Below are 72,089 nucleotides of genomic sequence, written 5' to 3' on the forward strand. Positions count from 1 at the left end.
AGAATTACCAAAACCATTACAACATCCAATGATAGGATTAATAAATATAAAGAATGATGATAATGAATGTTTTAGATGGTGTCATTTAGCTTACAAATTTCCTGTTGAAAAAGACCCTCAAAAAATTTCAAAATATAAAAAACATATAAACGATCTTGATTATACTGGAATTAAATTTCCTGTTACATTAAATCAAATACCTAAAATAGAAGTTTTAAATGATATTTCATTTAATATATTTGGATATGAAGAAAATAGTATTTATCCATTGTACATATCAAAATATCAATACGAAGAACACTGTGACATGTTGCTAATTACTAATGATAAAATAACTGATAAAATAAATAATAAAATAACTGATGATGACTGTAAACCCTCAAGAACTGTAGTCCAACATTATGTTTGGATAAAAGACTTTAATAGATTAATGTTTCAAAAAACAAAATATCAACATAAAAAACATTTTTGTAAATCATGTCTACAGAATTTTTCACAAGAAAGAATATTAAATGAACATATTCCAAATTGTTTAGCTATTAATGGTATCCAAGGCGTAAAAATGCCAAAAGAGGGAAGTAAAGTACAATTTAAAAATTATCATAAAGGTTTAGCAGTACCTTTTGTAATTTATGCTGATTTTGAATCAATAACTAAAAAAGTTTTAACTGCTTTACCATCAACTGAATCTTCATTTACTGAACCATATCAAAATCATATAGATTGTGGTTACGGCTATAAAGTTGTTTGTTGTTATGATAACAGTTATACTAAACCAACCCAGATTTATAGAGGCCCTAATGCAGTTTATAAGTTTATTGAAAAAATGCTTGAGGAAGAGGAATATTGTAAAGAAATATTTAAAGAACATTTCAACAAAGAACTAAGAATGTCTAAAAATGATTCAACCGAATTTAAAAAACAAAAGTTTTGTCATATTTGTGAAAAAGAATATAAGGAAAATGAAAATCCAGTACGTGACCATTGTCATATAACAGGAAAATTCAGAGGAAGTGCTCACTCAGAATGTAATATTAATTTTAAACTAACACATAAAATTCCTGTTATTTTTCATAATTTAAGAGGTTATGACGGTCATTTTATTATGCAACAAATAGGAAAATTCAAAAAAGAAATTAATGTTATTCCTAACAATATGGAAAGATATATGGCATTTATGATTTCTGACTTGGTCTTTATTGATTCATTTCAATTTATGTCTCAATCATTGGATAACCTAGTAAAAAATATTCCAGAATTTAAATATTTATCTCAAGAATTTGATTACATAGAATTATTAAAAACAAAAGGTGTTTATCCATATGATTACATGGATTCATTTAAAAAATTCAAAGAAACAGAATTACCTTCTAAAGAAGAGTTTTATTCAATTTTAAATGAAACTAATATTTCTGATAATGAATACGAACATGCTAAAAATATCTGGAAAAAATTTAAAATTAAAACAATGGGAGAATATCATGATCTATATTTAAAAACTGATGTATTACTTTTAGCTGATGTATTTGAAAATTTTAGAAAATTATGTTTAGAGTACTACAAATTAGATCCTTGTCATTATTTTAGTAGTCCTGGGTTAGCTTGGGATGCAATGTTAAAAATGACTGGAATTAAGTTAGATTTAATAACTGATATTGATATGTATCTTTTTATTGAAAAGGGACTGAGAGGAGGAATAAGTTATATTTCAAACAGATACAGTAAAGCAAACAATAAATATATGAAAGATTATAATTCAAAAGAAGAAAGCAAATACATTATGTACCTCGACGCCAATAACCTTTACGGTTGGGCTATGTGTCAACCTTTACCCTCTGGAAACTTTAAATTTATATCCGAAAAACAATTTAAGAAATTAATTGCAAAAGGTAAAACTAACTTTATAGTTGAATGTGATCTTGAATATCCAAAAGAATTACATAAAACCCACAATGATTATCCTTTAGCTCCTGAAAAAATTAAAATACCAGATCAATGGCTTTCTGATTATAGTAAAAATATTAAAACAGAATTTGAAATAGGAAAAAGTAATGTAAAGAAGTTGGTTCCAACTTTAATGAAAAAACAAAATTATGTAGTTCATTATAAAAATCTTGAACTATATACACAATTAGGGTTAAAAGTAACAAAAATACATAAAATATTAACTTTTGATGAAAGTCCTTGGTTAAAAAAGTATATTGATTTTAATACTCAAAAAGATCTAAAGCAAAAAATTCATTTGAAAAGGACTTTTTAAGTTAATGAACAACTCTGTATTCGGTAAGACGATGGAGAATTTACGTAAGAGGGTTAATATTAAATTAACTCATGATGAAAATATTTTATTAAAATACTAGCCAAACCTTCATTTGTTAGTTCAACGATGTTTAACTCTAACCTTTTGGTATTCATAGAATAAAAGAAAGTTTGTTATTAAACAGACCTTGGTTATGTTGGAATGTGCATTCTAGATTTATCAAAATTTTAATGTATGATTTTCATTATAATTACATTAAGGAAAAGTACGAGAGTAATTGTAAATTATTGTTTACTGACACTGATTCATTATGTTATGAAATAAAAACCAAAGATGCATATAAAGACTTTTATAAGGACAAAGATTTATTTGATAATAGTGATTACGATAACAACTCAAAATTTTATTTCGATAATAATAAAAAAGTAATTGGAAAATTTAAAGATGAAGCTGCTGGTGTAGTAATTGTTGAATTTGTCGGATTAAGAAGTAAAATGTATTCTTATTTATTAGAAAACGAAGTTAATATTAAAAAATGTAAAGGAATTAAAAAACTTGTTGTTAAGAAAACAATAGTTCATAAAAATTACAAAGATACTTTGTTTAATTCAACCCAAAGTAATCACACCTTTAAAGTTATTCGTTCTGATAAACACAATCTTTCCAGTTATGTTATAAATAAACATCTTTATCATGTTATGATGATAAAAGATATATTCTTGATAATGGTATTGATACATTAGCTTATTCTTAAATTAATTAAAGTTTTATTAAAGTTTTTATTAAAGTTTTTATAAAGTTTTTATTAAAGTTTATTAAATATAGAACCATAAATTGTTAACTGAATATTTTTAACGTTTAAAGAATTAATATAAATAACATCATTTATTTTAAATTTATTAGCATAATTAATAGAAATAGATTCATTTTTTCTGTTATTTTTTACATCGTAACTTTGAAGAAATTACATTTTCTTTATTTTTTAGTTGTAATTTAGCTTCTCCTTTATCTAATTTAATTGCATCAACAAGAAATTAAAATGCAATTAAAATTAATTCTTACATTATTACCTTTTTGAACTAAACCAGGACTAGCATTTACAGTTTTCCATTGAAATAATCCACCATCGGTATCTTGGGTATAACTTGTTAAAAACAATGGAGGTTTTCTTATTAATTGCCTTTCTATTTGTTTTTCTATTTTATTTACTTTTTCATTTATATTATTGAATATTCCCATTATATTAATTATTCCAGTTAAATAAATGTCCTTTTTTATTAAAATAATTTATAATAGTTTGTTCATTTACTCTTTGATTATTAATTTTTAGTATTTTATACAATAAATCATACAATGGTACTTTATCTTGTAACATTTTAATGAAAAATAAACAATAATATCCACAGAGCATACTTGTTTTGTCTTGATATTGAACATTGTTGTATTTTACATTTGGTATATACTTAATTACTTCTTTTGGTGGAGGAAGTCCAAATGGATCAAAGTACATATTATTTAAATAACAAACCCAATGTGTTCCAGGACCAACAGAGTCGTCCAAATTTATAATTCCACACTCGTCCTTTTCTTTTAATTTTAGTAAATTATTTCTACTAAATACACCCCTAAAGTTTTTAATTTTTAATTGTTTTACCCATTGTTCTATTTCAAAGTTAGATATTGATTTGTTTATAAATTTTATTTTTTTTTTACTATAGGAATTCGTCTGTAAGGTCTTCGTTGTGAATCAATCTGTAGTCCTTTTCCACTTAACAAAGATGTAATCAAAGGTATTCCTAGACTAGCAGCCAACATACCTAAAAAGCCACCGTCTTGTTTTTGTTTTTGTGTTAATTTAATCACTCCAGATCCTACTAGTTGCTTTCTTTGATTAGGTGTAAGATATGGTGATATCATATTTCTCTTATCATTAGCTACTGAAATCATACCATTTCCAAGTATTTTACTAACACCAGTACTGGCTAGTCCAGAAAGGGCTCCAATGCCTAAAGGGGCTAATATTTTTGGAGCTATTTTTGCTGCCATTGGAAGAATTGTTTTTCCTAACAAACCAGCCAAAGCTCCTAAAAATCCACCATTTTGACCTTGACTGGACATTTGTTTTTTCGAAATTGTAATTTCTAATCCCTTCTTATTTGCAACAGCTTTTTTAATTTGATTAATTTGTGTTTTTGTTAATAATAAAGGGAAGTTTCCACGTAATTGTTCATGTTTTAATCTAAAAGTATGTGGAATTTTATTATTATAAGCTTGTGCTAAATTTTTCTTTTGTCCATCTGTAAGGTTAATTTTATATTCAATATAATTTGATGACATTATATACTTTATATTTATTTTAATTTATATTTATTTTATTTAAACAATAACAAGTTCATTTCCAATAGTATTTATTTCAACTGTTTCCTCATATAATACAATTGCGTAAATACGATATTTTGCAGCGGGAAGTGCAGTTAACTTAATTGTTAATGTAATCTGCTTAGGATCTTCTGTAGTTACTTTTTATATTCCAAGTTAAAATGAACAAATCCATACAAACTATTAAAGTTTGATCTATTTAGCAGACTTCCAGTAGTCTTATTATTTTGTTTATAATAATAATTAATTACATCATCATATATTCTTGATATACTTGTATATTCTGTTTCTGGATAAAAAACACCATTACCAACTTCGAGACGACAAGAACTCAAAATAGAATTATAATCATCATCTGCTGCATTAAGTTTAAATGTATCTAATAAATGTGGATTCATTTCTTGATTATTACTTTTATCAGGTCGTTGTAAATAAACAAATACATGTTGTGGTTTTGTTACACCAGCCGTTATTCTAAAAGTTGTATTAATCTGTTGTGTATCAGTTGATTGCGTCATCATTTCCCTAAGGTATGACCATCTTGCTTTTGTAAATCTTTCAGAAATTAGATTAAGTCCAAATTCATTAAAAACCAAACGTGGAACCCATAGAATTAATTTTGTTACAATTACTCTACCTGGATCAGCGCATTAGCTCTAAAAATTAATTCATCATCATCTGTCAGCTGCATGTGTTATTTGAATTTGACTTGGAGGTAAATATTAGTTTCTAAACCCTGAAAAAAATGAATAATTATTTAATGGAATTTTTAGCATTTACCTCATTATTTTTCTTGATTAAATCCTTTCTAATAGCAAACCCCGAATTATCATCAGCAGCAGCAGTAGCAGTAGTATCTAAATAAATAAATTCATTTGTTCCAGTTGATTTTGCATAATCTTCAGATAGTTCAACCAAACTCTTTACATTTATTACTTTGTATAAATTATTACAATCATAAACAATTTTTCCATTTTGTTTAACCACTAACTGATCAATTAATGAAGCTGCATTATTAATTAGAGCAATTTGAGCTCCATCATACTCAGCACCATTAGCAAGTTTATTTACTTTAAAACTTACTTCAAAATAACCATTAAACCAATCAAAATATGAACTTCTATCATTAATTGTAAAGTGATATCCGTTTTTTTGTTGTTTAACATTATTTCCCAGGACAGATATTAATGCTGTATCTAATTGAATAGGAGTTAATTCATATCTTTCACAATATTCTTTTGTTCTAAACATGTATATATTATATATTATTTTATTTTTTTATTCTAGTTTTTATTTTAGTTTTTATTTTATTTTTTATTAAAGTTAAAACTTTAGTTTTTATAAATTAATCTGTTAATACGTTTTTGTTGAGCTGAAGTTCCAGCACGAGCTAAAGTCCCAGATCCTGACAATATTCTATTTATTCTCATATGAATATCCTCCTCATTATCATTATTTTTATTATTATTTTTATTATTATTATTATTTTACTGTTATTCTTTTCTTGTAATTCCTTGGCAATTAAATTACCAACTGCTGGAGCAGGTTTCTTTTTAAATTTTTCAACAATTTTAGCTGCAGCTAAATTTCCAACTTCTGTTCCAACCTTTTTTGTTCCACTTTCAAGTGCTGCTTTTCCTGCTGTTTCCAAAGCTTTTTTTCCAGCTGTGCTAATTGAAGATGCGGCTGAACTTGAAAGCAATTTCGTTAAAGTGTCAAAGATTCCTGTTCCGCGTATATTTTCTTCTCCCGTGTGAGCATCAACATAAATAAATATTCCTTTATTTTTATCATAAACTTTCTTGTACATTATATAAAACTAAAATTTATAATTTCATAATTAAAGTTTTAAAACTTTAGTTTTAATTAATTTCTTTTAAAATTAGTGTAAAACTTGTTTCAACCTCATTAAAATTAATTATTCTACCAAATACATCTGTAATATATATTCTAATTGAATTTATAATATATTTATTAATTTCAGAATATCCAACTCTTTGTGGTTCTTTTGTAAATGGATAAGCTCTTGTTAAATCTGCAGTACTTAAAGCATAAATAATATTACTGAAATTACCATCAACAAGTGAATTATCAATAAGATCACAATGAATGTAAATTGTATCCACAGAGTTAGTTATATTTGGTGTTTTAGTTCCCCATTCATTTTTGTCTAATTTTTTTTTCTCAAATCCAAGCAATGTATGAAAATTTGATATTTCCAAATCCAACTTAAAATTATCTGTAATTGAAATCAAAATCTTAAAACTACTTAAATCAAATTCCAAACTTATTGGAGCAATTTCTGGTTTATCAAATTCATAATCACCATTACTTATTAATGTTTCCCTAATATAATTATTAATATCTGTGTAACTGTAAGAACCATTTGTAAATATAATATCTTTCCAATCCTTACCATTATGATAACGAATTCTTTTATTGTCATATTCATCACTAATATTATGCCAAGAGTAGGTCATAGTGTTAATACTATCCAAACCAACAACATAAATTTTATTTTTATCTAAAATTAAAGAACGACTAAATCTGATTGTAAAATCACTCGGAGTATTTTTGTTATTATCTTTAACTGTTTCAGAACTTAATACTATTTTTTGTTCCATTTATATATAATTAAAAACTTTAATTAAAGTTTAAATTCAAGAAAAATAATTTTTATATAACATTTCATGTTGTTCTGGTAAAAGAGAATTCATTTTTAATAGTTCATCAATTATTCTAATACCTTCATTTTTTAGTTCTTCATTATTATTTCCAGCATTAATTGAACATCAAATTAACTCTAAGTCATTAACCAATTCTTTTGGATTACATGGACAAACGTCATAACCTTGTCCCCTAATTACTTTTTAAATTTCATAGATCTTTTATTGATAGGTAATCCTGACTTTTCTGTTAATTCTTTGAATATTTTTATTGAATGATTTGAATGTTTTTTATTATTGTTATATCTTTTATTAATCAAATCAATTAAATCATCATCTACTTTAGTGTTAATTACTTCCTTTCCAGTTATTCTATCCTTAGCAATTAATTTATTTTGACCATAAAGTTTATTTAAGTTAATAATTAAATTACCGTATTGTCCATTTGGTAAAACTTTATATGGGTTATGATGTTTTATTCCTTTTCCTTTTTTATATATAGAATCCGTATCAAGAATATGATTTAACCGGTATTTGTACTTTATGAGTTGATCTTGATCATGTTTTAATTCTTTTGCTTTTTCTTGCTTATTTGGATCTTTTGATCTTGATTTGCTTGCTATCTGACCATTTAATTTTTTAATATCTTCAGTAACCTTATCTATTGTAGCTTTAAGATTGTCTTTATCTATTTTATCTCGATTAGATTCATCTGCAGTAAAAAAGTCAAACATTTCAGACGGTTTGTAATATTTATATTCTTCTAAAACATCATTATCCAAATCAGCATCTAAATCTACTGTATGTATTTTTTTTCTTTTGGTCTTGCTCCCAGTTCTTCTGATTCTTCAGGTATTTTCTTTTCTCTGTTATAATAATTTTCCAGTATTTTATCAACCTCTTTTTCGTCTAGTTTTTGTTGTAATGGTTGTAATGGTTGTAATGGTTGTTGTAGTTCTGGAGGTGGTTGTTCTTCCATTATCTCTGCCAATTTTTGTTGTTGTTCTACTTCTTTTATTTTATCAACAAAACTTTTTGGAAGTAACGCTAATTGCTCCTTAATTCCAGGTAATGCTTTTAACTGACTTGATAATTGTTCTTTTTGACTTTCTATTTTTTCAGTAATTGGCTTATAAATTTCAGTGTACATATCCCGATTTGTAGCTTTTCTTATTTTTTCTCTCATTATTTCTTCTCTAAGATCTCTCATCTTTTGCCCAACTAATTTTTTTCTTATTATCATTTCATTAAGTTTTGATTGCATTTATATAATAATATAAGATAATGTAAAATAATGTAAGATAATGTAAAATAATGTAAGATAATGTAAAATAATGTAAAATAATGTAATATTATATAAATGGAAATTCCAAATTATGATACAAAAAATGATAAATCCAATAACTTTAAACAATTTTATCCTTTTATGCCAGATTCATGTTTTAGAATGTTAATATGTGGATCGTCAGGATCTGGAAAAACAAATACATTAATGCATATACTTCGAAAACCTCTTATATATTATGATAAATTATACTTATATGCTAAAAACCTAGAACAATCTAAATATCAAGATTTAATTAACAACTTAAACCAAATTGCAAAAAAAATTAAAGTAGATCCAAATGAAATACTTGAATATTCAGCTGATCCCAACCAAATTGAACCTTGTGAGAATCTTGAATCAGAAAAACAAAAAGTAGTAATATTTGATGATTTTGTCTGTGAAGATAAAAAGGTTCAAAATGAAATAACAAAATACTTTATTCAAGGACGTCACAAAAACTGTTGTGTTATTTATTTAAGTCAGTCTTACTATAAAACACCAAAAGATATCCGTATTAACTGTTCACATTATATTTTGTTTGAAAGTCCAGGTAAAATGGAAAATAATAGGATTTGTGATGAACAAAATATAGATCGTGATACTTTTGCTAATGCAACAAATCAAAAATATGATTTCTTATATATTGACAAACCAAGGAAGTTTTTAGAGAAAAAACTTTACTGGTAATATAAAATAATTATATAATGGGAGTTTTTAATGATGTTAAAACAAATAAGTGAACCTGACAGTATAAGTAAAGTTAAATTTGATATTGATTTAAGTGATTATGCTACTAAAAAGCAATTCAAAAGCTTAAAAAGGAAAACGGAATCGTATCTTCACAGAAATAAGGAACTTGATAACACAATGAATAGAGCATTAGATATGGGAGGTAATGAAATAATCAACCTAGGAAATCCAGATAAACCCAACGATGCAGTTTCAAGACGGTTTGTGTATAAAAAAATTCAAAGTGTAATAGATGACTATAAACTTGAAGATGTCAAAAGTATAAAACAAACACTAGAAGTAGAAGTAAAGAATATTGAAGAATTAACAAAAGATTTTAAAAAGAATTCATTATTAATTAATCAATTACAAGGTAAAATTGAAGAAGAAATGAAAGCTATGGTTGATTCTATTAAAGAACTTGAAGAGAAATCTGATTTGACAGATGACAACATAAAAGAAGTATTTCGAGTTAATTTAAACATTTTATTCACCCAAATTCAAGAATTAAAAGATAGTATGATTAAACATGAAGAACTAAAAGACAAGATTATTGAAGCTGAGAAAAAGTTACAAAATATGTATCAGTTAGAAATCAAAACAGAAATAAATAAACTAAATACTGAAATGGCAAAAGGGAATCAAGATTTACTCGATACATTTTCAAATAAATTTGCAGAATATAAATCTGAATTGGAAAAGGCAGCTTCACAAAGAGGTGATGATCATGATACAGCATTAGATAACCTTAAAAAAGAAATTAATTCTAAAATAGATGACTTTAAAAAACAAATTCGAAATTGGATTAGTATTGTTGACAACCGTCACAATTTAAAATATGCAGAATTAAGTAATATTACAAAAAATTACAAGAAGATATTAATGAATTTAATGATCAAATTAAAAAAATAACAAATGATTTGGACTCTGTAGTTGAAATATCAGCTAAACAAGAAGAAGCAATTAAGATAATTAATGATCAAATTAAAAAAATAATAAATGATTTGGACTCTGTAGTTAAAATATCAGATAAACAAGGAGAATCAATCACTGCTAATACCCAAGTAATTACTGCTAATACTAAAGCAATAACCGCTATGTTGAAGGAATTACACTAATGCTGAAGAAATTACAAAAGTAAAAAATATTTTCTTAAAACAAGAAACACAATTAGCTAGAACAAAAGGCGTTGTTTGACAATTTTCTGCTTCTGAAGTTGCCACAACAAAACGACTTGATGATTTAGCTGAATAATTCTTAAACTTAAAAAGAAAGACAGGAAATAGAAAAAAGGGTAGAGGAAGTGAGATATGAAGCGTTTCTCTTTGAATACTATTATAATCATACTTTTGATTACATACAAATGAAAAAGTATTTTGACCGTCGTGGTGCCTGGATACATTCAACATATAAAAATATGGCCGATCTGAACTATTTAAATATATTTGAAATAAGACCTGGAATTATCTTAGATTATAAAGATTTTATAAGCATAAACCAACAATATAAAATAGATGTACTAGATATGCTTTTGAGTGGTGTGTTTATAGTCGGAAAAAACCGGAACTTTATATAATAGATATTAAGATTTTATTAAAGGGTGCGAGCTCTCCGGGTGAACCGTATAAACCGACTAAAAGCCCAATATCACATTTTATATTTAGGTGGCGGAATGATAGGCTCAGGATGATGTTTTATTTGATATATTTGATATGTAAATATAACAGCTGAGGCAGCTGAGGACTTTGACACTGATAAGTTAATATCTATGTATAAGAAAAAAATTAAAATTTATCTAAAACAAGGAACAATGTTTGATATTCACCCGTATGACGATTCAGCATCTACAGAATTAACATTTATGCTTTTGATAGGTAGTTACATTAGATTCTACATATCGGATGAACCTATATCCTCTGGTAGAAGCAGACTTTTGGATTAAAGGGTTAATTAAAAGCTTAATTAAAGTTTTAATTACTATGTGTACCCTGATAATATACTTACTAATTGAAAATAAGATCAAATATGTTGTATAAACAACTCCTCGATATATGTTTATCTTAAAAGGAATGCAATAAATCATCTGTTTAGCTTATAATATTGATTGTAAACACACCGTGTGTCACCAAATTACAAAGCTATAATCTATACGTTTAATGGTTTTAACATTCCTTCATGAATTACAGCGTAATTCTCAATAAACTGTTTCAACAAAAACTGACACATATGTCGTCTGCGAAACGTCCTATACTAAGGTCATTAAGTGCAAATGGATTACAGCGTAATTCTCAATCAGATGTTTCAAAAAAACCGACATAAATGTTTATCTTAAAAGGAATGCAATAAATCGTCTGTTTAACTTATAATACCATTTGTAAACGCTTTGCGTCATCAAATTACAAAGATATAATCTTTACGTTTAATGTTTTTAAACATTTCTTCATGAATTACAGCGTAATTCTCAATAAACTGTTTCAACAAAAACTATTTATCAACACCGGTGTCATTTTCAAGTTTATCAATATCAACAACTTTAAACAAATATTGGTTTAATGTACCGGTGCCGCTTTATTGATTATTGCAAATAACAGCTGATCAAAGGAATGTGATAATGAATCGTCTGTTTAACTGCGGTATAATAGTTAGTATATAAATAAGAAATTCGGAAGTAATATTACAGGAGGTACATTTTATAGTTAATTATTTTATAGTTAATTATTTTTAATATATTTTAGATTTTGTTCTCATTTTTGTTAACTGGTAAGGTTTTGTCAAGTTAAAGCAACCTGAAAACCTGTTTTTTCTTATTTTTTTAAATTGTCCGGCATTGGATTTTTTAGAATAGGGACAAGGGGTCAGTCCGGACCAAAGACTAAATCTTTTTTTGGTTAAACCAAAGGTTTTCATTCGGTTTAACTAAAGATTTAAAAGATTTTCAGGGTATCAAGGGTACCAAGTTAGTATTTTAAGTTTAGGGTAAGATTAAAGTCCACTTATAGAATAGGGTCAAGGGGTCAGGGGGGGTCATACGAGGTCAAAACGCCAAAAACGCTATATATATAACTACTGGTAATAGTTTTGAATAGTTATGATAAATGTGTTAGTCCACAACGAAGTGTTACTTGGGATAATTGCTCACTCCACCCCCTGAACCCCACCCCCAACCTTCAATTCATCGGTAAGTCTATCAGTGACACGATGTGTAACTTTTACTTAAATAACAAGCTTTTTCATGACATATAGATAAGAGGCAATATGCGAAGGTCCGTCAGTGTTACCGTCTGTGTAAGCGTCCCTCCGTCCGTCGAATTATTGTCCAGATTACTACTTTGCCGTATATTTGGAAAATGCTTTATGCTTGTCTCAGCGAGACGGATTCTCACGAGCAAACATAACATCTCTATCAGAAAGGTCAATGTCACACTTGACTGAGGGGTTTAGGCAAGGGTCATGTTCAAAAGAATCCATCTCACTTAGGCAAACATAGTATTTTCCCAATGTATGACAACAAAAATTAGACTGACGGACGGATGTCAAAACTAAAATGTCATTATGGCCTAAGAGAATAAGCTTGTGCGAACCCCAAGTTATCGTCTGCACTGGCAAGGTTAAGGTCATGGTACGTAAGGTATGTAATAATACTGAAACGGTATTATTAGCCTGAAATTGTAAAAGGGTAAGAGTGTTCTATTAAGTAAAAACATTACTTAATGCACTAAAACTATAGACATATCTGACAAATACTATATCTTTACATACAATTTGTATAACTATGTAATGCGGCACAAGACTCCGATAAAATTTATGTTCTGTTTTTTTTTTCTGATAATGAAATTATAAATTTTACTTCGATAATAGCAATTTTAACAAATGTATACTAGTGTAATTTCAACTTGATATCATAAATTAATCTTAACATTTCTATTTTTTTTACGTTTGACTCGTTACCCGTTTTAAAATTTATTGAATATAGACAGGTCATATAGCACAACCAAAACTATGGACTGGCGAGTTATATACGGAGTCATGAGTAATATCTATTAGTCATATGCATCTGTGCTTGCAGTATATAAAAGTATTGCCATTGTTCTTTTAACTTTAAAAGAATTATACAGTCAAACCTGTGTTAAAGACCGCCTCTGAACAGAGACCACCTGTCTCTAAATACCACGTGCTTTGTTTCCCATTTTAACATTTACAGTGTATTTTAACCTGAGAATAAAAACCACCTCCCAATAAAGACCACATTTTGGCTCTCCCAGGGGTGGTCTTTATAGACAGGTTTGACTGTATAGCTATCTAGTCTTGTGCTTATTCTAATCAGATAAGGTAAGAACGGAATGGTATTGGTAGCCTCCTGAATACTTCTGCTTTTGAACCTTAAAGGCACTGGCCTCCAGATCGTTCGAAGTAAATAAAAGAAGATGTTTTTAGATATCTGGAAATTAATGCTCTGTTTCTAAAGAATGCTTTGAAACTTAATTACTGATAGATTATATGTTATAGAAAACACACGAGAATAAGTAGTTTTTACTACTTTTTACGACGGAAATCGAAAAGCGTTTGTAACGCTTTACTTGAGATAAATTGCCTCGATTATAAATATCTATGATTAACAAGCATTGAATACTAAATCCGCCCTAGCAGTATTGGTAACGACAGCGGACGACTTCTTTATTGCTGCAGCGGCCCGGGTTCGATTCCCGACGCGGTCATCTTTTTTTTCTTGATTTGGCATTTTTGAAATAGTTTAGAAACAAAAACCTCAGTTTGAAGGAAAGATCATTTTTTTGGCCAAAATCTGGAGGTCTGTGCCTTTATGAACAGCAAAGCATTGTGTATTTGTACTAAAGATGTATTGATTGTATTCATCTATGTTGCATTCAACGTTCATGCATTTCACTCCGGGCATTGGACATTTTTAAACCGTTGTTGAGTGTCTCTAAACCGAATAAGAGACCAATAGTATTTCTTCCCATGAAAGAGTGTTTAGCGTATATATGTGCTATAAAACTGGCTCGTTATCATTTAGCCTGCTGATCATGGTCTGCACTGTTCGCTATTCAGTCTGTAAATTTTCAGTGAACACCCCTTTGAATAGTAAGTGGTATTTCCCAAATTGAATGATGGACTGGTCCATTTTAGAAATTTAGCAGGCTAAAGATTATGGAACTGACCTATCTTTTCACCAAGGCCATGTCTCTCTGTAGAGCTGTTCTAAAGATTGCAGAATTAGTTGCGTTGGTTTGATCTATTTACTTCTATTAGCATATTATTTACTTCTATTAGCATATTAAAGACCAATCTCCCTCATGCAAATACTTCTGTGATCACAAGGATCAAAATGGCAAGTATTTCCCGAAACATCTGGAACTGCAACTGCTTTCATTAAAACAGAATATGCCTTTAATAATGACAATTATTATAAATTGTTAAAAGGACTAAAATCATCCCACAATGATCAATAATATTTGCTGGAAATCACAGTTATTTGTACTACAAAATTTTGGTTTGTTTTGGGTTTAATGCCGTTTTTCAACAGTATTTCAGTCATGTAACGGCGGGCAGTTAATCTAACCAGTGTTCCTGGATTCTGTACCAGTACAAACCTGTTCTCCGCCAACTTCTCCACATGAATTTTCAGATGTGGAGGACGAATGATTTCAGACACAATGTCTTTTATCAAATCGTCACAGAGAACAAACGCCCAGCCCGGGAATCGAACTCGCGACCCCGCTACTACAAAACAGCTTTGACATAGAGGAAGCTACGTATTTACTGTCAAAATAATTGTGCGTAAGTAAGTAAGTGATAACGTAAGCAAGTAAGCTAGTAAATTGCTTTATAGTGATATATAAATACCTAAATTGTTAGATAAATAGATTTATATTATTATTAAAGTTTTGGAATAGTTTGTTTACTTCCTTTTCAATTGTCTATTTAGATGTTCAAAATAAAGCGTGTGCTTTACCGACATTCATTACACTAATGAGCAGAATCTCTTGCATTACTATTTAAAGACAAAGTTTATCATTTTGAGTATATTTTGTATATTTTCTAAACATATTGTCGAGCTGGGCCTTTTCCCTTCAGTGATCGCAATTACATTAATTAAATAAAATCTGTGATAATCCTATGGAGGTATAGAACGCAACCAAGTGAAAAAAACAGCAGACTTGGTTTGAATGTGTTTTGTGTTTGTTGGGTTTAAAGTAGCACCGACACGGTCATAGGTCATATGGCAACTTTTCAGCTTTTCATGGTGGAGGAAGAACACATGCCCCTCCGGGCACAATTTCATCACAGGTGGGCATTTTGTAGAATCACCGACATTCCGTAAGCCAGCTGTCAAGATGGCGTCCTCACATGAAAAGTCTACGCCCCAGTGAGGCTCGAGCCCATATCAGTTAGGGACAACTGGTTCAAAGTCTGAACCTAAACCACTCGGACATGTAGGCCCCTTGGTTTGATAGTGTCTGTACATGGCGGGTAATGAAATGTAAAAAGTTGAATTCTATTACGATAATTGTAAAAAGGAATGCACTCCATAATCCAAAAAATAAAGAGAACAAAAATAGAAAAATGATTAATACAGGAATACTTTAAAGCTATATCCATCCATCCATGCATTCGTTTACTATATAAACTTTGAAAGTAATTTATACAAAAGTTATTGTCCGGCTCAATAATGAGAAAACCAACGCAGTGCGTTTGCGACCAGCATGGATCCAGACCAGCCTGCACATCCACGAAGTCTGGTCAGGATCCATGCTGTTCGCTAATGGTTTCTCTAATTGCAATAGGCTTTGAAGGCGAACAGCATGGATCCTGACCAGACTGCGCGGATGCGCAGGCTGGTCTGGATCCATGCTGGTCGCAAACGTACTATGTTGGTTTTCTCATGGTGCGGCTCATATGCTTATATGTTTAGTAAGTTTATTAAAAATCTTTTTACTCTCATGATGCACAAAACTGAAAGAATTTGTCCTGTTTGTTTTGTACTGATTAAAGATACTTTATTTCATAGATATATGAATATAAAATTAACAAGCTCTGAACTAAAGTAAGATAAATGATAGTTTGATTATTATTAGATCTATATCGAAATGGATAAATATTTACAATACATAGATAGGAAATAACCAATATCCATTTAGGCGTATTCCGGACAAGTCAAGCTGTTTATTTAACAAGCCGATAAGTACGATGCGGAAGAAAATGAAATAAATAGGGGACACTTTTGTTTAAATGTTTATAAAGCGATAACATTTCCAACAAATTAAAATTATATAGACATAGTAAGGAACGGTACAAAATTGATAAAAATGGGTTCAAATGTGAATATAACTACAAGTAGGATAGACACGGGTGATATTAAAATTTATTCCAATGACGAGTTAGCTGAACAAATGAACGACGAATTTCGAAAAGCTGTTTTACCGGTTACTGTTTTTGTTGGAGTTGAAGCGGTCGTTGGATTCTTTGGGAACTTGTTAGTCATCTATGTGTTTTTGTTCCACTACCACGTTTGTAACTTCAGGTATTTCGTGCTTTGTATGGCATTTATCGACTTCACTAGCACTTTGACTACAATGCCGGGAGAGATCGTCACACAGCTTTACTGGTACATATATCCGTATAGGATTGTTTGCAAGATAAAATCGTTCTTCAACATATTCACAGTTACAGCAGAAGCTTTGTGTCTTCTTACTATCGCACTGGACCGCTACAGAAAAGTGTGTGCACCGTTTGGGTGGCAGATACGACCCAATATTGCTGTCATTCTTTGTGGTGTGATATACGTCCTAGCATTTATTCTAGCCTTGCCAGTTGCGATATTTTGGGGAATTCACCACTCCGAATACCAATACAAGAATTATACAGTAACCACAACAATTTGCGAAAAGGATGAGCAGTTCAATGGTACAAGCCATCCGCTGCGATACTCTGTGGCTGTGGAAGTGGTCACTTCTATTTGCCTAATTCTCATGTTCATATTATACTTGTTCGTTGCAAGGAAACTTGTCCTAGGGAAGCACAATGTCTACAGTAAGTCAAATATTAAAGTGATGGCGAGTTCTTCGTATGTTCCGGGTGAATCTTCGGAAGTGAAAGACAAGAACGAGTATGAACTTAGCTCAAGACAAGAAACTAGTGACGCCGGGTATTCTTCCGGTATAGACAATAAACCACAGAAACACAAATATAATTATATTTCATCTGACGGTGGACTGACTACAGACGAAGAGGAAGATTCTACCAGCCGTAACACAACACTCATGGTACCAAGTATAAGTTCTAGAAATCATTTAAGTCGCAAGGAAACTGCAAAAAGATCGCAAACCATATCACAATCGGTTAGGAGCAAGAAGAAAGTTGGGATGCGAGTGCGAAGAAAGACCAAAATAATGTTCATTTTAACCGTTTCATTCATAATAACTACTATTATGTACTTGACACTTCTTTCGTTTATTGCTAAGGACGTACTGAAAAATTTGAGCGCCGTAGAAAAAGCGTTCTATTTTTTCTTTTTCCGATTGGTTTTTATAAACCACATGATCAATCCGATGCTTTATGGATTTCTGGATCCACATTTTAAAAAGGCGATGTTGCAACTCAAGCACAGAATTTGTGGATGTGGAAGAAAATAAATGATTTTATACATGTGACACACTTTGACGGTCAATAGAAGAACTACATAAGACATATCAGTATGTTATAGGTTTTGGAAAGACGACAAGTTTTTTTCTTTATTTTTAATGGTTTATTTGTATACTAGTAATTCTGTTTCATTTGTACAAAGATAATTATATTGTATATGTGTGTTATGATTGAATACTGATTCCTATATATATTTACATCGTGTATTCCTTTGAAATGCTTATATCTGATAAACATTTGATTTGTTGTAAAATGGGGATAAATATCGGCGTACCTGGACAACGGCTTTTTTTAATTATTTTATGCCTTCTGTCCACACTTTATCAAGAACTCCTGCAAGAAGGCTTGTGCACCGCCGTATGAACACAGCTGCGTATGTCTCTTAATTGTTTTTGGTACTTGTAACATTTGTAAATATTGGGTTCTGTTCAACCCAGGCCTGGAGGGCGTGGATAGTAGCTTGCATTTCCACTACCGTCCATATACAGGCTCAATCAAACTGAGCCTGCAACAATTTCGTTTATTTCGTGTTTGGCGAGCTGTGGCTTTCCTATTTTTCTATATTCCACTTTTTCTGTTGTGATCAACTTTGTTGAAGATCCATTACGTTGTAAGTTCATGAGAAGAAGATTTTAAAGCAAATAATCAACATCGGACAACAGATACTGCGCCGTCAAAATAACTCACCATGGACATTTGGTTCAATTTGCTAAAATATTACTTCAATAGCGTTAGCAGTACCCAAGCTATGCTGTGTATGTTGAAGCATGATAAAATGATACCGATATTAAATTCACACAAGGCAACGAATTGTCATAATCCATGCCAACAGCTCACAAATATACTCCACCAAAATTCAGGTTCTTCAATTACTTTATCAAAATTAAGTATGGTTTGAATGATCTTAACCTTTAACCTGCTTGTGGCAAGTGATCCTGCCTTGGCGACCAGTGTAGACCAAGATCAGCCTGCTTGTGGCAAGTGATTCTGCCTTGGCGACCAGTGCATAACAAGATCAGCATGCACATCCGTGGAGGCTGATCATTGTCTGCACTGTTTGCTATAAAGTCAGTACATTTTTCAGTGAACACCCTTTTAAATAACTAGTGGTACTGCCCAAATTGAAAGATGGAACCGTCCATTTTTGTAATTCAGCAGAGTAAAGGTTAAACAAAAAAATGTTTGTTACAAATAAATAACAATCAGTCGAATTCACCTTTAATACAAAAATGTCAAATTACTATTCCACGATACAGTATTTGACATGATATAAAATACATCATGTGTATCATATTAAGAACAAGAAATATCTTTAAAAAAGATGGTCGGCGTGATGTAACTGAAGCACAAGTTATATATAGGCAGAAACCTGTATTTTAAATCTTTTGGCAATGTTGAAAGGGGCCTCTGTGAAGTTTTGTATAAATGAAGGACAGCAGTTCCGAAGAAGACTGTGTTTAGAAATTGTGGAGGGACACACGACGGACACCAAACAATCACAAAAGCTCACTTTGAGCCTTTGGTGCTTAAAAGATGGTAACAGTAAGCAAACAATATTGAAATACTTTCTATACTTTATTTCTGGAATTGTTGGAAGCAACATGAACCCTTACTCTACTTCAGCTTATTATCAAATTTGTCTATCATTCAGAATATGTACAGTACTGTTTTCACCGGAAAGATTAATTTAAAATTTAGAGTCTAAAATTTAACAGTATCGGACATGTTGTTGCAGGTTAATAATGATTTGCACTGGTTAGAAATTGGTGCTGTAATGCAGGGTAAGAGTTAATGACTGTATAAAACAAATAACCTTTTTGTAAAAACAAAACTTAAGGAAAGGAAACTTAACAAAAAGGAAATATGTCCGGATGAGCAGATGAATATTTGGTTACACACACCTGTTCAAGTGGTACGCATACAACCCGATGGTGCTGTACTTATAGAGGTTATAGATGATGAACGCGTTGTCATTTCACTCAGTGTCACACATAACTCAGAGTAAAGCATTTTCAGTCTTTCCTCCAATCAGCGCCACTCTTACAATATCTCTCATTATGGCTGAAAATACCGAGAATACCTTACCAAGCAATCCGATTGGTACATTATTCAGGCGGCATAAGGTCATACGAGGTCATAAAATCGTGCTTAATACGGCACGCCGAAAAAGGAACCAATATAAACCTCACCTGAGGCAATATTAGAATAAAATGCAATAATGATAAAGAAAAAACAAACAGAGCTAATGTGAGAAAACAGGATCAATTCAAGGATTTTAACTGGTATTGACAAAAGAGCCAGTACGAAGTTCCAATTTCGGTATTGGAGCAAAACGACCATCCTTGGACAACAAAAATTACTTTGTTAATAACATTATATATCAAATCAAGAAGAAAACATACAAACATTTCATGTTGCTCATCTGGCGAAAGAAGTGAATCAAACACTCAGGAAATGACCGATCCTTTTTCTGACGTTTTGAAGAAAGCAGATGACTACAACCGGTATACATAGATAGGCTATCATTTCAACCTCCCTTCTATCAGTAAAGCTATTATGAAACAATACACTCTGCTCCTGAAAAAATGTTGAAGCTGGCTGACTTTTAACGCAGTGCACCCGTAATGACTATCGGCAAATTACGTATTCTGCGTATACAATTTCGGTATTCTCCGTGTTTTACCGGAAGCAGTCAGTATTCACCGTATTTTACCGGAAGCAGTCAGTATTCTCCGTGTTTTACCGGAAGCAGTCAGTATTCTCCGTATTTTACAGGAAGCAGTCAGTATTCTCCGTGTTTTACCGAAACAGTCAGTATTCTCCGTGTTTTACCGGAAGCAGTCAGTATTCTGCGTGTTTTCCGGTAGCAGTCAGTGCGATGAGCTACAGTTATGCCCGAGGAATGCCGAATTGTCTAACCATTATACGTTATTACACGAAAATCGCCAAGCGGCATTACAGGTCCACTACTTGCAAGAAAATTATATTTTAATTCCATTGACAGGCACAGTTGTATTTAATGATTTAATTTTTACAATTAGATGATCTACCTGTCATGTCATTACAGTTTTAATACCTTGTTTAAAAGCTTTAAAGGTGGTCAATTTGATTTTGATCAAATAATGGATTCGTTCTGATTTTTTACGCTTATTTGTGTTCATCGAGCTCTGGACACATGATATTAAATGAATTATACTTTTCTATCCTGATTCCCAACTAAGATAAAATGATTTGGCATGAGTATAAGAAGCTCCTAAATAGACATGTCTCGCATAAGTATAATATGAACACGATATTAATAGTGTTACATTTGTCAAAGATATACATTGAAAGTTACATGTTTAGTTAAAATACGTTAGAAATTCAAGTCTATAAAATTATTTTTATCTCCTTTATTTCTATCTCGGTTACGCAGCTAAGGTATAGATATCCTGGAAATAAATGAAGTCCGAAGGTTGAAAATTGTCTTTTAATTCGGGTTGTTGAAATATCGTGATACGCAAAACTGGATATTATTCGTATACCGAAATCAAAAGAAATTTTAAGCTTTGCAAATACTTGATTACTAAAGGAAGAAATTGCAAACTTCTATAACAGTCAATAAAATCTATTTCTATGCAAGGTGTAATTTGTTCCTTATATAAGTCTCTAATAGAATACTCAAAAGATGGAAAATGTTTCTAAATGTTACGTTAATGAGACTAACCACCATAATCTCCAATTTCAAAAATATTAGATTTTGCTGACTTGTATGTCAAAGCTATATAACTCAGTGAGATGTACCTGTGTGCTCAGTTCATTTATATATAAAATGGAAAACGTCTAAATGAATAAAAACTCAATAAAAAGACAACAATTAAAGTACGTTTTTCCCTATAAATGATGTTACCTGATGAATTAATTCAGTCGGACACCCCCTTAAGTAGAATAAAAATGATATTATTTTCAGTTCTACGATTTCAATGTTAATTCATTTTGTTTTAATTTAATCCCGTTTTTATCCTAAAACATGGCAAAATGGAATTCACAGTGTTGCCGCATGCCACATGAAAGGCAAAAGGTATCTTCAGAATTTTAGGGTATGTTGCCTATCATGCTAATATTTGCAGAAGACTTTCCCTTTCTGTTAAATCGGACACACTAGTTTTTTCTTAAAACATTGGACCCGATAACCTTATTGTTCTATTTAGAACGGTGGTATACCCATTTTTGTTAGCTGCCGTTCCAGATTTTTTTATAAGTCATGTTCTATTTAGAATGGGGGTATACCTATTTTTGTTTGCTGCCGTTCCAGATTTTTATAAGTAATCGACACCATATATAACTGCAATTTATTTATCGTCTGGTCTGGTTGGATGAAGGTCATTATATGTAAATATACCACAACTGGGCTACCAACACGAGAATGTGCGCAAGTCAAAGTATATAGTACATGTAAAAACTAAGGGTAATTTTCGACAAAAACAATCTTCTTAATACCACAAAAATAGAGAGACTATGTTTTTATGCACTATAAGTATGACAATGTACTACATACAAGTCTTTGATAAAGGTTCTAACCTGTTCTGTTCTGTTGATAATAAAATCATTAAAATTTTTGCGATAATACTTATTTTTAACAAAAGTAGACTAGTAATTGTTAGTCATACACAAATGTGTTTGTCATTCATAGTACGAAGCTGTATTATGTATTGTGCTCTTGATAGTATAGTTGTTGTTTTTTGTTACTTTTAAAATTATTATATGTCGTATAATGGAAGCTTTCTAGTCTTGTCTTGTATTTTGATTAGATACTACATGGACGGAATGGTCATGACCACCCCAAAACTACAGGAACAATGCTTTTGAACTTTTTGAACTTCAAGCATTGTCCATTTGCATTATAGATTTATTGTTTGTATTCCTCCATCATACTGATTATGTCATCTTACTGATTATGTCACTGGAAATATCTAAGAAGTTCTTGAATGCCTCCCACCCAACTTAGTGGCTAGTATTGTATCTTTCCAAAACAAAAAAAGGACTTCGCGTGTGCCGGGCACGATAAAGAACCGGCATGTCTTTTCACAAAGAGCTATGCTAAGTTAGCCGAATATGTCTATGTCTAAACGATTTCTCTCTCTCTCTCCCCCCCCCCCCCCAGCCCCCATTTCTCCCTCTACCTCTGTCTCTCTCTACTCTGGGGGCTTTTTCTCGCTCTGTTCTTCTGGTCGGATCGCTCTGAGTCTGTACTAGCAGAGGACGAATTCGACGCCCTTAGTAGCTACTTTGTATGTAAAGCACCTTTGATCATGAAAAGAGTGCTATCTAAATATAACATAACATAACATAACCATATTCATATGAAAAAAAGAAAAGGAAACATTAAAAGTGGTGTTTATCTAACCAAGTCGTTTTGCATACTCCCTTTTGGACTGTTTGTAACCTAAACAATTCGATTGGGTAAAAAACGAACTTATGCCAGCCAGTCTTAACAAACGCATTTAACTAGAGATGTTTACCAGATATATGGACTTCGTAAGACAAAAAGAGGATTTTACGGTAAAATTTACAATAACTCTAAGTAACGTTCTTCTGAACTCGTTACTGAATAAGTTGCGTTCTTATTTTTATTATATTTCATAAAAAAGACTCTTATAAAAACGCTTATGACCAATGATGAAATTTCTCGTAACCACTTAGAAGTCATGATGTTAATAAGCAGAATATTATTTATCTGAAAATTTTTGGGTAATTGTAAAGGACTTAGATTACAAAATTTGATCAATAATCATTGTTGACATGACAGAGTATTCGAACTCAATACAGCTTTGAAAAATTTTACAGTCAAACTAAATGTGCTTAAGTAAGTAAGTAAATTGAATTAACCATGAAAGTGTATATACATAATGAAAGTAATCAAAGAAACGCCATTGACTTATGACATGCAGTAAGTGTATTGCAACATAAGATGTGAATCAAACCAGTTGAAAAGAAAATGTACAATGATCAATGAAAACATTGACAAATGTAATAATACTTGTGGCATCCAGTTGGTACATTTCTCTTATTCAGTTTTCATAAAAACAACTTCGTAATAATACATTATGTTTAAAAGAATTTTATCCTTTGTTCTGATGTTATGAATAGAAAATAGTTTTTTTTCAATGTTTTTTTTTAATACATCATTCAAATTTTGTTACTAAATTTTCATTATGTTCACAGAAAACGTGAGTAACATTTCAATCTCCTGAACAATGTTTTGGACTCATACACAAGAGCTTACAGTTCAAGAGGATGGTCAGAATATGGCGGAAGTTGAAGCAGAACCATAAGTTTTTGCTAATAGTAAAAAGAAAGAATTATTTATAGCATGCAGAGAAAAGTCGTAATTACTAAAAAAAAATGGTAAAATTATATAAAATATCAAGACATTCATTTGTAAACATTGCACACAAACTCTGCAGCATTCTTTGTCTTAATACTAACAGACTATAGAGACAATATTGCTAAAGAAAAGAAAAACCTTTGGCCACAACGTGGACACAATTCATTCAGGAAATGTTAAATAAAATAAAAATCAACTTACGGGTCAAGAAACACCAGTTATTTGTTTGTTTGTTGGTGTTGTTTTGTTTTGTTTGTTTTTGTTTTGTTTTGTTTTTTTGTTTACAATTCCAACATTTTGTTTACAACGAAACATTTTGCTCACTTAATGTTTACAGCTTATCACTGTACGTCCTCACCCCTCCTTCCAAACCCCTTGAAAATGTATTTTACTTAGGTACACGAGCCCTTGAGCTAATATGTTACCAGTCTTATCGTTTCGTCGGCGACGGAGAAAGATGAGCCAACCGTTAACATAACAACGCTATACATAGTTCACACTTGTCCACAGAATGCTCCCCTAACTTTTTATATGATGTATGGTTTTTGAGTATTTGCGAAAGACCAGTTCACAGATATAAAAGTGTGTCAGTACTTTGGAAATTAGTTGTGCCCCGAGTTATTGAGGATAATCAAGATGTTGAGACTCACCATTTTACTGATTCTGCCGTTTCTTTGCTCCTGCTTCATCTTCAAAAGGGATCGTAAGTTGTCCTCTTTGTTTTTCATTTTAATAGACATTATTTAGATTTACAGTTGTGTTCTTGTATCTTTTCACATACATTTTAAAAACAAATAATAATGATTACTGTCATGATATGATTTCACTACTAGTAATTTAGAATACCAAGGGTATTTGTACGAGGGACGAGATGTCGAGCGCAATGATTTATAAATGGTATGTTCGAAATATAATATCGACAGGCCCGCGATATGCATGAGTTCTGCAGCGGAAATATTATTCCGCGAAAGAACGAGTGCATATTTCTTGATGCAAATCTAATAATCTTTTTATTACATACGCATCTACACTTAAAATTATTATATAAATGATTGAAATTTGTTATAAAGCCTGTGTAAAATTGAAAATATCATCGTTTAAGAAGTTTTAAACGTGACGGCATGCATGAAACTGACGTCACAAATGACGTCACACACCCGATTTGAAATTTGAACGTCAATATGGAAAAGTATTGACGTTTCAGGTTACATTGAAATTTAATGGAGATTTTAAATTAGTATGTAATAATAATCTTTATTTGAGTCTCATATCAATGTACATACGGTATATTATACAAAGTTATAAACAAAAGCAATATAAAAGTGCATCGCCACTCATGTAATGAGTTATAAGAGACCTTTGGTACACTTAACATTACGTAATAGCAAAGAAGTAGACGCTTATCCATATTTTAAGAGGATATTAAAATGAGCGATTAAAACACTGATATTTGAAAAAGGCACTATTGCGCAGATTTAAAAAAAACACGGTTAGATCAGAAATTCCATAATGTAGAATTTGATTAAACCCTGACTTTTTGTAGTACTTAACAATCTGGATTTAACATATATCTATTTGTTGAGTGTTTTAACCAGTCCTTTGGCAACTGGCTATAGCTCTAAATCAACTACAATGTTTCAACCTCGCATCGTTTGAGTTTTCCTTCTATTTCTATGTGACCGCATCACAGAAATATTCTGGACGTGTAAAAAAATAGTCCCATATTTATTTTTTATAATCTTGCCTGGTATTGTGTGAGTGTTTGAGCAACTGAGGACTACTGTTTTAAACAGCAAAAACAAGCAGCAACGGATTCTAGAATAATTATGAACTTTATATTCACATTCAAAATATGCGGAATCGCTCCGCTCTAGGGTTAGGGTTAGGGTTTAGGGTTAAGGTAGAAATTGGCCCCACCCTGGGACAAACTTAGTTTTACATAGAGTTGTATAGGGAAAACCTTAAAAAATCTTCTCATCTTGAACCACAATGCACAGAGCTTAGATATTTGGCATGTAGCATTGTCTAGTGGATCAGTCCTTTAAGGGCTTTGATTTTTTTTTTTTTTTTTTTTTGGCGATTAACGTCGCACCGACACAATTGCATGTCACTTGGCGACTTTCCAGCATTGATGGTGGAGGAAGACCCCAGGTGCTACTTCGTGCATTATTTTATTACGGGCGGGCACCTGGGTAGAACCATCGACCTTCCGTAAGCCAGATGGAAATCTTCCTCACATGTAAAACTCAACGCTCCAAGGCCCGAACCCACATCGGTGAGTGGCAAGTGATTTGAAGTTAGTGACCTTAACCACTCGTCCAAGGAGGCCCCATTTAGTTGTTTAGAGTACGCGTTGGGGGCGAATAGCCACAATGTATGTCATATGAAATAAATGTGTTTTGAAATTTCTTACTTAGGAAAAAACTTTGGTTAAAACTTGTGAACTTTTGTGAAACATGTCCTTGTCTCAAACTGGTCCATTGTTGCACATTTTTGACGTAAAAGATCTTTAAACATGCTGAAGTGTCACAGTTGTTACCTAACGCACGCTATCCATGGGTAACTTGTGGTAAAGTGAACTTTTTTATAAGCATAAAGCCGAGCATTGTGACATTAATTTTGGAAAGCTCAGCGGTTATTCAGTGCTGATAACCTGAGTAAATATTATTATACAAAGTTGTTTCGCCAGTTTAAAATACACGGAGATTCAAAGTATACCACATATGCCGCTCGCGAAAAGAATGTTTGTTGCGTAAACATAAAAACAAAGAAACAAACACAATTATCAATTAACATAAAAATAACGCGCAAAATCATATGATATTATAATAATACGAAGTAACGTCGCCTCTTGCCCTCTGCCGATCAAACTTTATTTACAGGTTATTATACAGGGCTGGTGTGCCTAACGGCGTTATTGGCATACTAGGAGAGGTGCTGGTCCGATGGCTAATACCGGTCTGGTATGCCAATATCGCCTTAAGGCAAACTAGCCCTGCTTTATAACCTTTTTATTGATATGTTTCACTCTGCTGTTAAAGTGAAAACGAGATCTAAATGATTTATAAATTAATTTTCCACAGCGTCATTGAATTTTCACGTAATGCGCGGGAAAGTCAACGTTGTCTGATGACGCTGACGTCATTTCCTTTTAAGCATTTGTTTTAAATTCATGCATTCGAGGGCCGTAGTTTCTTGTGTTTACATCTACATCATTCACCCAACCGTCGATTTCCGACTATCACTTGGCGGTGTCAACCTGATTCAACCACACTAGAAGAGGAAGCTAGCGAAATTATGTTCATTTACCATGCATTTTGTTTATAAAATAAATGTTAAGTTGTATATACTTGACATTGTGTCAGTAAAAGTATAAAATCTGGATGTTTTGCGCAGCCGGAAGTGTGTCTGATATGGCCGGAAGTGTGCCTGATATCGATATCAGGCACACCAGCTCACACGAAAACTAATATCGGCCTCACGCTGCTCATATACGTTTGAATTCAATGCAAATTTGTTACTATATTTAGTAACGTATGCAATAAACTCGGTGACGTTACTTTTGGAGCAGCCCTCGTATGTACTGTAAGCTAGCCGAGTATTATGCAGAATTTAAAAAATAGTCGAGTAAGCTGTCATTAAACACCTGTTGTTATTCATCATCTGATGATCAAGTACCGTTCCAATTAAAGTTCTATTTACCATAATGTCGGATATGATAACGATTCTGCAACGAGGCTAACAACCCAAAAATGCTGTCAACTTAAATTACAGAGTACTTGTAAAAAGTTAGGGTACAGGAAAATTTCATTAAGTAAAACGAAAACATTTTAAGCCTTCAATAAAAAACTAAACACGTTAGCATTGATAAAATACATGTTTTATTTAATAAAAAACAGTGTTCCTGTCGATCTCCGGATTCCGGAAATGCATGAAAACAATCCAAATGAGCGTATGAATCCCTTTTTACCCAGCATTTCCGCAACTGAAGGCCAGCAACCAAGGTGAAAAATTGCAATGAATTAGAATTCTGGATATCAGTTCACGTTAGAATGCTATGATAGTATTCTGTCGAAAATTAATCGACCATTCATCTATTCATTTTAGTTTAGAAAAGTTTGACAAGTTTAAAAAGTCGCTAAAGCCTTAAAATTTTATTCATTTTGGCGGAAAAATACATCTTAATTGAAATTGTGTATATGTCCAGGAACTAAGTGTAAACTAAAGTGTTGTTTTTGTTATTATTGCTGTTATTATTTTTGTTGTTGTTGTTGATACTGCTCAGGTGTTGTAGTAGAGGGATGGAAGAGTGGAGTGGGTTGAGTTAATAGCTATTCTAATGATATTATCCATCTATCACTATTGCCAGAAATAATGTTCCTCGAACTTTTTATATGCTGTATAGTTTTGCAACCTCGTAAAAAAAAAAAAATTTAAAAACAACGTTTTGAACAGATATATAAGTGAGTGAGTACTTTGGAAATTAGTTTTACACGGGCTAGCGAATGACAATCAAGATGTTAAAGGCTACAATTTTACTGAGTTTGCCGTTGTTTGGCGCTTGTCTCTTCCTTAGCAGAAATCGTAAGTTGTCGTCTTCTTATAGTTTAGCTATTTTCTTGTATTCTTACAGAAACACAATTTTATAAAACGGGTGTCGGACTGGCTTATTCGAACAGCCGAGGGTGTCAGATTTAAATACCTTAAACTTGTGTTAACAGTCATATCTACGTATAGCTAAAATAAGCTTCGTGGTAATAATTTAACCATTTAATCAAGATGATTTTTATAAGAACCATTTAATTTGTCATAGAAAGGAGTTTTATTTGCAAGAAATAGTTTCAAAAAAAGGTTAAAGAAAAAAGGCCAATGTGATTATTGGTACTATTTATTCATAAAAAAACCCGCCTTCCACAGAAAATCAATAGTCACGCGTAAAAAAAACATATTGTAATCTTTATATCACTTTACTTATAGATGTTCCTATCTGTTTTAAAACTTGATATTACGATATTGTGCATCTTGAGACGTGCCTTGAAACAAGATCTATTCAGTTTATTTGAATTGAAAAAAAAAATTGAATTGAATCAGGCGTGCCCTTTAACTTAAAACAAGTTCTATTCAGTCGTACCCTTAAACATAAACAAGTTATATTCAGGCAGGCCCTTTAACTTAAACAAGTTATATTCAGGCGTGCACGTTAACTTAGACCTGTTCTCTATTCAGGCAAATACCCTGCCAGCAAACCCATATCTAGCCAATATTGGACCTACATCATTTATATATCGGTTATATACCGCTAAAATAAGTGGTCCGATCTCAACAGCATTTATCTGATCTGGACCATTGTCTTTTTTTCTAATTATAAACTGAAATAAAAACATAAAACGGTTAGGCAGTATAACAAAAGTAAATTGATACGATTCATGTTTTTGTATCAAGCAGATATCTGGCCTTTGTCGGACCAGTCTCACTTACCGACATCTATCCGATATGGGCATTCTCGCTGGGTATAGTTATTGGGCACAGATATCACCATATTAACATTGTATACATACACGAAAAATGAGCCGTGCCATGAGAAAACCGACATAGTGGCTTTGCGACCAGCATGGATCCAGACAAGCATGCGCGGATGCTGGGATCCAGACCAGCCTGCGCATCCGCGCAGTCTGGTCAGGATCCATGCTTTCTCTGGATCCATGCTGGTCGCAAAGTCACTATGTTGGTTTTCCTATGGCACGGCTCAAATATACTTTTAATTAAGAAGGATATCGGATTAGTTTCCTCTCCCGACAGGACATTTTTTCGGCGAACGCTGTCTAAGAACGAATTCGTTACCTATGCCACGTGACTTCAGTTTGCAAATCAAACTACTTGATAACGCATTATAGATAATTTATCAAAATGGAAGATATATGCAACACTCTGCCTGATTGGACGAGAGTGTCAATTTCTTTCACTCTGTTGATTGTGCTACGCTGAGTGAAATGTAGACAAAGCGTTTATCCTAAACGACGCTGTTCACAGTTTTAAAGCTAACTTTGGCTCAGTATATTTAGCAAGAATATTGATATATCTCAAAATGATAAGTAAGTTTAATAAATATGATAAAAGCCTGTTCAAATACCAACATATATCAAATTAAAGAAAGAGCTGAATACGGTCTGCGTATCACATGAATAAGGGTGTGATAAGAGTCTTTTATGTAGAGAAGTGCTTTTTAAAAGATTTTCCTTGTTACAATTGTCGTCTGTATATGAAAAGGTTTCTTGCTTTTGTGACTTACTCAGATTGCATATTAAAATGAATACTTGTTTGCTTCGATATATTTGTTATAAATTATTTAACTGATTTATTATATATGAATATTTTCTTTAGTATGGTATGCAACTATTGAACTCAGTTGAAATCTGTTTTATTATGTATATGCTATATAATGACTAAATCTCATTACACTGAAATGAAGGTACGCTGCATACAGTTTATCTATGTGATATGACTACGGTCAAACTTTGCTTATGAAACAGAAATATTGAAATAATTACAATTGTATGTTTTGCTTGACCTTCACTTTTTTATAGGTGTGACGTCATTGTCCAAAGATTCATGAATAGCGAATATGCTGTTTGTTAAAGCGATCAGTTGGCCTATTTTAGAAATAAATAAAAATAATAAATAAAAAAAATCCTTTAATTGATTTTTCTCATGTATTCTAATCAAACTTGATTTGTAGCATCTTTATTAGGCCCGCAGCCAACTTTGTTCAGCTGGGACATTTGACCCCTTTTAGGGGCTGCTAGAGCTAAAACTAGAAATGCCTTTATACAGCGTCTCATGAACAGCTTGGTGGATCTTGTCATACTTGGTCTGGAGCATCATTATAAGGTCCTCTTCCAAATTTATTTATATAGGAACTTGGGCCCTATTAGGGACCACTATAGCTAAAAGTAGATATGCCTTTCTTCGCATTAACCACTAAAATGTAATGGATTTTTATCAAACTCGATGTGTAACAATATCGTAAGGTCTCCTGCTATTTTGTTACAAATGGGGATAGAGACCAATTTAGCTAAAGATATAAACACGTTTAATGACCTCTTCTCATGAACCGCTTCATGAATCTTCATCAAACTACTGCTGTAATTATTCGTCTAAGGATAAACGAAACAAAATTGCAACCCTACGAAACCTTTGCGAAAAATTAAAAGAGAACCATTTAAATTGTTAAAGTGCGGTGTTTAGTTTTGCAATTTGAAAAATGTTAGATGAAATATGAATGTTAGATGAAAAATTCATAAACTTCTTTCCTTATTACAATTCACCGACCATCATTTTTAAAGATATTTCTTGTATATAGGTTAACATAATTTATGATATTCCGTACACCTTTATATTTTCAGAAGCAGACTGGAACGGCCTAAAAGGTACGTAATTTGCTAAATATGATCTGTATGCTGGAAACTTGAAGTTTATTCAAACTGACGATAGATAATTGATTGCTAGATGTTGTTGTTGTTGCTTATTGTTTTGTTTCGCTCATTTAATTATTTTATAGAAAGTAACTTACAAATTGACGATTTCAGTAAAAAAATCCGTGATTGGTTTTTTCCCCATATTTTATGGGGAAGGGGGGCTGGTTTGTTTTATTTAAGCCTGACTACATAAATACCACGTTCTAATGATTTGCGTTTTAAATTGCAGTGACGTGGGGTTTAAACCCATTCAGTGCTTTCAACAGCGTACCAAGAACTCGTGCAGAAGCTCTGTCAGACGGGTGGGCGTCACTGAGTCCAGGTACTGGATGCAATGGTAAGTTGTTTCTAATCAGTCTTATTTCATTATATAGGTGTTATCTTAGTACATTATGCAGGACTAAGTCTGTTTAAGTATATTGTGTAAGTGTTTATCGGTTTTCGTACAATATGCAATGGTGTTGATCAATCTTAGTAAACTATGCGAGTGTTCATCAATCAAAGTGCAGTATGCATATGTTTATAGGTATGATTGTAGTATGCATGTGTTTATCAGTCTGAGTGCAGTATGCATGTGTTTATCAGTCTTAGTGCAATATGCAGGTGTTTATCAGTCTGAGTGCATTATGCATGTGTTTATCAGTCTGAGTGCAGTATACATGTGTTTATCAGTCTCAGTGCAGTATGCATGTGTTTATTCGTCTAAGTGCAGTATGCAGGTGTTTATCAGTCTGAGTGCAGTATTCATATGTTTATAGGTATGAGTGCTGTATGCATATGTTTATTAGTCTGAGTGCAATATACATGTGTTTATCAGTCTGAGTGCAGTATGCAGATGTTTATCAATGTGAGTACAATATGCATGTGTTGATCAGTCTGAGTGCAGTATGCAGGTGTTTATCAGTGTTAATGCAGTGTACGCGTTTATCAGTCAGAGTGCAGCATGCATGTTTTTAGCAGTCTGAATGCAGCATGCATGTTTTTATCAGTCTCAATGCACTATGCAGGTTTTATCAGTCTGAGTGCAGTATGCATGTGTTTATCAGTCTGAGTGCAGCATGCATGTTTTTATCAGTCTGAGTGCAGTATGCAGGTGTTTATCAATCTGAGTGCAGTATGCATGTGTTTATCAGTCTGGGTGCAGTAGGCCTATGCATGTGTGAACCATTCTGAATGCAACATACACTCACTTGTTTATCAGTCTAAGTCAAAACTTGTGCAATATGTGGGTGCCTATCAGTATGTGTGCAGTATGTGTGCAGTATGTGGGTGTATATCAGTCTAAGAATATCATATTTAAGTATATTATGCAGAGGGTTATCAACCGTTACATTATGCATGTGTTATCAGACTTAGTATATTATGCAGGCGGTTATATGTCTTAGTATAATATAATACAGGTATTTATAAGTCTGAGTACATTATGCATATATTCTTTTTAGTCTGGATGCGTTATGCGGGTGTTTATCAGTTTCAGTACATTATGCAGATGTTTATCAGTTTATATCAGTTTCAGTCGAAGGTGGTTATCAGTCCGAGTACATTAAGCGGGTGTTTATCACTTTCAGTATATTATGCAGGTGTTTATCAGTTTCAGTAAATCTCACAGGTGGCTATCAGCTAATTACATTAGTTAGTTAATCAGGTGTTTATCAGTCTCTGTGCATAATATGGATGATTATCAGTCTTCTTAAAATATATAAGTATCAAAAAAAAAAGGTTAAATAAACGATTTTTCGGCGTTAGCTGAATAACATGGTTTTTGACCTAGATTCTGTAGTAATCTGGACACGGAACATGTGCGCGCTGAGAAGATAAACCATTTATTAAGTCTTAAATGACATTGATTATCAGAAGGCACATATTAAATGGAACATATTTAGTAGTTTTGTTACCCTAAACTAAACTGATATATTCAAATTTAAAGTTTTTAGTAATTTATCACCGCTGCAGAAATCGAAGTAAACTTCTTCCCCCGTTGCGTACCTCGCTTATAGATGAATGAGTTGTGGCTGGTCGGTGTACCCGCGGTGTCGGACTGTACGCGGTTTCGCACATACGGCAAATTCATGTTCTTCGTGAAAATAAAGCAGAAAATTTAACAATTCTTTGTTATTATTTCACGAAACTGAGTTATTCCCTACATAATTTGACACCAGGGGTCTTTCCACACTGAAGCCTCGCTCTGGCAAGGCTTTAGCCTTTTCCAGCCCAACTAATTGTACGCTGGTCGACATATTGTGCTAGTGGGTTACTTATGGGGGATTCTGACCCAACACGAAATTATTTCAGAATCAGCCCTGGACGTCAAATCATGTTGACCTTCTATCACTAAAAGGATACCTCTTGATCATTTAAATTTGCTGCCTAGTTGAACTATTGCAAATGAATAATGTGTCCGTATATGCATATCCAAATCTTTCCTGTATGTACATCCTGTTTAATTCTGAATTTTTCATGCGCCAAACATTATTACCTCTACGCCGTTTGTCTTTTTAAAGACATTTCTTGTTTTACTTCTGCTCAAATTTGACTTGCCTGTGTTGACATTAAGAGTTAGGTCCATGTTTCCGAGAAAAAGTTTGAACATCACCAAATAATAGAAAGAAAGAATTGTTTTATATGAAAATTAAACAGCATATAAAACATTTATATTATTCTACAAAACCATTGTCAATTTACTCATACATTATTGAATTCTGGAAAGGGACTGCATGAAGGGGCCACGCTTCTGGAAAGTTCAACGCCTTTAAAAACTCACCATTTTTAAAAACCTGTTACATGTCTTCGTTTTGATGCATTTGCAACAATGTCCCAGTGCTTAAGCTTTACATAACTAGGTTAAACATCGTTTTTGACAATTGTTTACCTTTATTTCCTTACAAATGGCATTCTTTTTAAAAAGGGGGAATAACTCTTTTAGAATATTTTAAATATCCAATTCTACGGGACAGAACGGTAAAAATGTATTGGACAGATAGGTTGTTTGTAAAGATGTTGTTCGTTTATTAAACAATTCAGTGCTAAACCTTAATATGATAGCGGTGCAGGGTACATTACTCTGTCTTGAATATTCCTTTTGTACTTCGGTTTGCAGACTTCAGTGAAACTTGACTTAATTGTAGGAAGATCTGAACGTAATTTAATACGGCAATCTGACTAAAGTTCTTGATCTTCTTAACGAAGATCTGAGGATGACCCATTCTTGCACACCGGACTGGCGTTTCCGGTGATTTTACCCATGCCGGCAAAACCCCTCTGGCACCCCCCATGCCAGATGACTCTCGTGCTGTTAATAACAACTAGTGGTTCATGCACTGATAATAATAATAATTATATTGTTTATGTAAAAATACGAAAAATGCAGGTACCTTGATAGTTTCTCTCCGTTCCTTATAGTATATTTCTCGATTCAAAATACGTTAGTTTACCATAAGAACATAACGTTACGCTACAAACGATAAAACTTAAGTGGAACTTTGTTATTGCGCGTAACGCAAAACATAATGAGGTCACTTCTGCTTACGGACGTTAATTTCCCGCGCTCTACTATAAGAAAGAGTGCTACAAAGAAAGTATTTCTACTTGTTATTTGTGAAATACGGTATGCAAGAAAAATAATCTGCCAGAATTCAATGCTAACATGTATACGATATGCAATATCAGTCATGTGTTTACGAATCGGATAGAAATATCCGTCCCGAGGGCACCTGCGCATTGGGCGGTAATGAGGCTTGCAGAATTACCGCCCATGCGCAGGTCGCCGAGGGACAGATATTATTATTCACATTCATCTTTCTGTATAAAAAGATTTCCGATATTGCTATTTTTATTTTGGCAAATCTATTTTTATTTGAACCAATCCATTTTTATTTGAACCAATCAGACGACTCGTTTCAACAAGCATTTGGCTGAATGATCAAAATAGCGTCGAATGTCAAAGTGTGAGAAATATGTGCAATCAGTCCAGGGCTCGAACCCGGGATTCCTCGCTTACAGGGCGAGTGCTCTACCGATTGAGATAACCGGCTGCCTGACATATGATTCCTCTCAAAACACGAGGGCGCAGTCATGATGTGGTCGTCAATGAAAAACCCAGGCTAAATATAGATTTTTAAACTTCTACTTTCACTTTCAAAATGTTGAAAGCAAGGCTCTGATTGGCTAGCGGAAGGGTAGTCAGAACGAGGCTATCAATAGCACGTCTTCAGATCCAAAGCGTAGCGTTGATCGGAGATGTACTTTAGTCAGATTGTTTAATACGGTATAGTCGAATTCTTTGGTCTACAGATAATGAAAGACGAAGTACATATTGTAAGATCTTTTACTACACCTGAACACTTATTCATTTTATCTCCTCATATTTCTCAATACAAATCTAATAACCTATAATTACCCGTGCAGATAACCCAAAGTTTAAAGGAGAACGTTATATCAAGGACCGTGACATGGGAGTGATTCTAATATTCGATGCTAACGGTTATATCGCTGGAATCCAAATTGGAGTAAGTATGGACACCATATTGTTTTAATCTCACTGATAGTAAATGTATATTTGTAATGTTATTATAGAAATACATGTAATATATGCAATAAAATATGTGTAAACTGTAAGAGTAAGTATGTTTTGGGTAGTTTAAATGTGTTATCCATATATATTCAGGGAAATAGTGTTCTAATGTTGGCAGCCAGTGCTTACTTTTAGTCGAACATTTTTTTTAAATGGAACGCCCATACGCTGTTTATTTTTGTATGCATATGATATAAAAGAGAAAGCATTGATACTGATATACCTTTGAAACAAAATGATAGGCAAATGTTTTCATTGATCCGTATTTAGAAATCAGCGCACTTCTATGAAATATTTGTTGCCAAAATGTCACCTTTTTTAGATGAAGTCTTAAAAAGGTTCATTGAATAACGTTTTTTACAGTTCCCGGAGAGTTTCAGTCCAAATCCTCACAATTATCCATTTCCTCCACTAAAGAATAGAGCGGTTATTCTAGATAATGGCAACTACTATGTCACAGCTTACTTTGTTGACCCAGGTAAGAACCACGCTGCCAATTTGATTTTCCAAAAGGAAGTTGTCATTAATTAAATATCATTATGTATACAATGGATTTTATCACACTATTACCACACTGCGTGTAAGGAACGAGTCTACAAAGGAAATTGGGACTTTATGCGCAGGAAATGTAGGTTTTGTTTTCTTTATTTATTAATTTTGTTGGGTTTAACGTCGAACCGACACAATTATAGGTCATATGGCGACTTTTCAACTTTGATGGTGGAGGAAGACCTCAAGTGCCCCTCCGTGCATTATTTCATCACGAGAGCGGGCACCCGGGTAGAACCACCGACCTTCCGTAAGTCAGCTGGATGGCTTCCTCACATGAAGAATTCAACGCCCCGAGTGAGGTGTCATGCGGTGACATTAGTGTTTAAGACTTTCAAATAATTTGTTTTAAAAAAATGTTTAAAAATGGTTGTATATGTAAAAACTCGAACTTTGTCAATAATTTTAAAAGAACAAAAAGAATTTACATGCTGTCATTATAAAAATGTTTTATTTCTTACTAAACATTGATAAGATCTTGCAGTGTCAAACTAATTGCTAATATACGTCTGTTAATGGTCTTATTGCATTTTATTATATAATCTTAATATCTGTTTATGAGATAGTAATCTTTTGACACGCAAGGACAGAGGTAACTTGTCACGTGAAATCTCACTAGGTATCGCGGTATGCGAGATTTGTTGCTAGGGGACATGTAGGATTCCTGCAGTATCATTGGTTAATTTTATTGTTGTCATGAACCTCATAAAAAGTGAATGATAAAAGAAAATCAGGAGAATTTTACCTACGAAATAAGAAGGACATATACTTCTGTGTTTCATGTCGAGATATCCGACTAGATAATTACAAAGTTTTTATTAATGTTTGTCGTGTGTTTAGAAATTGTTGTTGTTATGTGGACATCCATATATTGTTGTTGAAAATTAAATAAAAGAAGAAACAGAATCTGGATTTTGCTAATTCCCTCAATCAAGCGGACTCGAAACAAATAAATAATAATAATAATAAAAAAAGACTGACTTTGAGCTGAAATATTCCCTTAAAGAAACTTAACGTTTCCACGCGCAGCGTAACACTTGGTGCTAGAAACCTGGTACAAGGTGCTTCTATGTTCACTTGACTTTCTTGGTACCATCACAAAAGCGAGTGCATCTACACGTAAAAGATTGGAACTTGTGAATTCACAAAATAGGTGGATATAATTTTATTTGAAAAGATGAATATTTGTGGACGTAAACCGGACTTCCGAGAACAAAACAAATGGACATACTGGAATAACAATGCCAAAAACTGTGTAACTTGTACGCGATGTGGACTTACACACAAATATGAGAAGTGCCGCGCACTGTCCGCTATGTGCAATAAATGTTTGAAACAAGGACATTTCGCTAGAACCTGCTCGGCAAAAAGAGTGCGAAATACCATCACAAAATCAACAAGACAGCAAGGACGAGACAGGCTACGAATGACAGAATTTGTGAACCGAAAATTAATGGAATTGGTATTTCCATTCCATGAGGAAGACGACATGTTCTTCGTAAGTTGTATTACGAATACATCCCTGATTGAACGTAATGGGTCGAGAAAACGACAATGTAATGCTCTGAATGCAATCATACTTGCTAAACAAACGCAGGAGGAACTGGACAAAGTAAGAAATTCCCTTGACGAGATCAACAGAGAAAAGGAGTTACTCATCACGGAAAATGAGAAGCTGAGGAATGCTACAGCTGAGATGGAGTCCAGTGTAGCAGAATTAAAATTGGAACTGGCGTCTCGACGAAACGAGTCTCAGAAAGAAGACATCGAGGCGGTCAGACAATCATATAAGAAACAAGATGAGAATTTAGAGACACTCCTTCTCTGGTTACACGAAGATACTGGGAATCTCTTCATAGGATCGGCCAGTGAGCAACTTATGCAGTATTTCTACCATTACATATCCGTAAGACGGAATCACGAAGAACAGTTGAAGAAATTGACAGAAACTGTGTCCGAGTTAGCAAAGAATATGAACGGTGTAAATGACCGAAACTGTAATACAAACAATGGCAGAAGTACTGGCAAACAATGGAATTACAATAAAAGAGGACGAGGTTATTTCAGGAGATAACAAATAGTGATAATTGGTGCGTCGACTTAAAATTACAAAGACTGGAATTTATAGTTCAAATGTATAAAAGATCTTCCTTTTTGATAGCGGTGTTAAGATTAAAAAAACTGATAATTTCTAAAAATATTATAATAAACATACGTATATTTTTTATATTTCATTTCACGGGAGTGAAAATAAAAATAGACGCGGGGGTGATGTCATGCGGTGACATTAGTGTTTAAGACTTTCAAATAATTTGTTTTAAAAAAATGTTTAAAAATGGTTGTATATGTAAAAACTCGAACTTTGTCAATAATTTTAAAAGAACAAAAAGAATTTACATGCTGTCATTATAAAAATGTTTTATTTCTTACTAAACATTGATAAGATCTTGCAGTGTCAAACTAATTGCTAATATACGTCTGTTAATGGTCTTATTGCATTTTATTATATAATCTTAATATCTGTTTATGAGATAGTAATCTTTTGACACGCAAGGACAGAGGTAACTTGTCACGTGAAATCTCACTAGGTATCGCGGTATGCGAGATTTGTTGCTAGGGGACATGTAGGGTTCCTGCAGTATCATTGGTTAATTTTATTGTTGTCATGAACCTCATAAAAAGTGAATGATAAAAGAAAATCAGGAGAATTTTACCTACGAAATAAGAAGGACATATACTTCTGTGTTTCATGTCGAGATATCCGACTAGATAATTACAAAGTTTTTATTAATGTTTGTCGTGTGTTTAGAAATTGTTGTTGTTATGTGGACATCCATATATTGTTGTTGAAAATTAAATAAAAGAAGAAACAGAATCTGGATTTTGCTAATTCCCTCAATCAAGCGGACTCGAAACAAATAAATAATAATAATAATAAAAAAAGACTGACTTTGAGCTGAAATATTCCCTTAAAGAAACTTAACGTTTCCACGCGCAGCGTAACAGAGGCTCAAACCCACATCGATGAGGGGCAAGTGATTTGAAGTCAGCGACCCTAACCACTCGGCCACGGAGGCCCCCTGTCACAAGTATTACTTAACATTCACACAGAAGAACTTGACCTGTTAAAAAGATGGTACCGGTAATACGTTTATCTTTTGTTTTTAACTTATGTCGAATTCCATCTGTAAAAAAAACATAAATCTGCAAAGTAATGTTTCATGTTTATGTTAGTGCGAATATTGTAACGAGTCTAAATTCGGATCGGTTTACATTTTTCAGCGACTATTTGTCAAGGCCGAACTGCTGACCAATTTAAACAGCAAGGAACTGGAACTGGTTTGTGGATACAAAACGGCACGGACCCTGTAGCTCATTCTATTACCATTCCCAAAACTAAAGCTGGCGCTGACAAAAGCATGTGGACCGAAGGCGCATGCTTTTATACCATGGGTAAGTGCAAAGCCGTTTAATATATGGTCAAGAAGCTCAGTATGCCTCTCGACCCCCCTCACCCCCCAATTCATAACAGTCAGTTAGTTAGCCATGTGTTTTTTATTGTTCTGGTCCAACACCGTTTCCAGCATAACATTTGACCTACCAGTATGCCTTACCACTGCTATATTCTACTCCGCAAGTAAAAAACAACTTCCCAACCTGAACTAAAAGAATAGGAAAGCGCCGTGTAAATTTCAGAGTTCCCAGAGATTACGAGATACAAAATGCTCTGACATTACCTAGACAGAAAGCAAGAATTGTTTTCCCTGACAAGAATATCGCGTTCTCAAGTCACGTAAATAATTACTTTCCTCTTGCATTAATATCAATTATTGGGGTTTGTAAGTGACCATCCGTGGAAATATGTGGGGTCAGTATGATATAAGTGGGGCGATGCGCTAGCCGACCATGTGACCACCTTTTAACCAATTGAAATTCTAGAAAAGCAGTAATGGCTATAAGACAAGGTACAAGGTAGAGTTTTTCATATATAGCTAACTTTCAACATTTGCTATTTGACTGGCCGATGCTGTTAATCAAAGTCATTTTAAGAAACGAATTTCAAAATGTTAACTTTCATCCATCACTACAGCCAGTTTGTTAAAAAAAACTGATCACTGACTGTCAGTCTTTAAGCAGCCAGATGAAATAAAATTCCTAGATCTTTTCCCCAGTTTCCCTAATAAATCACTGATATTGATTTTTTTTTTCAAATTTCCCTGACTTTACCCTGACGAGAAGAAACTCTGTTTTGCCTCATACAGGGGTCTAATTTGGAATCTCTGGCTTTTTACTCAAATGTTTTCTTCTGGCTGGGTGCATATGCATTAATTGATTTAAACCGGGATTGTGCATCCATGAAGACAAGTGTAGCCAGTTTTGTTTGTTACAAGCAGGAAGTATAAATGAGCCACATCATGAGAAAACCAACATAGTGGGTTTGCGACCAGCAGGGATCCAGACCAGCCTGCGCATCCGCGCAGTCTGGTCAGGATCCATGCTGTTCGCTAACAGTTTCTATAATTGCAATAGGCTTTGAAATCGAACAGCATGGATCCTGACCAGACTGCGCTGATGCACAGGCTGGTCTGGATCCATGCTGGTCGCAAACCCACTATGTTGGTTTTATCATGGCACGGCTCAAATGTATATGGAACTGCTTAGATATAACATGTATACCTTTTAATATAAATTGAATCAGTAGAAAAAAATAATCTAGCATTTTACCGTTCTGACAAAAACATGCACGTGTTTTTAAAGTTAACTTTACTAGAACTAGTTATGCAGTTCTAATTTACTTTTAAACAGGTCTCCATTACTGGTATAACCTCTCGAAGGACATGTCGTGTGACAACCTCTACCCCGTGTTTCTCCTTTACAATGGTGGAGTGCTGAACGGCTTTGGATGGGCTATTGGGATGGACTTGAAAAGTTATTCAACCCGTATTGAGCATCCGCCACAATCTTCCTATGGGGTAAGCCTTTTCCATAGAAAACCATGCGGGCAATCAGTATAACTTACAGAGAAAATTTGACAGAATGTTTCGAAATGATCTTTCATAATAATCTTTTTTAGAACATCATTTTATTATCTATGTAGAATAGTTAACTTTCTCCATCAAAAACGATATACGAAAATCTTAATATTTAGATTCAGGTTTACATACATGAAAAGGAATAAAAATGAAAATTGAACAGCAAATAAAACATGTTTATTTAAACGAGGGTAATGTTACAAAACGCGTCCTGAATGACAAATAATGACTTTATTCTAACACGATATTTACTGATTATTACATACTCGTTTCTATTCCCCGTTAAGTTACACTGGTACCGGAAACGTCAACATTTTTCCATACACTGACGCCTAAATTTCATATCGGGTGCGTGACGTAATTCAGTGTGAGTTGTTGCACTATTTTTAACCAGGTTTTCAACGAAAACCTGAGTTATTATATTGGGGTATGTCGTTGGTCGGGCGGGCGGTCGGATGGGCGGGCGGCGGCGTCAAACTGGTGTTTCCGGTCAATAACTTTTGTTTCGGTAAAGATATTTGAATAAAACTTGGTATGTATATAGCTTATATCAAGACAAAGGCTGGGATTGATTTTGGGGTTTCTGGGGTCAAGGTCAAGGTCACTGTTACTTAAAATAGAAAAAGGGTTTCCGGTCAATAACTTTTGTTTCGGTAAAGATGTTTGAATAAAACTTGGTATGTATGTAGCTTATATCAAGACAAAGGCTAGGATTGATTTTGGGGTTTCTGGGGTCAAGGTCAAGGTCACTGTTACTTAAAATAGGAAAAGGGTTTCCGGTCAATAACTTAACTTAGGAATGAGCTATCATGATGAAACTTGGTGTATAGAAAACTTATATAAAGTTGTAGCTTGGGATTGATTTTGGGGTTTCTGGGATCAAGGTCAAGGTCATTGTTACTAAAAATAGGGTTAGGTTAGGGTTAGGGTTGTGCTTTAGGGTTAGGGTTAGGTTTGGTTTAGGGTTAAGGTTGTGCTTTAAAGTGGTGCACTGTGATTCAGTATACTTTTTTATTCTTATGAAAAGTGTTGAAAACCTTGTTTTGTGGCATTGCCGCGTTTCTTGTTTCTATTTAGTTCAGTATTGTCAATCCTTTTCAGGCTATTGAACATATTTATGATATTTCAAAATATTTATACGTGTAGATGCGTATGTAATAAAAAGGTTATTATCTTTGCATCGGGAAATATGCACTAGTTCTTTAGCGGAAGAATATTGCGCTCCTAAAATCGCGCAATATTTCCGCTGAAGAACTCGTGCATATTTCCCGATACAAAGCTAATATGAAATAAGGCAAAGCCTCAAAGCGAGCTCAAAGAAATCGGATTTAGCTAAAAATATTATGCATCATTTATTTGTCATAAAGAAACTATTCCCTACTCACAAAAATTCCGGAGAACCTATTCACTTGAAAAAGTCTACATTTAGTGTCACCATACCTGAAACAGTGAATATCATACGTTGCAAAAGTTATGGAAAGCCGGTGTCACGGTGACGTCATTACCGCGTTCCCGTTTCTTTCTGCTTATTAATGACCTTTTATTACATTTTCTGGCCGATGCTTGATCTTTTAAATGAAAATAATATTTTTTTCAAACAACTAGAAAGCATTCGTTCATTATTGTTGAGTGATGAATATTTTTTAGCAGTTGAATGAAGTTCTGTATTCACTCCGGAAAGAAGTACTTCCTGTGAGCACCTATCCGTTAGGGTGCGCTTTTTAAGAACTTCCGACGAAACTTTTCAAATCCATCACCAAGTGTGGAAGTATACTTGCGTTACCGTAAAGCTCGATTCTCGAGCAGGCCCTTCGGGCCTGCTCTTCGAGCTCGCTAATAACCTATAATTACCCTGTCACTTGCAGTATTTTCGACCCGATATCAGGGTGCCGTATATCTTTCTTGATATACCGTCAGTTGACACGTGACCAGTGATATACGGTCAGTTGATCATGTGACCTTATGATCGATATTGTTGTCATAAGAAATTTTGCATTGAAACCATCACCATTGTGTTGGAAATGTCCGAACTAAGAAAATGAGTGGTCAAATAATGAGTTTTCATTCAAAAACGAAGAAGTTATCGCGATTTTTAATTGTAACCACATTACTGTGTCGGTGATTACGTCATTATATAGGTGGCGTCATTACGAATATGACGTCATTAAAACGGTTGTCGCACACTTATTTTTGTAAAATAAATTGCCAGATATCGGAAAATGAAGTAATGACAAGATAAATAGAATAATAGGTTAGTGCCTAAGATGGAGAAAGTTTATCTGGCTCGGCTCCGGACGTTATCAGGTTCGCCTTCGGCTCACCCGATAACCTCCTCCACCTCGCCGGACAAACTTTCTCACCTACGGCACTAACCTATTATTCTCTATATAAATGATATAATTTGTTCTTTAGCCTGAGTAAAATTGAAAATATTGTGGTTAAAGAACTTTTAAACGTGACGGAATGCATGAAACTGACATCACAAATGACCTCACGCACCCGATATGAAATTTGAACGTCAATATGGAAAATTATTACACACCTAAAATTAGTTTCCATTGAGTTTCAATGGACCGCGATCGTGCAATGTTTTTCCATATTGACGTGGAGCGCTTTCATATCGGACGTGGAACGTTTTCTTAACGTTGTAATGGAAAGAATCGCATGGCGTCCACGCGCACGTTGCGACAACAAGTTGACGTCATTTTTGCGCAAAATATTACTGTGTGTCAGTTTGATTTGTTTATTACATTTTCGGAGAAATTCTTTTCGTATTTTCCTGTCTTTCGTTACAGAACGATAATTTAGACAAATTAATTATTTGATAGTGGGTGTGTAATAAAAAGGCTATCAACTTTATATGTGGATATATGCACTCGTTCTTTCGCAGATAGTATTGCGCTCCTATAGTCGCGCAATATTACCGCTGCAGAATTGACGTCGATGTCGTTTATGCTATAGGAGACGTTGGTCAAATTGACTTGTTTATATAGTAAAAGAAAGTAGAATTTTTGATGTTTCGACAGGAAAAGTTAACATGTGATAAAAAGAATATTAAATTTGTGACTTTCCAAATTGAATTTATTAAACTCGTTGAATAAAATTGATAAAATGCACGTTAGAGCCTCGCATTTTATTACTTTATTCAACTCGTTTAATAAATTCAGTATGAAAAGACGCTAATGTAATATCCTCTATTTATAAGTGAGTATGTAATAACAAAAGTTACTGTCCATATCTTTGGCGACATCCACCACATATTTGCCTGTTTTGTGTGTTTTTTTTCTTTCTTCGTTTATTGTAAAGCATATGGTGGAATATTTCTGCAAACGAGATAACTAGGTAGTATCATGATAATTTTGTAAACTTTCCTCGAAACGTGTGCATTTTTCTGAAAACATTTCAGCAATAAATGATAACTTCTAGATATTTCAATCTATTTCCTGAAAATGATTTAGCGCAAAATTTCGCGTTAATGCTTGTAACTGACACGAAATATTTGATAGCTATAACGATATTTTAAAATTTACAGCAAAATTGTCCCAATTTTCTGAAAACCTTTTCGCAGTGAATTATTTTTTCTAGATATGCTTCATATTAACAGGAAACTTTAGGCTATTAAGATAACTTTTCAGAAAAGTTCGAAATATCAAGATAATTTCTGACAATATCGAAATAACCATCTAGCTAATAAATGGCAGCAGTGGGCACTTACACGAATTGTATCGAGATTATAATGTAAATTCGTCTATTGAGATTTTTTTTCAGAAAACTTCGCTTTATCACGATATTTTGAAGTATCGCGATAACTATCTAGCTATCTCGTAGCAGAAATATGCCACCATAACTTAGCCTTTTTTCTAATTTCAGAATTTCATGAAACCGCCACCAGACTGTCTGAGTAACCTGGGAACAATGACAACTTTACATATATACCTGACAGACAGTGCAACCGCAGACACGTGCTAGCTCTGATATTTAGTATTGGCGGGAAACCAAGTTGCTGGAATCCAGTTCCCAATTTGAACAGACAAAAACATTGAAATGTTGTGTTTATCTATCTATCTTTGTGTCTGTTTATTTACACAGACTCACACCTTTCGAGGGGAATATGGGCATGAGAATTGGTGTAATAACATTTTTATAAAAGTTTTTCTAACGCAAAATAAAAGAAAGCATGATAAGTTTTTGAAGCAGGACGTATACGATAAAATTATGGTTATATCTTTTGTTATTTTGTAAATGGCCTGCTTACAAATTATTCACTCGAACATTCAAAATATCTTGGCACTCGAATAGACATAAATAAAATAAATAAAGTTACTGTTTTCTTATTTTGTTTGTGCCTGTCTCAGAATACCAATGAACTGCGGTTGCCTATACGAGCGACTCTTCCAGAAGAACGGTTTTCGAATTTTTGTTTTGGAAGGTACTAAAAGATACCGAAAAATGCTCCCAGTTTTTTTTATATGTAACATGAAAAGCGTATTACACCAGACCTCGATTTAGCCATATCCAAAGGACCGTCAGGTTCGAACCCAAGACTTTTCGCATGTGATGTTAATGCACTAATTGTTGCGCTGCGCTATAGAGAACACAAATACTTGTGGATGAATCACATTACAAGTGGCAGTTATAAACCTTAGTTAATAAATAAATGACCCCCCTCTCCCCACCCGGTGACTTATATGCCGGACACTTCCAGGAAGATGCTATGTCATTATTGCTTTTGAAGGAAAGTGCAAGACGCTCTAATTCCAGAAGCTTAATATTACACTGGTTCCTGTAAAGCGCCCTGCGCGGGACCTAGATATAAATACACTCGAAAGACTAGTAGTACTTTCACACGACGAGTCCAACCTCTGGTATAAAGTTTGAATTCGTGACATTCCAGCAGTGATGCGAGTGCGCTAATCATCAGGCTGTAGAGAACAATATCGACGCCCCGTAAGAAGGAAGTAATGGAAAAACACTACTTTTCGGAAAAGTGTAAGCAAGAGGCTAAACTGGGTCTTGATCATCTGACCTTGGTTAGTTTGATGAAGATCCAGACAACTGTTAGTCAAAGGAAGTCATTTAAGTTGGGTTTTTTTTTCTATTTTTAACTTGGGCAGCCGACAAAATGGGCAGAACATCCTAATTTGAAAATAATTGGGAGAGGACCTTACATTGATGATACATGTCAAGTTTTATAATAATCCACCAAGTAGTTCATGAGATGAAGTCGTTTAAAGGTACATTTTGTATTTCTGTTTTTAGCCCTAGTTGCCCCTAAAAGAAGCCAAATATCCAACTTGGAACAAAATTGGGAAAATAGCTTTAAATGACGCTACAGTCCAAGTTTGATGAAGATCAATAAAGCAGTGCATTAGAAGAAGTCATATAAAGGTGATATTTACAGCTATATCCTCAAAAAGGGGTCATTCGACCCCATTTAAACAATTTTTGGAGAAGACATTATAATGATGCTACACCCTAAGTTTGATGGAGATCTGCCACACACTTCATGTCAAGAAGTTGTTAAATAGTATTTCTAGTTTTAGCTCTATCAGCCCCTGTAAGGGGCCAAGCGTTCCCAGTTTACAAAATTGGCAGTAGACCTTACAAGAGGGTCATAATGACCCTATATCGCTCACCTGTTAAATTTGGCCTTGGAATCATCAAGATAAACATTCTGACCAAGTTTCATGAAGACAGGGTCATAAATGTGGCCTCTACAGTGTTAACAAGCTTTTCTTTATATTTGAGTGGTGACCTAGTTTTTGACCTCATATGACCCAGTTTCTAACTTGGCCTAAAAATCATCAAGATGACCATTCTGACCAAGTTTCATGAAGATAGGGTCATAAATGTGGCCTCAACAGTGTTCCTTTCATCTGACTGGGTGACCTAGTTTTTGACCCCACGTGACCCAGTTTTAAATTTGGCACAGGAATCATCAAGATAAACTTTCTGACCAAGTTTCATGAAGATAGGGCCATAAATGTGGCCTCCAGGGTGTTAACAAGCTTTTCGTTTGATTTGACCTGGTGACCTAGTTTTGACCCCACATGACCAAGTTTCGAACTTGGCCTAGAGATCATCTAAATAAACATTCTGTGCAAGTATGTATCAAATCAAAGCATAGATGAAACCTCTATATGGCTGAAAGGGCCAATATAGAAAATTGTGCCCCTTTCAGGGGCAGTAACTCTAGAACCCATGACCGAATCTAGCCTGTTTTTGAAAGGAACTGAGATATTATTGTGACTTTTTTTGTGTGTAAGTGTGGTTAAACTCGAATGTAAAATGTCACTTCTATTGTGTTCACAAGTTAAAATTAACAAATTATGGCTCTTTCAGGGGCCGTAAAAAACTCTGAAACCTATCATTGGATCTGCCGGATTCATCATGGAATCCAAGATCTATTGTTGTTAAAGATATTTTACAAGTTTGTATCAAATTAAACCATAAATGAAGTTTCTATATGGCTGCAAAAGCAAGAAAAGCAATTTTGGCCCTTTAAGGGGTCATAACTCTTGAACCCATGATGGGATCTGGTCAGTTTTCGAAAGGAATCGAGATATCATGCAAATAAAAGTTGTGTGCAAGTTTGATTAAAATCAATTGCAAAATGTGGTCTCTATCGTGTTCACAAGCCAAAAATAGCAAATTTTGGCCTTTTAAGGGGCCATAACTCAGGAACCCATGATGGGATCTGGCCAGTTTTCAAAAGGAACCGAGATATTATGCAAATAAAAGTTGTGTGCAAGTAAAAAACCCATGATGGGATCTGGCCAGTTTTCGACAGGAACCGAGATTTTATGCCAATGCAAGTTGTGTGCAAATTTAATTAAAATTGATTGCAAGATTTGGTCTCTATCGTGTTCACAAGCCAAAAATAGCAAATTTTGGCCCTTTAAGGGGCCATAACTCTGGAACCCATTATGGGATCTGGCCAGTTGTCGAAAGGTGCCGAGGTATTACGCAAATACAAGTTGTGTGCAAGATTGATTAAAATTGATTGCAAGATGTGGTCTATATCGTGTTCACAAGCCAAATTAGAAAATTTTATACAATGATGGGATCTGGCCAGTTTTCGAAAGGAACCGAGATATTATGCCAGTACAAGTTGTGTGCAAGTTTAATTAAAATTGAATGCAAAATGTGGTCTATCGTGTTCACAAGAAATTGTGGACAGACGACGACAGACGACAAACGGACGGACGACAGACGAAGAGCGATCACAAAAGCTCAACTTGTCACTATGTGACTGGTGGTCTAAAAATGATGCCACATACCAAGTTAGCCGAATATACATCAAGTTGTTCATGAGAAGAAGTTGTTAAATGAATTTCCATTTTTAGCTCTAGTGGCTCCTACAACGAGCCAAGTATACATGTACTCCCATTTGAATAAATTTGGTCCTTATAACAATACTATAGAACAAGTTTGATGAAGATCCATCAACCCTTTCATGAGAAGTTGTTCAGAGGTATTTCTATATTTTGCCCTAGCGGCCTCTGCTAGGGGCGAGGCACCCCCATTTGAACAGAATTTTTGAAGAAAACCTTATATTGATGCTACTTAGCAAATTTGTTGAAAACCCACAAAGAAGTTCATTAGAACGATACATTTCAATGTATTTCTATTTTTAGCTCTAAGTTCCCTACTGGGACCCAGGTGCTCTATTAGAACAAAATCGGGATATGACAGTATAATGATGCTACAGACAAAGTTTGATGAAGATCCATCCCTCCCTCCATGAGAAGAAGTTTTTTTCCTTAGTGGCCCCTACTAGTGCTGAAGCGCCTCCATTTGAACAAGAAGGCTTATAGTGATGCTACATACCAAATTTGTTGAAGATCCACAGAGCAGTTCATTAGAATAATAAAAAGGAATTCTATTCTTAGCTCTAGGGTCTCCTACAGGGAGCCAAGTGCTCGATTTGAACAAATTTTGGATAGGACCGTATAATGATGCTACAGACTAAGGTAAGTGTAATTGTGAGCCGCAGTTTCAGGGTAGAAGATGTTTAAGTATAAAGTTGTAACACAGGAAAATAGACATCAGACCATCCACCCATACTTATAGCTCACCTTAAGCAAAGCTAAAGTGAGCTTAAAATTGAGAGAAACCTTATACTGATGCTTTAGACCTAGTTTAATGAAAATCCATCGAGCTCTAAATGAGAAGAAGTTGTTTAAAGGTTTTTCTATTTTTAGCTCTTGGGGCCCCTAAGCTGAAACATTTAAAAAAACAACTTTTTCATCAGTAGATGATTGTCAAATCGTCCAAAAATGGGTCTTAAACAGAAGTTACAACCTTGCATTATTTACAAAATGTCATTTTCAATAAACAGTGTCACACATGTATTACTTCATGCTCAATTTATGGACTTTTTTATACATTTTCCAAAAATGTATATGTTGTAATATGTCCTTAGTAAGCATTATAACATACCGTAAGGCGTATGGACATGATATGCAGCGGCCAGGTGGTTATGTTATGTAAAGGAAACTGAGGAATATGCTTTACTATTTTGTTAGTAGGGTAAGAAACAAATTATGCAAATAGATTCTTAAAGTTTTATTCAACATTAGATATTAAATTTCATACTATAATATATCTTAACAAATTTTCAAAATAATGTGCTTACAAAATTTAACCTATGGCACATCATGGCATTTTTTTTGTATGTCCTGGTGTTTCATTTTAAAAGATTTTAGCAAAATATATCATGACAAACAGAAAATTCTACTGACTGACTGTGACAGACAAATACTGTAAAAACAGAAAAATTCACATAGTTGCTATATTCACCAACTGTACTTACAAAAATAAATATTCCCAAAAGTGCTGCTTTTCTTAGCCATATTAAATATAACAAGTTGACCATACATCATAAATATTCTACCTTTCGAAATATTCTTTTGATTTTAGTTTTATGGCACACCAACACAGTATAGGTTACTGTCAAAGCGCATATTTTCACTGGGTCAAAATTTCGCGAACATGAAATTTTGAGTATGTTGGCGACGTTTAATATTTGTGATATTGTAAAATGGTCACTACTTGAATTTGAATTATACTAAAGGTGAATATTTACGCCAGGATTTATTTTCGTGAGATGTAGGGCCTCACCAATATAGAGAAAATTGAACCCTTGTAAAAATTTCTGCTTTTACAGTATATGGCACCAAACAGGACTAAAACTTTTGGTTTCACATCTTCTTACCGCAAAAAAATGGCTGAAATCAAACTTTATCATAATCGGGATTACACAAACCATTTTGCGCTAAGCCCGCGATCTTATTTACATCGAAATAAAAATATGAGGCATGAAATCAAAACATTTATACCAGCTGGAATCAGAGATACAGCAAAACCAAGCGTTCAGACTTTATTAGTCACCTCTTACCATCGGGGGGAAGTTTAGTGACACATCAGCTCAACCTTCATCATGTGGCAGTGTTTCAGACCCATATCAGAGAGATTGTAGTCAACCTTTACCACTCTGCTATTGGGGCCCCCCAATGTGCTTGGAAACTGGAAATAATGCTTTTTATAATACAAGGCTTTTCCAGGAAATGAACATGACAGTGATTCAAATAAGTTTCAAGCTTTAATCACAAATGTGATAAAATAAATTAGTAAACACTAAACTAAATTAACCTCATTACTTTGATTACAGAAGCAAGATGGCTGCCTACCAGAATAATGATTGTCATGTTGCAGTTGTTGTTTTTTTTTTACATTGATAAAACTTAAACTGTTTGCTGTTACTGGAACATTGTTTGTTTTGGGTTTAATGCTGTTTTTTTCAACTGTATTTCAATAATGTAAAGGCAGCAGTTCACCTAACCATTGTTCCTGGATTCTGTACCAGTACAAACCTGTTCTCTAAAAGTAACTATCAACTTCCTTATATGAATTAGATGTGAATATGAATTATATCAGACACAATGTCTTTTATCAAATTGTCATGGAGAACATGCGCCTCACCTGGGGATCAAACTCACAACCTCGCGATCTGTAGATCTGCGCTCTCCTTACCGAGCTAAGCTGGAAGATAAATACCGTTCAGTTGTACAATGCGCTATGTCTCTATAAAGCAAAATATTATATCTTTTTTTTTTTTTTTATAACATGCTGCTTGCACAGTAATATATGCAGGTGTTTAGCAAAGTCAGGTACCTGAACACTAATAAATAGCAGGTAAATAATTTAAGATCATAATTACTTGTTGGGTTTTTAATTTTATTGATCTTTGTGGTTATTTCCAAAAATACAAATACGCAATGTCATAACCTCAAACAGACAGCCATTTTGGCTATATCCACAAACTCTTATGCCCATAAAAATTGAACAATTTCACACAATTTTAAAAGATAAAAATTAAAAACTCAGAAAAAAAATATTATAAGGGACATTAGTTTTTCAGGTCTTAGATTTGAAAATCTCTCGTGAAAAGAATTAAAGCCTTTTTACTATCACAAGGACACAATGTATGTACATTCATCCTATACCTGTTTTTCCCTTCCAATCAGGGATTTGCATTTTGTCTGTGTAACAATCCAATATATTTCCTTATTTAACACTTTACAAACTGTATCAGATGATGCAACAACTTTGGTCGGAATCCCAAAGTTGACTAAATAATAAAAGTTGTATATTCACATGAAATCCAGCATCAATAAATGCTTAACCTTTACCCTACTAATTTTCTAAAATAGACTGGTCTATCATTCAATTCTGGCAGTACTATTTATTATTCGAAGGGGTGTTCACTGAAAATTGACTGACTAAGTAACTAACAAAGCAGACCTAAGATCAGCATGCACATCCGATCTTGGTCTGCACTGGCCACAAAGACAAAATCATCTGATGCCAGAAAGCTAAAGGTTAATGTGATGCTTCTGTAAACATTTTACAGATGAAATTATGTCCATCATTCTGTATTGGTTTCCTTTTTATTAAGTAAAATAAGCACTTTTTTTTGTTGGGTTTAACGTTGCACCAACACAAGTATGGGTCATACGGCGACTTTCCAGCTTTGATGGTAGAGGAAGACCCCAGGTGCCCCACCGTGTATTATTATATCACGGGCGGGCACCAGGGTAGAACCACCGACCTTCTGTAAGCCAGCTGGATGGCTTCCTCACATGAAGAATTCAACGCCCCGAGTGAAGCTCGAACCAACATTGGTGAGGGGCAAGTGATTTGAAGTCAGCGACCTTGACCACTCGGCCATGGAGGTCCCTTAAAATAAGCATAGAATAAAATAATTATTTAATGCTGTTCTGTACAATGAGGGATAAATTAGGACTCATAACCATCTGAAATACATACTGGACTCTGCCTACTGGAAGTCAAATATCTTTTTTTGTATGGTTACTTGTCAAAATATATTGTCATATTGTAGAGTTAAGTGTTAAATAACCTAACAATATCGATCAATTCTTACAACCAGCTTGAAGTCAAATAGTCTAAAATAATTCTTCAATGAAAATAATGTTAAAGAATTACTAAAAACATAATAAAATGGAAAGAAAGAAGACATCACTTCATGTTTTTGGTAATAATACATCTCTGTACTTAAACAAAATAAACTTACAAAATGTAGAGATCTCTACGAAATAGCAATATGCACTTAAAAAGCAAATTTTATTTATCTTTCCAACCAATCCATTGTACATAACACATGATATCAATCAAATCAGAACCAATGACCATTAAGGAGTTTGGACTTAGGCCTTAGCAAACTTAAATTCTTTGTTAATTTTTTAAAACAAATATTAGCTCTGTATACACTCAAAAATATAAAATACTAAACTTAATCACTGAAATAATATGAGCCCCGCCATGAGAAAACCAACATAGTGGCTTTGCGACCAGCATGGATCCAGACCAGCCTGCGCATCCGCGCAGTCTGGTCAGGATCCATGCTGTTCGCTTTCAAAGCCTATAGCAATTAGGGAAACCGTTAGCGAACAGCATGGATCCTGACCAGACTGCGCGGATGCACAGGCTGGTCTGGATCCATGCTGGTCGCAAACCCACTATGTTGGTTTTCTCATGGCACGGCTCATATATCTCAGGAAATATTTTCCTAACAAGTCTATTTATCAACCTAACAATAAAAGCAGTAATCCATGCTTAGCCTAGTGTAACCAATGACAGAGCACAAAGAAAATAAAGCATCTTAAAGCCTAAATCTAAATCTCACTCAAAAAAGATCATTTTGGTTTATAAAAAAAGGCTGCACTTGAATAAATTAAAAAGATAACTTCACTTCAAATATATATTTTAAAGCCACCGTACCCATGAAAATGCAAGCAAAGACAATCCTCATTTTACATACTTTCATAAATAATAAATAATTATCATAAATACAGTCAAACTCGCTTTATACGAACTCTTCAGGACCTGGGAAATGTGTTCGTTTCAAACGAAATTCGTATTAACGAATGTATGACACCCGGATAATTTGCCCGAGCAAGTTGGGCAGTATCACCGGTATTGCCTGTGAATGGCTTCCGATGAATTAAAAAACATTAGTGAATAGATGATCACTGGGAGTTTTAAACTGATTAAGTGAATGTATTCAGGTTACAATAAAATAACTCAACAAAATTCATACCTGAACACGTAAAAATGTATGAAAATAAAATTTAATGTACAAATGTATTGAATCATCAAGTGTTTATAGCACATATAGACCTAGCACATATAGATACATAGGAATACAGTAACTTTCTTTTTATGCCAGACTTAGGCAAAGCCATTTTTGATACTAAAACTACACAACATGGCCATAAAACATACAATGAAATTATATTTTTATGGACAGGTGTATAAATGAAAGTGATTATTGCTCAATTGCTGAAGACATTATTACTTTGACTTGATTGTAAAGAATAAAATAACTGCATACATAGTGTTAATCTCTTTATTATGTATTTATCGATTACAGGTGATAATTACTTCGATTCAATATCAGCACTGTACAGATTCAAACTGTTAAAAAATCAAGCGTAGCAAAAACTGGCCGCCGACTTCTAAAATTAGTTCGTATAAAAAAATGGAAACTCATAACATTTTAGCTCATTGGGACTTCCAAAATGTGTTTGTATCTCCCGAAAATTCGTATGAAGCGAGTTCGCTATTACCGAAATAAGTTTACAAAGAAATAGAAGGACTCAGCCGGGGAATCCGGATTTTGTTCATTATAGTCGAAAATTCATATCAAGCGAGTTCGTATTAAGTGGACTTGCCTGTATTACTTAAAAACAAGTATGAATATGGAATTATTCTATCTAACAGTACTAGTAGAAAAAATGTCAATTTGTTGCTTCCCTTGACATTAACACATTAAAGTATAATGATACTTAAAACTGCTCCTCTGAGAGTGTGTATTTTAATGTATATATCACTCAAGGATGTGCAAGCAACCTGTAAGTTTAACTTAGAAATCACAACAAATTATCGATAATAAATGAAACTGAAATCCTGTGAATACATACAATGTATTTAATGAAAAAATAAAAAATGAAACTGTAAAACCTTATAAATTTTAATAACTTGAAAACAAATATTATTACTAGATCTATATAAATTGAAATTACTAAAGAAAAGAAAAATGTTACATTACATTCTTAAGGCTGGGATTTGTACCAATCTGATCCAAAACTTTCTTGCTTTATCCTCTGCACTATCCAGTCATTTCTTAAATACTGACAGCTTATTCAGTTTTTACTGTCTTTTGCATATAAAACAAGGCAGTCTGAAAGACAGCTAAATCCCCCGCCACTGCTATGGATAGTGAAAGGATAAACCTTTGATTTTAGCTGTGGCCTTGACTTTGAACTGACATGGCTAACTCGTGAACTCTGCACAACGTCTTGATGAGGTGATCATTTGACCCAAGTTTCATGAAAATCCTTCAAGGGGTTTAGGAGATACAGAGCTGAAACCTTTGACCTTCAGTTGTGACCTTGTACTTGAGTTGACATGGCTGACTCATGAGTTCTTGATGAGGTGATCATTTGACCCGAGTTTGATGAAAATCCTTCAAGGAGTTTAGGAGATATTGAGCGGACACAAAATGGAAGGCTCAAACCTTTGACCCTAAGTTGTGACCTTGACCTTGAGCCGGCATGACTGACTCATGGGTTCTGCACATCGTCTTGATGAGGCGATCATTTGACCCAAGTTTGATAAAATTCCTTCAAGGGGTTTAGGAGATATAGAACAGACACAAAATGGAAGGCTCAAACCTTTGACCTTGAGTTGTGACCTTGACCTTGAGCCGACAAGGCTGAATCATAAGTTCTGCACATCGTCTTCATGAGGTGACCATTTGACCCAAGTTTCATGAAAATCCTTCAAGGAGTTTAGAAGATATAGAGTGGACACAAAATGGAAGGCTCAAAACCTTTGACCCTAAGTTGTGACCTTGACCTTGAGCCGGCATGGCTGACTCATGGGTTCTGCATATCATCTTGATGAGGTGATCAAATTGACCCAAGTTTTATAAAATTCCTTCAAGGGGTTTATGAGATATAGAGCGGACACAAAATTGCAGGCTCAAACCTTTCACCTTGAGTTGTGACCTTGACCTTGAACCGACAAGGCTGACTCATGGGTTCTGCACATTGTCTTGATGAGGTGATCATTTGACCCAAGTTTCATGAAAATCCTTCAAGGGGTTTAGGAGATATGGACCGGACACGATTTTGTTACAGATGGAAGGACGGACGGACGCAAGACCATTCCTATAATCCCTCCGCCACGGCGGGGGATTAATATGACAAAATCAGTGCAAATACCTGACCATCAGTTCAAAATAAACTCATCTAAATGTCAAGCTTAGGTCAGTGACGTACTTTAGCTGTTTTGGTGTAAAACACAAAATTGTTGTAAATAAATATTCTATAACTAATATCTACTTTTGATTTACATATTGCACCAACTTCTACATTTTAATGTTTAGTACATATAACATCACCTCCATAAACATTACGTCTATAAAACATCACATGGTTGATTATTTGAGCATCGTAAAATAAGTTTATTTCGTGTTTTTTTCAGTGATTTTTTAAAAATAATGGTGGATTATATTTGAAAATTTCACTATTTCAAACAGGTGGTTTTGCATTCGATGATTTTCATCGTTCACACATGAACACGAAAGAACACAAATTATAAATAAGAAAAAAATCTTTCAAAAATACAAATTGAATAGAATACCTACAATAACATGAACATATGCACTCCACTGTATCGAAACGTAAATGGTATCTAAAAATCTCAATTCTAACTTTTAGAAATATTAATATTGTTACCGCATGATTTTGCATGTGACATTGCCCAATATGCATGATATTGCATGGATAAAACTGGAACATTTTTGTAAGAACCATTAAAAAGACATGTAATAAAAAGATAATTTGTTTGTTTCACATGTAAGACCAAGATATCTTTCACTCATGAACTCAAGGCTGGGCCACTAATAAAAATATTACATCTGGTGTTCACTTGTTGAAAAATATTTCAACCTTACACTGAAACAAACAAATACTAGTATCCTCTGTATATCTGGAGACTTTAATACAAAGATGCTGCAGAAAAATTCGACACCAAACATTCTAGATATGCATAAAAAATATACCTGAAAGTAAATGTAAGTTTATACACAACATGGAAAAAATATAATCAATTCATATACATTTATGGGATGTTTTCAGAAAGATTGATTTCGTCTATGCTGTTTTTCAAATATCTATAGCATAATAAACGAAGTGTTCCTGGTAGAAAAGTAAACCGCTGTTTCACTAATGAAGAAAGAATTCTATCAGCTTTCAGAAAAATCTTACTGATGTACTTACTCCATCAATAACACGATTATCAATGCAACAGAATAAATCACTTCCAAATAGCTTTAGAGATTACTGGGGGTTCAATAAGTGTTTAAACTTAGTATGCAAATATCTGAAATATTCAAATAAACAATATACTAACGAAAACGATATTAAATTTTGTTTAAATAGATATTTTATTGTGAATAATGCAAGTCCTTCTATTTCATATCAAATTTCAACAGCAGGACTAATGGTTTTGTGAATTTTTACATACATTTTTATTGACTAAGAACATTTACTTTGTAGATATAAAGTTCAATTTATCATTTTGATAATGTTTTCTTTCAATAGCAATTACTAAAACTTAAAAAAACATTTTCTAAATTTCAAAACATCTGACATAAATCAGTTAGCATGCATCTTTAAACAGGCTGTGTGTAATTTCACACAGCAATCTGTGATATAAAGTGTAAGTTTAATAATCAATAAATACATGTAAATGAATGGCTATATCAAAATGACATAATGTCAGACATAATGACAATTTCAGACATAATGTGTAGTTCCCTCTCTCATGGATTTAACCCACTGTAACCGTCGTCCATGTAGACTAAACTGTGACCATACTGCCAGCTGGGTGAGGGCGCACACTACTGGGACGTACACTAGAAGGTTGAAACATCCTTGTCTATAGTCTGACACTACAGAACCTTCAGAACTGTGGAGAGGTTTTATAGAGCTGAACTCCTGTCCAGTTTGAAATATATCATGGCCTATAATAGAACATAAACATACACTGTAGTTTGTTATTAGCAAGATTACCATATGCTATATAATAAAGATTTTTCTGTCTTGAATATATGAAAAATCAAACAAGCCTTAACCCCAGCACTGACCATAGGATAGGCCATCTTGATTCTACTTTTGAAATGCACTAAAAATGGCAGTTACAGGTTCAGACCCACAACCCTCCCTGTATGTATGGCATAGAAGCTGTTAACTGTCAAGGATTTATTTTCAGAAGAATATTTCTTTCCCAAAGAAAGTTTTTTACAGTGAAAATAATAAATTTCATAATAATGATAAGGTAAGATATGTAGCTGTAGCAGTAAACTGAACAGTATTTCTGGATTTATTATCAGTATAAATTTCCAAAATTGGAGAACAAAATATTAACCCTTATCATGCTCGACACGATTGATTCTGCCTTTGCGACCAGTGTAGATCATGATCAGCCTGCACATCCATGCAGTCTGATCATGATCTGCACTGTCCGCCATTCTCAGTATCTTTTTGGTATGCACCCCTTTTAACAGTTAATGGTACTGTCCAAACTGAACGATAGACAAGTTCATTATAGAAATTTAGCAGGGTAAGGGTTAAACCTATAAACTGTACTTAGCTATGAAATGAAATTCATCAGCTGAAACATGTATACACATACCAGTTTGCTGAGCTAAGAGCCAGGTTCCTATCAGTGGAGCCAGGGTCTGACCAGGTTTTGAGAGGAGTGCAGCTGTGCCAAACATTAGCGCTGATACAGCTTGGTTCCGGTGATGAAGGACATAATCTTCATCCACAAGATCACTGATGACTAGATTCAACAACTTGCACGTGCCTTCTGTGAACACACGGTTACTGAAAAATTGTTTCAAATTCGAAAATTATAAATCACTGTATGAATCAGAAAATAAATCATTGCTCGAATAGAATACATTCTAGCATCCAAATTATTTCCAGTAAAATGCACATATTTCATATGACAATGAGACTACACATAAACAAGTCAATTTAGTTCTGTTACTTCTGGAATAGCCGACCTTTAGGGTTGATATATTTCAGGAAAACTGAAAGGTAGTCAATATGATATAGTTTCCCCATAACTATAAATACAAAATTTTCAATTTATAAATCATTTTCTTTTTTCAAAAATATTTCAATGACAATTTAAGGAATAACCCTAGCAAATGTTTCAAATCTATAAACTTTAACATAGAGAACCACAACACTCAGAGAAATACATTTATGATGGAGGCTATGAAATGAAAACTTCGACATTAAGAAACCAAAAGGAAAGGAGCACAGCAACCAGTAGACAAGCCACTAGACTGATAATAACTATATTTCTATATTTTTCCCTTTTTTATAAATTCAATTTCATAGAGACAAAAGCCAGTCTATTTTAGAGATTTTCACACAGGACCGATGTTGAAATTATCAGTCTTGTATGATATTGGACATAGGATACAGACTGGCTCAGTTCACTACATTCAATCATAAAAATGTAAAAAGTTATATCATAGTCTAGGAGCTAGTCTAAGCAACCAGCCAAATTGTACTACAAGCTCTCGAGTGTATTCATTTGAAAACTAGAAAATGCTTTTGTAAAAAAGTGCATGTCTCCCCCAATGCAAAGTCCTATACGCAAGAAGTCAATAGGGGTCAGGAGCAAAAGTCAAAGAGACACTGATGGTTGGCTGCAATAGGGATCATCTACTTGGCATGTCCAGTCATCCCGCTAAATTTCAACACTCGTGGCCTAGTGGTTCTCAAGTCACTGTTAAGGCTCCTGTGACCCTGACCTTTGATCAAGTGACCTCAAAATAAATAGGGGTCATGTACTCTGCATGTCCAATCATCCTATTAAGTTTCAACATTGTAGGTCAAGTGGTTCTCAAGTTATTTCCAAAAAATGATTTTACATGAACAGGCCACTGTGACCTTGACCTTTAATAGACTGACCCCAAAATCAATAGGGGTCATCTACTCTGCATGTTCAATCATCCTATGAAGTTTCAACATTCTGGGTCAAGTGGTTCTCAAGTTATTGATCGGAACTGGTTATCAATGTTCAGGCCCTTGTGACCTTGACCTTTAACAGAGTGACCCCAAAAACAATAAGGGTCATTTACTCTGCATGAACAATCATCCTATGAAGTTTCAACATTCTGGGTCGAGAGGTTCTCAAGTTATTGATTGGAAATGGTTTTCCATGTTCAGGCCCCTGTGGCCTTGACCTTTAACAGAGTGACCCTAAAATCGTTAGGGTTCATCTACTCTGCATGACCAATCATCCTACGAAGTTTCATCATTCTGGGTCAAGTGGTTCTCAAGTTACTGACCGGAAATGGTTTTCAATGTGCGGGCCCCTGTGACCTTGACCTTTCACAGAGTGACCCCAAAATCGTTAGGGGTCATCTACTCTTTATAACCAATCATCCTATTAAGTTTCAACATTCTGGGTCAAGTGGTTCTCTAGCTATTGATCGGAAATGGTTTTCAATGTTCAGGCCCCTGTGACCTTGATCTTTGACGGAGTGACCCCAAAATCAATAGGGGTCATCTACTCTTCATGATCAATCATCCTATCAAGTTTCAACATTCTGGGTCAAGTGGTTCTCTAGTTATTGATCGGAAATGGTTTTCAATGTTCAGGCCCCTGTGACCTTGACCTTTGAAGGAGTGACCCCAAAATCAATAGGGGTCATCTACTCTTCATGACCAATCATCCTATCAAGTTTCAACATTCTGGGTCAAGTGGTTCTCTAGTTATTGATCCGAAATGGTTTTCAATGTTCAGGCCCCTGTGACCTTGACCTTTGATGGAGTGACCCCAAAAACATTAGGGGTCGTCTACTCCAGCAGCCCTACAAACCTATGAAGTTTGAAGGTTCTAGGTATGTATACTCAATTTCATTCCTTTATATCTTTCAGGATATCCAAACCAAACCTCCAACCAGAAATGCCATAATGATGTTAATGTCAGAACCTGCATCTACAGTCATTAAGAATATGGCATGTAAGGCATACTACACCGTTACCAGTCTCCAACCAGCAGATGTAGTAACTACTTTCAAGATTATTTTGTTACTTTTTATAGTAAGATATATATAACAAAAAGATAAAAATATCTTAACATACCTTGCTATAAAAAAACAAAGAAGCCACAAATAATTTGGTCCAGCCAAGAACATGACAATGCTGAGGGCGAGTTTAACACAGAACAAAATACGTATCACAGCATACACGCCGTATTTACGACATAGGGACAGGAAATACAGATTGTTGAAATGAGGTGCCACAAATGATATTCCTGAAAAATGTAACAATTCTAGTTAATTTATCAGCTTTAAGTTTCAAATACAAATTAAGGCCTCTGATTTGTTTTTCCAAACAAATCTTACAACATTCAGCAGTTATTTAATAAATACAATTCATTAAAGACATTAACTCCTATAATGTGCCTATATTCTGGTCAAGAATATATCACTTGTATTGAAGTTTATAGTTACATGACTTTTTTGTCTTGCAACTTATGTAAAATTATAGTTTACTGCTTTCTCCTAAGCATTACCAATTTCTTGTGGTTCCACAGTTTTCCAAAACAAAGTTCTGACCAGGAAGCACAATAAGCAACAGAGCAAAAGTATAATTTAAAAGGAGAAAATAAAACCAATTATTAATAAATGTTAACCTGCTTACCAATAAGAAATGGTCCCATTCCTGGACTGATTGCATTCCCCAAGAGATTTTCAAGGAATAATGGAAAGAAATTACTATTGAAATGGCAGTGAAAAACCTGAAATTAAATCATACAGCTTGTAGATAAAAGGAGTGAGGCATTAATCTTGTATCAGTAACACAACAAACATAGGGTTTCAACCCAAACAAAACACCCTGTCTTCTTTTTCCTTTGGTTCTGTTCATACCAACAGAATTTGGGTTATATGGCAACCTTCCAACCATTAAAGGGTGGGTGGGGGAATATGCTAGAGCATTATTTCTGGTCCCCGCAGTCATCAGGGTAGAACCACTGACTTTCTCCAAGTCAGATGGATAACTTTCTCACATGACAACCTAAGAAGGACTCTAACCTATAGAGGTAAGGGGCAAGTGATTCAAAGTTTACCACCTTAACATGTCAATGGAGGTTTTACATGCAGGTGAAGTTGTGAACCCAACTAGCAGTAAAACTGTTTCCTCATATACTAGTACTCGTTTTCAATAAAATTATTCATAAGTTTATATAAAATACTTTATATTATTCTTGAGAAAGTTAATAAAATTTATTGTTTTGAATAATACAATTTTTCTAGCACGTTAATGAAATCTGTGAAAAGATCCTTTGGAAGCCTTAACCCTTAGCCTGCTGATCATGACCTGCACTGTTTGCCATTCAGTCAGTATCTTTTTGGTATGCACCCCTTTTAACAGTTAATGGTACTGTCCAAATTGAAAGATGGACCAGTTCATTATAGAAATTTAGCAGGGTAAAGGTTAAAGCACTATGGTCTTATGAGACTTGAAATGAAACGACAGCTGCTACATTTTTTGTAAGTACAACCCCATCAGATACTTTTCAACATGCTGTTTCTAAAACAAGTTGTAAGTTTAATGCCATTTTAATAGCATTTTAGATTTCACTACCAGCATTCCCAGACTTCATACGAATACGGACTTGTCTCAGCAATTGATAACTCCCCTATATTAATTAAAAGGCGATGATAAGTGAATTAAACCCTGCAATCAAAGTGATTCACAGAACATTCACTTCACTAGGGGCTTGAACTTGGGACCTTTAAACTCCCTTCTGAGCTGTAACAGTATTACTGATATTGCATTGGGAAAGAAAGTTTACTGGCTTCAAAAAATTAAATTATTCAACTTTAGTGCATTTTTTTCTTACTACAAAATGTATAATTACCTGTACAAGATTCATAACTGCAAACCATTTAAAGTTAGTCTGCGTCATCAACTCTCCGACAAAAGACTTCAACTTGTGTTTGTCACTCTCACCTTCGTTACTTTAAAAGAAAAAGTAACATTTTGTGACAAATATTCTCTAACAAAAAGCATCACTGGCAAATCTGAGAAACTATTTAAAGCTATCAGTAGTTCAAGGTATAAGTTCTAGGTATTCCAACTAGTTGCAGTGGGAAGAGCAGATGTGAATGTTTTGCAGAACTATTTAAAAATCCATCCATGTTTAAACAAGTTATAGACAGTGCCAGAAAAATTACCTTAAATATTTTAACCTCTATTAATGAAGTGTGACCATGACCTTTAAACTTGAAGTATGGTTCCTGCATGTGACACATCATCTTGTTAATAATATGTAAATATCTGTGCCAAGTTATGTAAATATCCTTTCACACAAAAAATATACAAAATACAAGAAACCTGAAAGAAAACATCTCCTCACATATAGGGGGAGATATGAATACGATATAATTTGCCTTAATCAGGACTGGCACATTTTTAAGCATCTACTTCAAGTAATCTTTATAAAACAGTTCTGCATACCTGAGTGACAATGAATTTTTCACCTCATCCATCTTCTCCATATTTTTCTGGAACACCTGTTTTAGCACCCGTGTCATCACAAGAAAGCCTAGCAATGAAACTAATGTAAGTATAGCACAAAATATACGGAATGAGCGCAAGTTGTCCTTGTTCCACACTGCGTATGACAGGAACACTGAAGCTGATCCCAGAATACTAAACATGGATGCCCGTGAATTAAGTCTAGTTCTTGTTTCAGCTGAAATGGCCAGATCTGCGAGTAAAGCTGCGTGGTGCAGATCTATCATTGTAAGAAATCCATCGTAAAGGCACAAACAAATCACAAACTGTAGACCAGGGTAAGCCCATTGCACCCAGAATCCCATGAAAGACACAGCGAAAAGTGGACCAGTCCATAACAAAGCCTCTAATCTTTGTAAAACTATACTTGAAGCAGAGAAGCTTTTCCCTTTTCCTGCTGACAGATATCGTTTATCACTTATCCAGCCGAAAACAGGATCGTTCAATGAGTTCCAGACAAGGAATATCATTTCTCCAATCCAGAATGAGGTTTTGTCAATCTTGTACACAGAGACGAATATATCCACATGGTAGAGCAAGAACACATTGTGGACTATATTTTGGAACAATGCCAGGGATCCATACGCTATATCAACTGGTATGGAAAACAGTTCAGTTTTGTGTGAATGCATTTTGCCTTTTGTACTATTAGTGATACAATTTTGCTATACTTTACATCATTTTTTGTAATAATTTGTAAATATCCACAAATTCATTTTCACACTTGTTTGACCCATAGCAATGTAAATGTGCTAATCCTCAGATCCTTCCTCCGAATTTTTCTTAATGCTGGCAGCATCTGAAAAATAAAACAGATGAAGACTCTTTATGTGTAACTCCATTCTGAATTATACTTTGAATTCTTTTAATTTAAAACCCATTTCGCAATAACAGAGATAAACAGAAAAGTGCATCAAAACTTTACACAAGGTGTGGACACAAAGCAGACACTGATGCCTGATCGAGAATGACAGTTCTCTGTATACTTCGTATAGTTGAGCTAAAAATGGCTATTTCATGGGGATATCAATTTACTGATTTCAACTTTTGAACATTGTAAGAATGGGACTTGTACTTGAAGTCTTGATTGTTAGGATTAAACTTCATGGATTGACTCAACCACAAACAAGAGCTGTCTGTTGACAGCGCGCTCGACTATTCAAAGCATTGATAGAAGTATAAGGTCAAAAAGATTTTCATACAAAAGAAAAGGAACAGATAAGACAAACAATGTACCTGGTTTAATGTGGATTTGGTTTAGTCTTGCACTATATGGCAATGTTTGACCATGTTGGTAAGCAAGTTTTCAAAGTTTCAAAGCCATATATCAAACAGTTAATAGACAAAATATCGAATGGTAGGAACCAAACTAATTTCTATGTCTAAACAAGGGCCATGACTGAGCCAAAGTCCTTGTCTTAGATAAGTAGACTATGAAGGTAAACAAGTGGTCAAAGTTTCAAAGCCATATGACAAACAGGTTAGGCAAAATACAGATTGGTACGAAAAACTTAACTGATTTCCAAGTCCAAAAAAGGCCATAATTTAGCCAAAATAGTTGACACTGTCAGAGTTATGTACTCTTGCCTACAGATATAGGAATCATGATGATAAACAAGTGTTAAAAGTTTCAAAGCCACATGTCAATTAGCTTTGACAAAACGCTGACTTGTATGAAAACTGAACAAATTTCCAAGTCCAAAAAGGGCCATAATTCAGCCAAAATAGTTGATAGAGTTATTTACTCTTGCCTACAGATAGATATCAAGATGATAAAAAAGTGTTCAAAGTTTCAAAGCAATATGTCAAATAGTTTTGACAAAACTTGGACTTGTACGAAAACTGAATCAATTTCTAAGTCCCAAAAGGGCCATAATTCAGCAAAAATAGTTGACAGAGTTATGAACTCTTGCCTACAAATATAAATCATGATGATAAACAAATGTTCAAAGTTTCAAAGCCACATGTCAATTAGCTTTGACAAAAGTTGACTTGTATGAAAACTGAACCAATTTCCAAGTCCAAAAAGGGCCATAATTCAGCCAAAATAGTTGACAGAGTTATTTACTCTTGCCTACAGATAGATATCAAGATGATAAACAAGTGTTCAAAGTTTCAAAGCAATATGTCAAATAGTTTTGACAAAACTTGGACTTGTACGAAAACTGAACCAATTTCCAAGTCCAAAAAGGGCCATAATTCAGCCAAAATAGTTGACAGAGTTATGAACTCTTGCCTACAAATATAAATCATGATGATAAACAAGTGTTCAAAGTTTCAAAGCAATATGTCAAATAGTTTTGACAAAACTTGGACTTGTACGAAAACTGAACCAATTTCCAAGTCCAAAAAGGGCCATAATTCAGCCAAAATAGTTGACAGAGTTATGAACTCTTGCCTACAAATATAAATCATGATGATAAACAAATGTTCAAAGTTTCAAAGCCACATGTCAATTAGCTTTGACAAAACCTTGACTTGTATGACAACTGAACTAATTTCCAAGTCCAAAAAGGGCCATAATTCAGCCAAAATAGTTGACAGAGTTATGCACTCATGCCTACAAATATAATTCATGATGAGAAACAAATGTTCAAAGTTTAAAAGCCACATGTCAAATTGTTTTGACAAAACATGGACTTATACAAAAATTGTACCAATTTCCAAGTCCAAAAAGCGCCATAATTCCACCAAAATAGTTGTCAGAGTAATGTTCTCTTGCCTACAGATAGAGACTGTTATAATAAACAAATGATAAAAGTTTCAAAACCATATATCAAACACTTTACACAAATGTGAACTGGTACAAAAAACTCAACCAAGATTTCTAAGTTAAAAGGGGCTATTATTCAGCCAAAATCCTTGATGGAGTTATGTACTCTTGCCTTAAACTGGACATGGTGATGGTAAACAAATGTTGAAAGTTTCAAAGCTTTATCTCAAAAGACTTTGTCAAAAAGTGGACTGGTACAAAAAACTTAACCAAGGTGTGACGCCGACACTGACGCCAACGCCGTGGTGAGTAGGATAGCTCTACTTATTCTTCGAATAGTCAAGCTAAAAATAGTACCCCTCAAATATTAATGATTTTAAGGTATATAAGATACACTTCACTAAATATTTTATAAAGATAAAAGAAACTCTTTATCAAATGTATAATTTAATTTGGCTAAACAGGGCTCAACTTTTATGGACTGCCCTATTGCTCAGAGTAGGTAAAAGTGGAATGTGTGCAGGCAAAATTGCTGTATACTAGGGGTATGGTATATGATTGTGCAGAAATTTTTGACACATTTGAATAATAACATAGTACTAATTTTCTCACCTATACCATGTGGTAGCAGTCCAAAATCTCAGTTCAAAATTGAAACCCATATACTGACTATCACAATTTGAGATTTACACATTTACAAAATGTTAAAAGATCAATTTTATGCTTAGTTTAAATCATCTTTAAAAGTACTCCCGAGTACAATATCTGTTACTACAATATCAATGATATTAATAATAATATAAATAATATCACATTAGCCTACCATATGTTCAACTACTGTACTTTAATCTACTGCAATCAAATTTTGCCAGTAAAAAGAAACGAACAATTGATCAACATTAATTACGACATGTATTAAACATGCTAATTAACATTTTTATCAGGTAGAGAAAATTACATAACAAAACCTGTAGTCACATTTTCATCAATCAACCACAAGACAATTGTTACAACTCAAATGACAATACAGTCAATGATCACTGTCATACACAGTACAGTACTATACATAATAAACACACTGCATTTCCTTTCTTAGTAAAGTGTATGAAGTTACTGAATACTCTTACTATGCTCTTTTAATATATCTCATTCAAAACGCATGTTTAAAAATGTGGACCTGTTAAAAAGAAAGCAAACACTGGCATTTTTCCTATCTTCTTAGAACTACTAATGCACATCGGTAGTATCTGCATATAATGGTTTAGTAGCAGGAAGTCTTGGAATTACTTTTCACTGTAGGTGCTGACTGTATTTAGCTTGCTATTGCTGATGTGGTGTCTATGGTAATTCATTGGATAAGCTTTCAATACTTACAGGGGGTTTTATAGTTTCCTTTTTTTGTTTTGTTTAAAGATAGCTGTTGGTGTTACAAGCAGGAATAATCAACAAAAGTAAGTTTGCAAATGTTTGTTGATTGTAAAGTCAAAGAAAATTGAAATTATGCAAAGGTTGTTCCATTTATGTTATACATAAATTTGTTAAAATCTTTGTAATCCCAAGGGAAATAAAAATATAATAACTTATAAGTGTAAATCCTTTTAAAAATCCAGTATAAAACAGAATGGAAAATCTGCATCAGTTTATCACTTATTCCAGTAGTAGTTTCTGAGATAGATCCATCAACTCACAACCTAAGACAAATATATATCAAACATTCTTCTGATACTACTGTGTACTAACATAAACCTTCCTGAAAAACAGTTATTAGTTTATATGAATCATCAAGTAATTACAATACATATACTAGTATACGCCCTTAGGCAAAATTTTATCTCATAAAGTTTAAATATTTTCTGTTTTACACAAAACAAAAAACAACAACATGAAATCATGTGTTGGCTTTCAAATTCTCAAAAATTTGACATTTTAATCATGCTGATATCACTTAGTGCACAATGTATGTACATTTTGATGTAAGAAAGGCATTCAAATTTTACATCCATATTAAGAAAGCTTATCTCTTCTTATCTGCCGTACTTAAATACCGTATTTTCTTTTGCTATTTACTCCTAACATAATAAGAGCTTTCTAACAACATCACACTCTACTATCAAAAATCCTAGCTTACATACAGAAGCTTTACCAAAATTTTCTATGTTAAAAAAGGGAAGTAATTTTATGAACTGTAAGTCAGAGTTATGAAACCTGGCTCAGATGATGCTGAATACTTAAATCAAAAGTTAGAAAGCATTCTGTTTTAACACTTATCCTGCTAAATTTCTATAATGAACTTGACCATCTTTCAATTTGGATAGTACTATTAGCGGTAAAAAGGGGTGCTTGCCAATAGATACTAAATGAACAGCGAACAGTGCAGATCATGGTCAGACTGCATAGATGTGCAGGCTGATCATGATCTACACTGGTCGCAAAGGCAGAATCAGTCGTGTCCAGCATAATAAGGGTTAAGAAACCTGCCTATATGCAAACTGTTCACCTATTCTTTTTAAGGTTAAAGGTACACTCTACATGATTTCATGACTCCCAGTGCACAACCAAGACTAATTAGAAATAAATGAATTCAGAAGCTGTATGCAGTTTTAAAGCTTGCCTTTTGGTTAGAATTACCAAACCTTTTGTGCAGATTGTGTAAGCAGATTGTGTACTAAATGGATTTGAAACAATGAAGAAAATCATCATCCTCTTGCCTTTTTTTTACCAATATTTAACATTTATTTTCACCTACTTCATCATTTTTCAGTGTCATATACACATTCTATGCCAAACTTGTGGAATGGAACACATTAAAAAATTTCACCCGGTGGGCTAGTAACTTTCAAGTTTTATATAAAACACGAGGCAAACTGTGTGGCCTTAACAATCTTTTAGACCAACTCAAAATTATGTCTTAAACTAGTTTACATAATGGACACTGGATTTTATTGCAATTCTTACATCAAGTCTTCCTTTGTTGTTGCATGTAAACATGAGAAACCAACACATTTACATATGTTTGGCCACCTTTTAAACAGGAAAGTAATGAGAAAAAGACTGTAGTACAAACTCATAATGAAGTTAATCAAAACTGCAACTGTTATAACAGGCTGTAATTATTACATTATAATTTATTAAATAGGAATCTTCATATATTAAATGTTAAAATCATTCGAAGAAACTTAAGTACATGTGTTATTATATATTATACCAGACTGATAAAGCATCCTTTCCATGACAAACAAATTTAAAGGCCTTAATATACAAAGGCAGCCAGTCAGGGCACCAAATTCATCTTCTGCTGGCCACCCTTAAAAATATGCTCGTTTGCCGTTTCCGACCTAGTACTTCAAGGACTGGGTTGGTAGGACGGTAATTTCTTTTTTCCAAAATAAGTGAAAGAATCGTCATTATCAGCCTGTTGCTGTTTAAACTTTAACATGCTTTCTTTTTGGAAGCTGAACACATTGATGAAGTACTAAGAACTCGAATCAAAAATATTATAAACTCAACCATATGAGAGACAGTCACTGCCCGGCCTACAGAAACGAAATAATTTCAAGCTCTGAAGCATGCATTTTCATTTGGTTGTAGAATTTGGTTGTCAATACCAAAGGAGCATCATGGAAGGCACATGCAGTTTTCCCGCCAAAATAATTGAAGAAACGTCTGCTTCCCGTTCCATTTGGAAATCCATTACAACTTTTGCCCATGTTCAACCAAATATTCGAAAAATCTGCCAGTCAGTGTACGAAAATGTATAGAAGACCTATATCGATCAAGCACAATTTCTACAGAAATACGGTTTTGGAAAAATCCTGTTGAGTCAAGGGCATTTTTATTTTAAAACATACATGTATCATGTCCCGACGCTGACATGGTCTGTCATTTCTTTGGATATGATTTATCGAAAATTAGTCATGAGTTTTTAGAATAATGATATCATGCAGTACATTTTTTAGAAATTTCTTCTATTTTTAAGATGAAAATTTAAAGCATTATCATATAATGGACCTTTAAAAGACGTTGACGTCACAGCCTTTATTACACTAGTGTATTATCAATTTTATGTAATGGCTTTATTTCACTCCTGCGACATCAAACATGTGATAAATAGAAGATATTACATGAGTATCTTTTAATACGGAATTTGTTAAACAAGTTGAATAAACATGATAAAATAATAAAATGCGAGGCTCTGTCGAGCATTTTATCAATTTTATTCAACAAGTTTAATAAATTCAATGTGGAAAGTCACAAATGTAATACTCTTTTTATTAACAAGAGCTGTCAGTGGACAGCGCGCTCGACTATTCTCAGTGCTTGACAGTATAATATAAACAATGAGCAAAACTTTAACATTACAATAAGCATATTCTAAGTCGAAAAGGGGCCATAATTCAGTCAAAATGCTTGATAGAGTTGCCTCCTCCTTCTTACAGACTGGGGTCATGATGGTAAACAAGTATGCAAAATATGAAAGCAATATCTCAATGAACTTTGAAAATATTTGGGGTGGTACGCAAACTTTAACATTTATTCTAATTCGAAAACGGGCCATAATTCAGTCAAAATGCTTGATAGGGTTGCCTCCTCCTTTATACAGACTGGGGTCATGATTGTAAACAAGTATGCAAAATATCAAAGCAATATCTCAATGACTTTGAAAATATTTGGGGTGGTACGCAAACTTTAACATTTATTCTATGTTGAAAAGGGGCCATAATTCAGTCAAAATGCTTGATAGAGTTGCCTCCTCCTTTTTACAGACTGGGGTCATGATGGTAAACAAGTATGCAAAATATGAAAGCAATATCTCCATGGACTTTGAAAATATCTTGGGTGGTACGCAAACTTTAACATTTGTGTGACGCTCATGCTCACACCGGGGCGAGTAGGATAGTCGAGCTAAAAATTGCAAAATGCAAGTGAAAGTAGAGCTGTCAAAATGACATAACATTCCTATGTTTGTGAAAATAAGTAAGTTTCATTACTGTGAGTACCTAGATAAATATATTACACACACTGTAACCAAAACAAATTTAAAGAAAAACTAAATTTGAAAGAGGACTTTAATATTTTCTTCTAAATAAACATTGACAGTCAAAGTACGTCATGTAATATTAGACAAAATCAAAGAAGTATAAAATACACAGAATGG

At 33.7% G+C, this 72,089-nt stretch overlaps 3 protein-coding genes across 5 annotated transcripts in view; 2 read left to right on the forward strand and 1 right to left on the reverse strand.

Moving 5' to 3' along the window:
• Positions 1 to 16,686: 16,686 nt before the first annotated feature.
• LOC128559298 (neuromedin-K receptor-like) lies at positions 16,687 to 21,095 on the forward strand. Its single transcript, XM_053550589.1, has 2 exons — positions 16,687 to 17,650; positions 21,064 to 21,095. The coding sequence occupies exons 1-2, from the start codon at positions 16,687 to 16,689 to the stop codon at positions 21,093 to 21,095; spliced, it is 996 nt and encodes a 331-aa protein (XP_053406564.1).
• Positions 21,096 to 24,957: 3,862 nt separating this feature from the next.
• Positions 24,958 to 46,339, forward strand: LOC123547240 (uncharacterized). Of its 2 annotated transcripts, none has more exons than XM_045334187.2 (8): positions 24,958 to 25,092; positions 31,793 to 31,816; positions 32,094 to 32,201; positions 36,269 to 36,369; positions 36,798 to 36,912; positions 40,266 to 40,436; positions 41,790 to 41,956; positions 45,887 to 46,339. In XM_045334187.2, the coding sequence occupies exons 1-8, from the start codon at positions 25,026 to 25,028 to the stop codon at positions 45,983 to 45,985; spliced, it is 852 nt and encodes a 283-aa protein (XP_045190122.1). In that variant the 5' UTR covers positions 24,958 to 25,025; the 3' UTR covers positions 45,986 to 46,339. The 2 variants fall into 2 exon arrangements, with proteins under 2 accessions (XP_045190122.1, XP_045190121.1); XM_045334186.2 differs by lacking the exon at positions 24,958 to 25,092 and adding an exon at positions 28,839 to 28,973.
• A 5,268-nt stretch (positions 46,340 to 51,607) lies between these two features.
• The window catches only part of LOC123547241 (transmembrane protein 180-like), a 21,974-nt gene continuing 1,492 nt past the window's right edge, over positions 51,608 to 72,089 (reverse strand). The window contains exons 1-7 of one of the 2 annotated variants that reach the window (XM_053551529.1): positions 68,515 to 68,707; positions 64,162 to 65,020; positions 63,563 to 63,662; positions 62,341 to 62,437; positions 61,780 to 61,951; positions 59,303 to 59,496; positions 51,608 to 58,631 (exon numbers count right to left, since the gene is read on the reverse strand). In XM_053551529.1, coding sequence (XP_053407504.1) covers positions 58,405 to 58,631; positions 59,303 to 59,496; positions 61,780 to 61,951; positions 62,341 to 62,437; positions 63,563 to 63,662; positions 64,162 to 64,853 — 1,482 coding nt within the window. In that variant the 5' untranslated portion in view covers positions 64,854 to 65,020; positions 68,515 to 68,707 and the 3' untranslated portion in view covers positions 51,608 to 58,404. Of the gene's footprint in view, positions 58,632 to 59,302; positions 59,497 to 61,779; positions 61,952 to 62,340; positions 62,438 to 63,562; positions 63,663 to 64,161; positions 65,021 to 68,514; positions 68,708 to 72,089 lie in introns of those variants that run through there. The other variant, XM_045334188.2, reaches the window with a different exon arrangement.

The sequence above is a fragment of the Mercenaria mercenaria genome, chromosome 9 (assembly GCF_021730395.1).
Source record: "Mercenaria mercenaria strain notata chromosome 9, MADL_Memer_1, whole genome shotgun sequence".
In the NCBI taxonomy this organism is placed as follows: domain Eukaryota; kingdom Metazoa; phylum Mollusca; class Bivalvia; order Venerida; family Veneridae; genus Mercenaria; species Mercenaria mercenaria.

Bases quoted from the DNA above. Each gene is read 5' to 3' on its own strand.
- LOC128559298 (XM_053550589.1), top strand. From the start codon at position 16,687: ATGGGTTCAAATGTGAATATAACTACAAGTAGGATAGACACGGGTGAT. The intron at 17,651-21,063 runs GTATAAGTTCTA...TTTTACAATTAG, and splicing joins CACAACACTCATGGTACCAA to ATGATCTACCTGTCATGTCA.
- LOC123547240 (XM_045334186.2), top strand. From the start codon at position 28,895: ATGACAATCAAGATGTTAAAGGCTACAATTTTACTGAGTTTGCCGTTG. The intron at 32,202-36,268 runs GTAAGTTGTTTC...TTACCCGTGCAG, and splicing joins TCCAGGTACTGGATGCAATG to ATAACCCAAAGTTTAAAGGA. The intron at 41,957-45,886 runs GTAAGCCTTTTC...TTCTAATTTCAG, and splicing joins CGCCACAATCTTCCTATGGG to AATTTCATGAAACCGCCACC.